General features: G+C 45.3%; 4 protein-coding genes across 8 annotated transcripts in view; 3 read left to right on the top strand and 1 right to left on the bottom strand.

Moving 5' to 3' along the window:
- Nucleotides 1–417, top strand: part of LOC123051301 (uncharacterized protein KIAA0930 homolog) — a 5,709-nt gene extending 5,292 nt beyond the window's left edge. For both annotated transcript variants that reach the window (XM_044474146.1, XM_044474148.1), the window contains exon 11: nt 28–417. In XM_044474146.1, coding sequence (XP_044330081.1) covers nt 28–51 — 24 coding nt within the window. In that variant the 3' untranslated portion in view covers nt 52–417. The remainder of the gene's footprint in view (nt 1–27) is intronic.
- Nucleotides 418–1,513: 1,096 nt separating this feature from the next.
- LOC123051303 (glycerol-3-phosphate dehydrogenase SDP6, mitochondrial) lies at nt 1,514–7,454 on the top strand. Its single transcript, XM_044474151.1, has 7 exons — nt 1,514–1,944; nt 2,648–3,121; nt 3,695–4,026; nt 4,699–4,859; nt 5,235–5,493; nt 6,770–7,067; nt 7,142–7,454. The coding sequence occupies exons 1-7, from the start codon at nt 1,578–1,580 to the stop codon at nt 7,147–7,149; spliced, it is 1,899 nt and encodes a 632-aa protein (XP_044330086.1). The 5' UTR covers nt 1,514–1,577; the 3' UTR covers nt 7,150–7,454.
- A 6,611-nt stretch (nt 7,455–14,065) lies between these two features.
- Nucleotides 14,066–21,425, top strand: LOC123051304 (disease resistance protein RGA5). 4 transcript variants are annotated; one of them, XM_044474152.1, is made up of 7 exons: nt 14,073–14,412; nt 14,547–15,408; nt 16,341–18,279; nt 18,380–18,484; nt 18,750–18,826; nt 20,537–20,755; nt 20,905–21,425. In XM_044474152.1, exons 2-7 carry the CDS (start codon nt 14,585–14,587, stop codon nt 21,110–21,112), a joined length of 3,372 nt encoding a protein of 1,123 aa, XP_044330087.1. In that variant the 5' UTR covers nt 14,073–14,412; nt 14,547–14,584; the 3' UTR covers nt 21,113–21,425. The 4 variants fall into 4 exon arrangements, with proteins under 4 accessions (XP_044330090.1, XP_044330089.1, XP_044330087.1 ...); XM_044474153.1 differs by lacking the exon at nt 18,750–18,826 and having other exon boundaries at nt 14,075–14,412; XM_044474154.1 differs by lacking the exons at nt 18,750–18,826; nt 20,537–20,755 and having other exon boundaries at nt 14,070–14,412.
- A 2,523-nt stretch (nt 21,426–23,948) lies between these two features.
- Nucleotides 23,949–25,582, bottom strand: LOC123051305 (hydroquinone glucosyltransferase-like). The gene has a single exon (XM_044474156.1). It carries the CDS (start codon nt 25,544–25,546, stop codon nt 24,029–24,031), a length of 1,518 nt encoding a protein of 505 aa, XP_044330091.1. The 5' UTR covers nt 25,547–25,582; the 3' UTR covers nt 23,949–24,028.
- Between the last annotated feature and the right edge of the window lie 45,684 nt (nt 25,583–71,266).

Raw genomic sequence — 71,266 nt, forward strand, 5'->3', positions numbered from 1 at the left:
TTGACATATATTCTGCCAATGTACCAGGAAACTCCACCACTGGACTTCTGAGGCTGCAATTCCACCGCGACGTGAAGGGTTTGTTCATGGAATTTCTACACATGTAACCAGGAAACTTCCGCACAATCTCCACCGCTGTCGAGATTGCGCAGAAGTTTGTGGTTGGATGTGTCGTAGAGTTCGGTAAATGGCGTGCGAGGAAAGATGGAGCTACGCAAGAAACTGGGATGTGACGTGCGGTGTGTGCTTTGTTAGATCAAAACTTGGTAGTGTTTGAGCGTGTCTCTCTGCTGCAGAATAGTACGTAGATGACTAGGGCATGTAAATATTCAGTGCTTCTCTTTCTGTGGGAAAATATCCAGTGTTTATTCCGTTGTTGTTTCAATTATTATGTTAGATGCGCCGTCGAGCGAGCAAGTCTGCTGCACGGTCTCTGTGGCCTGTAGGGTGGAGAAGACGTGCCCGGCATTTGCTCGGACTTGTGGTGACAGCCTGACAGGAACAGGGAAGCTGACCCTTTGCTCCTTTTTAGCTCAAACTCTTTTTATGCTGAACTTAATTTTTCAATGAAAACTGGACAAAATTGTGCTATTTTTTTTATTATGAGAGCCAATATAGTACGACAAGGTTGTACATAGAGCAGACGATGCACACTGCAATGTGTTTAATAAAATAGACCGATTTTTCTAAAATGCTTGCGTCTATGATAGTGGTGCCCCTTTTTTCCCGAAATGGCATAGTGGTGCCCTTTACGAACAAGCACGCCGATGCTTTAGCAAAATCCATCTACTCTCTCCGTTTTTCCCATTTTCATTTAGTCCGCGTATTACCTTTGATCAAAGTCATGCTTTGCAAACTTTAACAAAGTTTATAAACAAAGATATTAGCATATACAATAATAAATCAATATCATTAGATTCATGTACTTTCACATCATATACATTTGTTATGGTAAATGTCTATATTGTTTTCTATAACTTGTTCAAACTTTATGAAGTTTGACTTGAGTCAAATCTAATATGCAGAGTAAATAAAAACGGAGAGAGCATTTTCTTGATTTTCTTTGTGCAAGCCAAAATGCTTGAGCTTTTCACCTAAAAAATTGCAGGTAGCATTTGAATGTGACTATGAACATATCTATTTTTTTTTAAAAAAAAATTATTTTAAAAAGCATTTTTCGCGTGCTCCTGTGAGCCGAATTGAATTTTTGCTTTCTGTTCACTAGTATAAGATGTTCTAACTTTTTTGATTAGAATGTATATGAGCGCATTTTCCTGAATTTGTTCACACGTTTTCAGTATGTCGTAGTCTATATTAGAATATTCAAAACATATTGTATTTGTGACCGGAGGGAGTACATAGAAAAAGAAAATCGCTGAGAATCTGAATCCTCCAAAAATCGTGTAAAAATCCTTCCACCGCGCGCCCGTGCGACCCCTGAAAAGTGGGAAAGGAAACCAAAATCACGGCTCCACCGAATATACTGAGGCCACTTTCTCCCCGGCAGCCGCCCGCCCCGCGTGACGGTGCGACCCCGCGACCCCGAGCCGCGATCCCACGCGCCCGCACGCCGCACCATGGCCGCGTGGCGCCTCCGCGGCGCCGGCACGGCCCTGGCCGCCACCTCCGCGCTGGCCGCGGCCGCGGCCGCCTGGCCGTCGCCGGCATCCGCCTCGGACCCGTCCCCCGCGGCCCTCGAGTCCGCGCGGCAGCTCGTGTCGCGGGCCGGCTCGGGGGGCGGCCCGCCCCCGCGCGCCGCGCAGCAGGCGGCGCTGGCCGGGTCCACGGCCGCGGAGCCGCTCGACGTGCTGGTGGTCGGCGGCGGTGCCACCGGCTGCGGCGTCGCGCTCGACGCCGCCACCCGCGGCCTCCGCGTCGGCCTCGTCGAGCGCGAGGACTTCTCCTCCGGCACCTCCTCCCGATCCACCAAGCTCATCCACGGCGGTGCGTGCTCTCCCCCCCCCCCCCCCCCCCCCCCCCCCCCCCCCCAACCCTAGGGCCCCTCCGGAGATTCATCCCCCCTTCTGCGCGTAGATCCTCCTCGTTTGCAGTTTTGATTTAGCCCTCCTGCATTCCGTCCTCACCGAGCGTTAACGCTGAATCTTCTCGAGAAGTCCTTGGCCGACTAGATTTGGTGGTCCAGGCCAGTGGTCACTCCCATCTTATTAAGCTAGTGAGACTGATTCAATGGGAACGAGAGTGTGGGTCAGGGCTTGACGATTTTATATACTGGCAGTGACCAGTTTCTTAATTATCCCCTTCCGCCTACTGGGATAATGAAATGCTACATTTGTTGTTACTAGCACCGTAAATTTGGTGGTCACTCGTATGAAATTTCAGCTGTACCAATTCCGTGCTTTGTGCACTGTGATTGATTCTAAAGAAAGTATACTTCTTAAACCAGGCTTTTTTGAAGTACGTTTTTGTTGTTGTTTAGTACGGCGAAGTTGTCTTTCTTCTCCTTAGACATGCATTCTGTTTATGCAACATTGATAAGTATCTATTTTTAAATCTTTGAATGTGTTCATATTAAATCTGTGAACTCGAGCATAAATGGGTCCATAGGCCATAGCATGATTTAGTGATTAGTACAGGCATGCAATTTTCCATTGTTCATCATTTTTTTGCATTGAATTCATTTGTACAGGTGTGCGTTACTTGGAGAAGGCAGTGTTCAATCTTGATTATGGGCAGCTTAAACTGGTTTTTCATGCTCTTAAGGAGCGCAAGCAAGTTATTGAGAATGCTCCCCATTTATGTCATGCTTTGCCATGCATGACTCCTTGTTTTAACTGGTTTGAGGTTGTATACTACTGGTTTGGTTTGAAGTTCTATGATATTGTCGCTGGCAAAAGGCTGCTACATTTATCACGGTATTATTCTGTAGAAGAATCAGTTGCACTTTTCCCGACCCTTGCAAGGAATGATGGTGACCGTAGCCTACGAGGAACCGTGGTTTACTATGATGGTCAAATGAACGACTCTCGTTTGAATGTGGGGTTGGCATGCACATCTGCAGTTGTTGGTGCAGCTGTTCTGAATTATGCTGAAGTGGTCTCCCTCATTAAGGATGAATCAGGAGAGAGGGTCATTGGTGCACGCATCCGTGACACGCTATCAGGTAGAATAAAGTATGTCTTTTCTCTTTGCACTATATCAAGGATATAATCACTTTAAAGTATGACTCGGGTTATCTTATTTTATTGTCTGGTGCGTCTTCTCATTAAACATGGATTTACTGGTGGACTTTTTCTAGTTTCAAGTGCATCTAGATATCTTAAGCATGTAGACCATGAGAATGTGAATACATTTTAATTATCAAATGATGTACTCCCTCCATAAGGAAATATAAGAGCGTTTAGATCACTAAAGTAGCGATCTAAACGCTCTTACATTTCTTTACGGAGGGAGTAGTAGTTTCTAGTCTCAACGCTCAAATAGTGGTAGTTGCACTGATAGAACCTTCTTGTGCTCTACCGTAAAACTGTAGTTAACTTGTGGTATAGAAGTCAACAAGTAATCTGTTAAGCCTGCATAAGGGAAACAGCATACTGTGCTATTGGATTATATCTTTGTATTTTTTACTTGACAGTACTTTCTGTAATGTGGCATTATCATCTGGGATTTTTGTGCTCATCTAGATAGGTTTGCAGTCATCTTACGTAGTTACTTAACTACTGGCTTTGTTTGTCAGGCAAGGAATTCGATGCATTTGCAAAGGTGGTTGTTAATGCATCAGGAGCATTCTGTGATTCTGTAAGGAAGATGGCTAACAATGACGTAGTACCCATGATCGCTCCGAGCAGTGGGGTGCACATTGTACTTCCTGATTATTATTCACCTGAAGGGATGGGTTTAATTGTCCCCAAGACCAAAGATGGTAGAGTTGTATTCATGCTGCCATGGTTGGGAAGGACGGTTGCTGGGACAACTGATTCTAGTACAGCAATAACAATGCTTCCTGAACCACATGAAGATGAAATACAGTTCATATTGGATGCAATATGTGATTATCTTAATGTTCAGGTTCGTGTACTAGCATAGGTGTAACCTTTATTAAAAGTTGTTTTTCCATCACTCGAAGCTCCACTTTACGCCTGCTGGGTTCTATGCTTGAGTATGCGGGTGACATGCTCATGCTAGACCTTATACATGATAATCAATCTAGAGTCTGCTCCCTTTGTTAGAAACTTAGAATGCACTGGTTAACTCTGGAATGTTATATATTTCTTGAGGAAAAGTTAATTTGTCAATTCACGAGCTATGAAAAACTGCACAGGTCTAGGGTTCTGTGGCGCATTCAAAGTTCTATATCAATCTTCCAGCAATAAAACGTTTCATTTAAGCAATGCCTACCCAATTTTCAGTACTGAAATCATGCATTGCTAAACTCAATAAATTCCAAAGTGTTTGTAATTGGGTTATTTCGCTCTGCACTACTTCGATCATTGATTCATTGCTATGCATTCACGATTTTCTTTTGTATTGTAATACTCCCTCTGTATCGAAATAAGACCTTTTTTGATGCACCCTTTGTAACAAAAAGCGTCTTATATTTTGATACAGAGGGAGTACTAGCCATGTGCCTACCATTAGTCCTTTTTGTATATTTGTTTTTGTTGTATTTTCATATTTTTCATTGTGTGGAATTTCCAACCAAGTAAGAGAGAAGGGGATATAATTTCATTGTCATATTAGGTGAGGCGTTCGGATGTTCTTTCTGCATGGAGTGGTATTCGCCCATTGGCCATGGATCCATCAGCAAAGAACACGGAAAGTATTTCTAGAGATCATGTTGTATTTGAAGACTACCCAGGGCTAATAACAATCACAGGTGGAAAATGGACAACGTATAGAAGGTAAAGGATTCCACGGTAGCTAATTTTGCTCTGTGTACACATGATAAATTAAATTAAGCTGGTTTGGCTCACTCAAGTTTTTGCCTGGTTTACTATAATTCATATGTTGATAGTTGTTTATCCCGTGCAATGCATATCATGATGATGATGTATGTAGTACATTGGTTTAATCATTATTGTGAGAAATTAATTGGACCATCATTTATTGCATTAGTAGTTCATGTATTTTTAGTCGGGGCTCGGGACTTAATGCATTGGTTGTCTGCTAATACTAGGATGGGATGGTAGGCTATATGGGTGCACTAGCATGCATGTGCAGCATATGTTTTGGTTCCGCTGCTGTATTCTAAATTTCTAATGAGCTTGTTTATTCAGCATGGCTGAAGATGCTGTTAATGCAGCAATACGGTCAGGGAATTTGAAGCCAGCAAATGGCTGTGTGACTGATCATTTGCATATAGTTGGGGCATATGGATGGGATCCTGCTTCTTTTACCGTGCTTGCTCAGAATTATAAGCGAATGAAGAAGACATATGGTGGCAAAGTTATTCCAGGCGCAATGGACAGTGCTGTATCAAAACATCTGTCACATGCATATGGAACTTTGGCTGAAAGAGTGGCTGCAATTGCCCAGGTTTGTGATCCCTCGACTATAGCAACTTACATACGCAATCTATGGTTTAGCAAGAAGGAAAGTGAAGTTCGATTTTGCCTTTTCTAATTCAAGCCTCAAAGATGAGCACCTACTGGGAAGTATTTTTTTTACTTCAAATTAGAATATTCAGGAACATAAGCTAAATATAATAATGCACAATATGGCTATCTGTTTGGTTTTTTCCTATGTTGACCATTGCATCACGCAGATGCATGAGATATTTGCACACCATTACCACATTAAAATTTACAAAGTCGAATATTCATTCAAGCATAGTGAGGTCTCAGCTTATGAACTGGTTAACGTCTTGTAGTTGGCATCAATCTGGTAGGATGTCACACTGACATGAGGCCCAGTTCAGTGAGTAATGAATGTTCAAGGAAGAAGATGTGAAGGAGAAATTTCGTCTCAGTTTTTGATTTTTAATCACCAGACATTTAAAGACCCGCTCCCACAACGCCCTAGCTGACACACCATTTTATACACACACACACTTGATGCTCTCCAACTCGTTGGTTCCCTGAGCAGCCATGCAATTCTTTGCATGCAATGAATGTGCTGTATCTTCCTCTGCTTCTTCACTTTTTTCTTCCATGGACAGCAGAAGGATGACAATGAGATGTTAAAATAGTTGATTTGCTTATGTGTTCTTTGGAAAATGCACTTAGTCTTTCCCTTAAATAAATAGTGAATGCATCATAGTTGACGAGGCTTAATTTGAATGTTCAGGATTCTCTGAAATTTAATGATGGCAAATAAATTTCTGTTTTGACTCTAAATTTCTGAACTAGTTCAGTATTTCCATTGAAATTGTACTGATAACCTATAATTGTTAATGCTATTTGATTTGTTTGTATCAGTGCATCTCTTACACTTCTAAAGACACTTCCCCTTGTTTTATATGAAATTTTATTTTTTGATTTTGTACATATTACACTTGGTTCTCTTTCATATGAGCTGCCCATGTGCACATTTCTTGTGCTGATTATTGACTATCTGGGATTGCATAGCTAGCCTCAATGGATATCACCTATTCAGCATGAATGAATATATAGTTGCGGTCTTCAACTATGCAATGTAACTTTGCGGAATCAGCAATAGTGCACTCATGCTCTCATACAGCTCAATAGCCCATCATACGAATGTATACACAATTCATCATAATGCAACTGCAACCCAGGCTTGTTTTATTCTACTATAAATCTGTGGTTACCATACCAAATCCTCATTATCTGTTAATGGCTTCATTTTCTAGAATGAAGGCTTAGGAAAGCGACTTGCTCACGGATACCCATTCTTAGAAGCTGAGGTAGCATATTGTGCTCGCCACGAGTACTGCGAGTCTGCGGTTGACTTTGTTGCAAGGAGATGTCGGCTTGCCTTTCTTGACACAGATGCTGCAGGGAGGGCATTACCCCGGATCATTGAGATCTTAGCTTCGGAGCACAAGTGGGACAAGGCAAGGCGGAAACTTGAACAGCAGAAGGGTATAGAATTCTTGGAAACCTTCAAGTCATCGAAGAATGCACAGTTCAGAGATGGGAAACATAACGGTGAGTTTCTTTTTAACATGTTCCCCTTTCATACATCCGATAGAGCTTGAAATTTGATGTTTGTTTCTTTGTAGGGCAATGACTGAAAACATAACTACTGTGAATAAGCGTGGGGTTGTACAATTGCGCAAACCAGTTATGTGATTGAACTTCAAGAAAGCAGGCTCCAGTACAGAAATTATTCGATGAATGTGTTCTGGTTCGTGATTATCCTTTTGTTTTCCCTGTCTGCCCTGTGGTTACGTGCCAGATTTGTAGTGAAATAAGATCATCACCATGTCATAGTTGGATATATATGGGAAATTAGCTGGGCTAAATAAGGTGGATTGGGGTCTCTGGAAAACCGGCATGGAAACCATGTTTAATCATCTTATTTCTTTGCCTTTTCGGAACTGTTTTCATTTTAATTTTGTTAACCAGATTTTCGGCCATCTTATGCAACTTCTTTCTCTAATCAAGAAATGCCTAACCTTGAAACTCCTTATTGACCTTTGATATGCTGGCAATCTTCAAATTATTTTTATATGATTTCATTGAACAAAACATGTTAGCGGCTTGAAGTTTTTTTTTTCGTCTGAATTTGATGTGTGGATACAAGACCTGATGTTCCTCATTTCAAGATTTCTGATAATTTGAGGACTTACTGATTCTACTTTTCAGTAAAAAAAATCATATTTTATCTATTGTGCCACACAAAATAAATACTCTCTGAAAAGAGTTCCCAAGCAGGCCATAATAGAGGATTGCCCTTGGGTACGAAAAGTACCAATAAACCTATTGGGCTGCGGATTTTGGACGTTCATTTTGGTCTAGCCTAGGTATTTTTAATCGCCATTACAGTTCTTCCTAAGTGGATGGACCATATTCTTTGGCGTTCCTGGCATTTTGTTACGAGCTGGTATTGACTTTGTGATTTTGCCTGCTAATTGTTTTAGCGTCCTCTTACATTTTCTTACTTTTACAATTATAGTTACCGTGATCCAAAAGTACGCGTTCTTTGACATGAAGAACTACTCCCTCCGTCCAAGACGCTTTTTGATACTAGTGTAGTGTCAAAAAACGCCTGACATTATGGGACGGGGGGAGTACATTTTATTTCCAGAAACTCAATATATATTACTCCCTCTATTACAAATATAAGAAATATAAGACGTTTTAGGTCTCTAAAGTACTCCCTTCGTTCGAAATTATTTGCCGCAGAAAAGGATAAAAATGGATATGCAGAATTAAAATATTCGCTACATACATCCATTTATGTGATAAGTAATTCCAGACGGAGGGAATAGTAAATAACAATACCACCAGATTATCCATGCAAAATATAGTAGATGTGTACCAAACATATTTTTGCTAAAGAAACATGCACCCGGTTAGTCCCTGTTGCGAAGCCCGGCCTTCCACTTGCCGGCGACCTTCTCCAGCGCCCACCGTGACGGCCCCTCCGGTTAGTCCCTGTTGCTAAAGAAAGTTTTAAAATCTTCAGTCCTTTAGTTAACTTGGTGTTAACTGCCACAATCCCCAACAGTTAGCTTGACCAGGAAAAGAAAGAAAAAAAATAGTTTCTTCAGCCTCACATTTAGCTTGTCAACACAGACAAGTTAGCTATTCTGGTCGAGCAGTTAGTGTGTACTAGCTGTTCGGGTAAAAAAATGTTGTAAATAATGTTAATTTTTCAAAAACTGCTCTTAAAACGTTGCAAATCTGGAAAAGTGTTGTATATGAAAAGGTTTGGGCTAATCGATAGCTTCCAACCACATATCGTACGCATCATTCCGACAAATGTTTGAATTTGTGTCACAAAACACTGAAAAATCATGTGATGTATTTTCTATTTTTTGAAGTTTGTTTAAAAACCATAATGATTTTGGGAAAACGATCAACATGAAAAAGTTTCAACTATTCAATAGCTATACAACAGTATATTATTTGCATCATACCCACAAACAGTTCAAAAATGATGAGAAAAATAGTGCGAGAAAAAAGGTGCCAGAAGAAGTCTGCTCGAAAGTTAACTAGTACACCCTCCGTTAGCTTATCTGTTTTCAGGCAATTAGGAAGGGGTGCGGAATAGCTTATTCTACAATAGGTTGCAGAATAGCCAGATACCTCCCCTCCTCATCCATTTTAGGGTTAGCAAAGCATTTAGATAAGATTCAAGAGAGCTTTGCTCATGTATCCTTCTCCTTTGAATATCAAGGCCTCCTCTAGGAGAAGAACCCCTTTTAATCAAGGCCTCCATATCTTTTGGATTGGGGAAGATTATCTATCTCTCCAAGACATTCACATCTCCTAGAGATAGTGGAAGAACTACCTAGTTATTTTATACCTTTGTTGTTGCTGGATCTATGTGTATCTTGTGATTTGTCTTGTGGATGAGGAGCGTCTTGGTGCGAGTCTTATCTTGAGTGATTGCCTCTTTGTGTGCTCCCTCGTGTTCTTCGTGATTTTTCTCAAATCCACCGCCAATTATGAAGATCAGGGCACCTACACGGCTTGTGTGTATCAAGCTGTCAGAATCTGGAAACTAAGGGGTAAAAATTAAAATTAACTCATGGTTAAAAGTGAGTAGGTATCTCCAACACTACAAAAATCAGGAAATTTGCTGTCATCCTCAAATAGACAGCAAAGACTTGAAAACAGACGACAAAGACTTTGCAAATAATGGCAGCAAAGAGATAATTTACCCCTCAGCTTTTCGTCTGGGAGAAGGCAAAGTCTTTGATCATTGCTGACGGCAAAGAAAAGCAACTTCACAGAATACCATTTAATGGCAGCCCTTTGCCTACTGTTTTTTAGACTGTCGACAAAGAGGTTGGTATAATTTTTTTTTTAAAAAAACAAGCCGCTGCTCCTCTTTGGCTTGCCGCGTCGAGGTAGTTCGCCGAGGCAGCCGGAGACAAAGGAGGCCGGTCGGGGCGGCGGCGCGTTGGCATGATGCAGCCATGGTTGGGGCGGCCACGGGCTCCCGTGGCTGGAGGCGCATGCGAGCGAAACATGGGGCGTGGGAGCTCGGAGAGGAGGCCGGTGTGGCAAAGGGGTGGATCTGCTCATGCGACGCAAGGTCGCGAACGACGGGGTGCGGCGGCCCGTCACCAGCGCGGCCCGCAAGCGACAGGAAAAGTCCTTGAAGGCAGAGGCGACTGGCGGCACTCCAAGCTGACGACCGGCGGTCCCCGAAGGCAGAGGAGATGAGAGGTGGGCTGCCCATACCACATCATCGATCCGCGTGGTGGGCGGCCTGAGCCAGGCCCAGCCCTGAGCAGGAGGTGCAGCCGTACAGGGCCCCCCAAACGTTTGGGGCCCCAGCCCAGGTATGTATGTGGCATGAAGATTAGTCCATAGGGCCCACTCATAGGTAAAATCACGAAATAAATCAGCCCACAGCCACGTGTAATTAAGCAGCCAACGACTCAGCCGCCTCTGTCCAGCTGGTCTCCCTGATGGAATATCCTAACGGACGCTCGCTGCGGCAGAATGTCGAGCTAACGCACAGAGGCGAGCGACCTAGCGATCATGATGGGCCGGCCCAACTACGAGATAGTACACGCGCTACAGTATCCGGTTTTGGGTACTTTCTGGAAGGTTCCTGACCGGTTTTGGGAACCTTCCGGAAGGTTCTTGAACCGTTTTTTTTTCTATTTATTTTTTCTTTCTCTTTTTTTCTTCTTTCTTTGATTTTCTGTTTCTTTATTTCATTTTTCAATTCCTTTTCTTCTCTTTCTATTTCCTTTTTGTTCTTCAGATTTGCAAATTCCTTTCTGTTTCTTTTTTCTTTTCTTCTTTTTTCGTTTTTTTCTGTTTGTTTTCTTTCTTTGGTTTCTTATTTCATTTTCATTTTCTTTTCTCTTTTTTTAAAAATATTCAAATTTTGTTTGCCTTTCCATAAAATGTTCAATTTTTTAAAAAATGTTCTCAAAATTCAAACAAAAATCTCATTACACAAAAAATTTCAAAACTTTCGAAATTAATATAATGTACCAGACTTCAATTATTTTGTTCACGTTTTCAAAAAATGTTCGCGCTACCAAATTTGTTCGGGATTTTTCAAATTTGTTCTCCGTTTCAAAATTTGTTCTCAATATTCAAAAAATGTGTGTGCTTTAAGAAATTGTTCGCGCTTCCAAATTTGTTCTAAGTTTCAAAATTTGTTCTCAAGATTCAAAAAAAATATTCATGCTTTAAAAAAATCTGCGCTTCCAAATTTGTTCTCAAGATTAAAAAAAAATCCGTGCTTTAAAAAATGTTCATGTTCAAATTTTGTTCTTGATTTCAAAATTTTGTTCTCTAAATTCAAAAAATGTTTGGGATTTTAAAATATGTTCATTTTATCAAAACTTTGTTCAAGCTTTTTAGTTTTTCTACTAAAATTTGGAAAGTGTTCGCTTTTAAAAAAACACTTTTTCAAAATAATTTTTGCGTTAGGAATTTGAGAAAATGTTCGGATCTACATTACATTTAGCTTCGCGCGCCATGGCAAACCAAGAATGCTTGTCTATCACGTTGGCTAGGGTAGTGCATACAAAGATGGAGGTCCCTGGTTTGATCCCTCCTCGAGCCGAGTTTTATGGGGATATTTCACTGCGTTGCGCTAATGGGCCGGCCCAGCTAGAGACGCGCCTATGCGTCCGCTCGACAATTCGCCGCAACGAGCGGCGCATAGGAGCTCTCCTCTTCTCCCCGCCCGCCGACTTCTCGTTGCTCGTTTTCTTCCCCAGTCACACGATGACGGCGTTGCCGCTGCCCCGTCCCGATCCAATTTTTAGCAGTCTGGGTGGAATAAATGGAGGAGGAGATCACGATTTGTTGATTCCCAATCGATCCTTCCCCAATTTGCAACGGTTAGTAGATCCTCCTTCTATACATCCCTAGGTTTACATGTTTATCTTCATTTGGTTCGGCCCCATCTAGTCCTCCCGTCAGCCTCTATAGACCGGAGAAAGACGAGGGGATTCAGAAAGGGTGTCCAAGGGCAAGCATGCAAGAGGATCGCCGATGGATTGGATTAGTTTTCTTCTCGCGGTGACATGACAACAGGCAGCAAGCAATCAGCCCTCACTCCTTCAGGTGCTTTTGATTCAATTTCATGCCATAGTTCGTGTGTTTGTGTCCTATATATTTGTTTACGGAGAGGCCCTTTTTTTTGTCAACTTGCACCGGGGCCCCTCGTGTCAGGACCGCCCTGCTGACCAATAGGAAATTTGCATAAACTCTTTGCCGTCAGCCAAACAAAAAACAGGAAAACTCAAGTTGCACAATTGGAAGCAAGATGAACCGCAAACACTGACGGACTAGCTAAATACTGTGAAATGATGCTCGTTGTCTACGCAGTGGCGGACCTAGAGCTTGATCACGGGGGTGCCAACCTTATCGGTCACAATAGAAAAGTCTTGTATATCCATAAAAAATAGCCACTTTATCATTCTAACCCAATAATACACATAGGATTAGACTACCTACTACTCCCTCCGTTCCAGTCGCAGTCGGTCTCGTTGGTTAAATTTATGGTCAAATTTGAATCTCGGAAAACGCGGGCGCACTACATTATGGAACGAAGGGAGTACTAGATACAAAAAGTTTTGCATTTTTGGAGAGGGTGCCAGGGCATCCACGGCTGGCCAAATTTGGTGTGTTAACCCTTTCGCTAAGCCAGATCTGAACCTGGTTCAAAAAAATTCGAGATCTGACACTTTTCCTACCACTGGGGTCGATGGAGGTAGGGTATGACGGTAGGCAATTTATCCACGTCAGCGCGGTGCATCCCTACCGTCAAACAGGCCAGCGGTACTCTATGCAACCCTACCGCCGAAGTGCCTGGCAATAGGTGGGTACAAGCAGTGTATTTTTTTTTTGACGAACGCTGTCGGAGCAGCTTTTCTCTTTCAATTATAAGAGGAAAGGTGTTATAGGTATTGTGGCCGGAGGAGGCTGCTATACATCAACTATGCCAACAGCAGGCAACCTGGCAACATACATCAGCACATAATTCAGTCCGGCTCTCGAGATCTGTCCAAAAACAGCTGAATCCTATGACGCCTAGCCTGGTTCCATATCATAAATTCATCAACCATCGAGTTGAAGACCCCGCTGACGGTGGACGCCTTGCTTTGGAAAATCCGGGCGTTCCTCTCGCACCACGTGAACCACTAGATTGCCACTGCCAGACCGCCCCAGCCCATATTTAGAAATTTTTTATGGTAGGGCGTGCGACCCTACCGCCAAAGGCCTCGGTGGTAGGCAGTTATACACTACGATCATCGCCTCCGGTGGTAGGAAAGGGGACAGATCTCGAAACAAAATTCAAAGCAGGGTCAGATTTGGCTCAACTTTTGCAAAAAGGTCAAAACACCAAATTTGTCCCCCACGGTACCCCTATTGGATCCGCCACTGTGTGTACGTAGTAGCACGAATTCCAGAGTCCATTCTGTCCAGAGCAAGCCAATATCCCATTGCTGGGCTATAGGTTATAACTAGCGTTCCCACTCATTCCCCATGGCATAATGCGTTGAGATCAAAGTCTCATGGAGCTCTGCTAAACTTTCAAAAGTTTGGTTCTAGAATTTGGAAGTTTACTTCTAAATTTTACCAGTGGGAGTTGGACATAGTTTCACACGAAACCGACGGGGGAAATGCATTCAGTACGCCCACCAACCTCATCCTCACGGGGTGCACTTGAGCGACAACTCCAGAAGCTGGGTCCGTGCTCGCTGCCGCTTCTGGCGTGCTTGCTGAGATAAAGGCGAGCAATAATGTATGAGAGATTGAGAAATAGTATGCGCGTATGCAGTGTGCATGGAAGTGAAAGAGCAAGTGGATGGGAAAAATATCAAGGTAAAAAGATGTGGCTGAGAAGACGGAGCACCTCCCGCCCCGTCTACAGCGTGGTTCAGAAAAAACACAGGGTTTTTGCCTGTGGGAGCGGGACCAAGCTGGCAGCCTCCTCCGACGTTCTCTCCGGGGAGCTTCAGACCAATAATGCATGCATGCACAGTCTCAGGAGTCAGGAGTGACCCGTCCCACAGTCACAGTGCAACCTCATCATTAATTCAACAAAGCGGCCGGATCTCAAGAACGAGTTAAGGGCATCTCCATCTCGTTCTCACCAGTCACCACCATTGCTCTTGCTCCACCAAAAGCCACCAACCATGGCGCTTGTGTAGCCGTCCCACGCTTGCTCGTCTGGTCCCGCTCCCAGCAAGCACGCCCGCAGACCTAACATTTGGAGGCGGTCGCTGCCGGAAGTGAAGAGCCTGCCGGTGCTGCTTGGGGATCTTTTCCGAGAGCTCCTTGGTGTTGGATCTGCTAGTTGCTTGCCTTCCTCGGCTATGCTCTGCTCGGTTGTATACAGGTAATTAAGCAGCCACTGATTGATTTGCTTTCATTGACGCAAAAGGTGGTGGCCGGTGCAGAGAACAGTTTTTTTTTTTTTTGGTTTTCTACAACGGATTCCTGTCTTGTACTAACTTCCAATGGATGTTATAGGTTTTCTTCCTAAAGGATCCGACCCAAGTCACCCAACCATGTTGTTGGTGACCGGTGTCATGGGAAGACTACTCCTTAAGCTGGGCGACCTGCTCGCCGGTGAGTACAAGCTACAGAAGGGCGTCAAGGAAGACATTGAGTCCCTCAAGAAAGAGATGGGGAGCATTCACATTGCCCTTAAAGAGGTGGCCGAGGTACCACGAGACCGGCTTAATGCGCAGTTCAAGAAATGGGCAGATGAACTGAGGGAGCTGTCGTACGACATGGAGGACGTCGTTGACAACTTCCTGGTGTGCGTTGAGGGATCTGATCCAGCACCCAACTCCAACAAGCTCAAATGGCTAATGGAGAAGATGACCGGCTATTTCACCAAAGCCAACGGTCGCCATCAGATCGCCAATGACATTAAGGCTCTCAAGAAACTTGCCCAAGAGGTGGCTGCCCGGCGTGCCAGATGCCAAGTCAGCGGTGCTGTTGTCAATCCACCTAGCAGATGCAAGGTTGACCCTCGTATGCTGGCTTTGTACAAGGATCAGCAAGAGCTCGTTGGCATTGAAGCCGGACGGGTCGAGCTAACCAAGAGGCTGGTACTTGGTGGTGAGGATGTGTCAAATCAACAACTCAAGATAGTCTCTATTGTCGGACCTGGAGGACTTGGCAAGACAACTCTTGCCAAGGCAGTGTACGATAGTCTTCAAGCGCAATATGTTCACAAAGCTTTTGTTCCGGTGGGTCAAAAACCTGAAGTGAACAAAGTTCTCAAGGACATCCTCTTGGAACTGCGCGTGCGTGCGAGCGATGTAGCCACATTGGATGAAAGACAACTTGTCGAAAAAGTCCGAGAACAACTTCAGAATGTCAGGTTCGAAAGCGTGTCCACCTCAATCATGTTTATATAGTTGGAATAATTAATGACACATTTATCTCAATTTACATATATACTCCCACTGTTCCTAAATATAAGTCTTTTTAGAGATTCCACTATGAACTACATACAGAGCAAAATAAATTCTTTTTTTTTCATATACTGTATTTAGGAACAGAGGGAGTATAAGATTTATTTTAGAGTATAGATTCACTCATTTTGCTCTGTATGTAGTCCATAGTGGAATCTCTAAAAAGACTTATATTTAGGAATGGAGGGAGTATAATCTTGTGAATAGAGGATATGTTGGACTTAAGGCGCTAGATGTATTGACACAATGTGGGTCTACATGTTATGATGGATGCCATCTGCATGGAACTGGTGACAAATACATATCTAATACCAATAATTTGTAGTCTACTAATATAGACTTTGAGTTTTATTAGCTAGGTGGTGCACAACGTCATAATTAGATTGAATTTGATGAAGCAAGATATTAGAAAGCTGCGGTTAATTTCAATTGAGATGTTTTGAATTTTAATTTGGACAGCCTATTCAATCATGATGTATTTTTTTAAAAAGAAAGCATTTTTTCTTGTTTTCCTGCATTTTTTCTATCATTAGGTTGTGAACAACCACCAACTATTCTCAACGGAATTTAGAAATAAATCTAATATAACAGCTTCCAATGCAAAACTATATTTAGTTTGAAAATGGGATTAATGAGAACCATTGTTGATATAAATGAAACCAGTCAAGTTCATGCATTCATTCCTTGTTTATCATTGCACCTTTTTTGTAGACTGAATGATCACATATACATGTATATTCATTATCCAAGTGGCTGGCATGCATCTTGTTCTTCTAATTGACACTCTAGATAGTTCTGAACTAACTAACACATGGCTCTTGCTCTGTCATGTGGATAGGTACTTCATCGTTATCGATGACATATGGGATTTGGAATCATGGGGAACAATCAAATGTGCTTTGTTGGACAACAATCGTGGAAGTCGAGTAATCACAACAACTCGCATTCACGAAGTCGCAGCAAACACGGGTGATGTCTACAAGCTAGAACCACTTTCTCATGATTTGTCTAAAGCACTATTCTATAAAAGATTATTTGGTGGTGAAGAGAACTGCCCTGATGATCTACCTTCTGAGGTAACTAAAAAATTTATACAGAAATGTGGTGGCGTGCCGCTCGCTATCATTGCAATAGCTAGTTTGTTGGTTGGTAAAAGAGTGGAGGATTGGTCTATGGTATACACCTCTATTGGTTTTGGATATGGAGATACTAGAGATATTGATGACATGAGAAGGATACTACTATTTAGCTATGATGATCTACCTTGTTATCTAAGGCCTTGTCTATTGCATCTGAGCATATTCCCAGAGGACGCTTTGATCATGAAAGAGACATTGATATGGATGTGGGTGGCCGAAGGCTTTGTCAGTGAAGAGCGAGGGAGAGGGTTATTTGAGATTGGAGATGGATACTTTAGTGCTCTCGTAAACCGAAGCCTGATCTTGCCTGTGGAGAAGAAAGGAAAGAATGTCATATATGCTTGCCGTGTTCATGATATGGTACTTGATACAATTTGTTGGTTAGCGAAGGAAGAAAAATTTGTTACCATAGTGGATGGTAATGAGAAATACTCATCTTCAGAAAGCAGTGTTCGTAGGTTAGCTATCCAAACAAGAGATGATGAGCAGCAAAACCATTTGGCCAACACAAGCATGCCAAAACTGAGGTCATGTTATGCCAGCAGCTGTCATAAAAGTATGATGCCACCACTTTCAAGCTTTCAAGTGTTACGTGTTCTAGACATGAAAAACTGCATATTTCTGGAAAACTGTCATCTTAAGCATCTTGGAAGGTTACATCAGTTGAGATACTTGAGTCTGGAGCACACAGATATTAGTGAGCTCCCAAAAGATATAGGAGATCTAAAGTTTCTGCAGACACTAGACTTGAGTTACTGCAAGATAAAAGGATTGCCGCAGAGTACTAGTTCGCTAAGGAAACTTAAGCGCTTGCGCATGGTCGGGGAGCCCCTGCGAAATGTTGGTATAGCAGTGCCGAATTGGATAGGGAACCTGACATCCCTGGAGGAGTTATCTTTGAAAATGAGTGGTGAATTCTCTACCTTCGTTGAAGAACTTGGTAAGCTGACAGAGCTGAGGGTGCTGGACTGTCATTTAAGGGGAAGTCTGGATGATCGTTCTAAGAAAACTTTTGTGGGTTCTGTATGCAAACTTAAGAAAATCCAAATCCTACATCTTGAGGGCCTCTATGGGTGGTCGGAATTGGAGGCAGATACCTACTGGGCAGGCTACAGGCCCCCTCGGGAACTCCGTGATCTGTCAATATCGACCAAGTTCAGTAGGCTCCCGGCGTGGATTAATTCCTCGCTGCTTCCGAACCTCTCCAAACTAAAAATGCAGGCTTATCCTATGGAGGAGCGGGATGTGGTCAACCTGTGGGGCTTGCCAGAGCTTCGTAGTTTGAAAGAATTGTGGATACGACCAGGGGGCATGGAGTTCCCTGATGGTGCGTTCCCCAAGTTGAGGAGCTGTGGGATAGATGCACCTTTCTGGTTTCAGCCCGGAAGCATGCGGAGCCTTGAATGCATTACGTTCGGCACCGGGAGGTACTTGAACAAGAAGGATGCCGTCATTGATGTTGACTTTATTGGTACCCTGGGGAACCTCCCTTCTCTCCGGTGCGTCTTCGCTGATATGGACTGCTGGGGTGGTGCCCGTGCTTCTGATGTGGAGAAGATGGAGGCAGCGGTGAGGCAAGCAATAGACAATCATCCCAACCGTCCCACCCTTCGACTCAGCAGGCGTGGTGGAGATCCGGTATTACCACAGGCTTTTGTTAATTGTACTTAGTGAGTTTTTTTTTCCAAATTCACTGACAGGGTACCAGTTTTGGCTTTTTATATTTTTGTATATATAGATAAAAGAACCAGCCTCCCCTCTTCTGGATCATAATACCGGTGTTGGTACGTCTGCTCAGCAGGAGGACAACGAAGAATCCAGCTCCCAACTGACAGAACAAGAGGTACGTAACTTGGTGCTCTCGGGTTCCCGTGCATCCTATATATGCACAACGAAGAAACAAGTTTCTGAATTTTCCTCACTCTTCCTGCTTCCATTTACCTTATCAATCTCTTGTACTCCCTCCGTTCCTAAATATTTGTCTTTCTAGATATTTTAAATAGACTATCACATACGGATATATATATATACATATTTTAGAGTGTAGATTCACTTATTTTACTCTGTATGTAGTTACTTGTTTAAATATCTAGAAAATAAATATTTAGGAACGGAGGAAGTATGTACGTAGTCCCATGAAGTTCACGCCCACGCGTCGGATTCCTCCAAGGCCGCAGACCAAAAGGTAGCTACGTACTATATACTTCTACCCGTACGTGGATAATGCACTATTAGTCTATTACACTTTTGATTTTGATTGATGCTCCCTAAAATATGAGTTCCTTGAAAGCAATAGTTTTTTGATCCCCTCCCGCGACCCTATCCCCTCCCGCGCGCCACCCGCGAGGCGGCCGGGAGGGCATCTCAACCTCCGCCGCCAGCCAACCTCCTCCTCCCACGCCGCCGCCAGGGGCTCGCCCGGGCAAAGCCCGACCGGAGCCGGCGGCGGTGGGGCTTCTCGTTACTCCGCAGGCAAGGGAGCGGCGCGGGCGCCAGGCGCCACGGCGCGGCGACGGGCTGGCGTGGTGGCTGCGCTTCGGGCGATGCGGTTGGTGGTGGCTCGTGCAGGGCGGGATGCGGCGGCGGTGGATCTGGGCTGGGAGCAGCGCGGCCGGACGGCTATGGGTCATCGGGCGTGGCTGGGCCAGGCGGATCGGGCGGTGGTGGATCCCCCCCCCCCCCGACGTCTCTGGCACCTCTTCCCTCTGCGTCTGCGTCGATCCAGCGGGTGGGGCACCAGATCCGGCCTCCCCGGTGGCTGCCGGTGCCACTCGGCCTGCTGTGGTGATGCTCGGGGGTTGGTGCTGGGGGCGGCGGGATGCACGGGTGCGTGCCTGGCGGCTCCGACGCCGGGAGCTCGCTAGGCGGCGCGGGTTGGGCAGTGTGGTCGGGGTGGCCGCTGCTCCGGCCGTGGATGGCTCCACGGTGGCTTGGCAAGTCGGCTTCGGCGACGGCTGGCACGGCCTGGCGTCGATTCGTCCGTAGGCGGCTTGTATCGGCCTTTGGCCCCCCTCCTCGTTGTCGGGTCGCTACGTTCGACGAAGGGCTGGCCTTCTCCCAGCTGCGGTCCATCGCTCGTCTCGCGCCCGGTGCGCAGGTCCGAGCTCGTCTCGCGCACGGTGCCGCAGGACTAAGCTCGTCTCGCGCACGGTGCAGCAGGACTGACCTCGTCTCGTGCATGGTGTTGCAGGACCGAGCTCACCTCCCGCCCGATGCTGCAGGACGGGTCGATGGAGGCCAGGTAGCCGGCCTATTGGGTCTCGGCGCTGGGGGTCACCCAGGGGTGCGAAAGGTGGGACCTTTCTGCTCGTCTCTTTGGTTGGGCTAGCGGCAGGTCTCGGGTGAGGTGGTGTCAAGGTCTTGGATGCCGGGGCGGCGGCCCTGGTGGTGTTTGCGCGGTTCTCTCGGGTGGAGGCTGTTGCTTGGTGCTGCCCGGTAGCCATGGCCGTGTGGGCGGCATGGTTGTCGAGGTGTGACGTTCGGTGGCGGTGAGTTTAGCCGGGGTGAAAACCTGTTCTATCTTCGGACGGACCGGCGGCGGCAACTCGTTCCCTTCTTGAAGGCGTCGTCGCGGCTCTCATTGCCCGTCGTGCGGCTTCGAGGGAAACTCTAATCCTTGGATTGGGCGGTGGCGGCGCTCCGGTGTTGTATCCTTCCTGAAGTCGCCGCCTTGGAGCCCACAGTTCGTCATATGCGGCTTCATCTCTTCGCGGTGGTAGTGCTAGGGGTGGTGTTGCTGCGCTCAGCGCCTACGTATCATGCCTTGGATGTGCCTTGGATGTGTGTGTTATGGTGGCGTGCGTCTGTACCGGGTTGTTGAGATCGTGCTTTATATATAAAGCGGGGCGAAAGCCTTTTTCGGTAATACGAGTTCCTCGTGCGTTTTCTTTTTCAGCCCGACGACGAACGCGAAGCCAACGACGTCGTTGACGTTGATGCAGCGGAGAAGTGCTCAGTCCTCGACGTCCACCCCGGCGGTCCTGTCCCTCGCCTCAGTTTTGGCATGTCTGCCCCATCACCAGCGCGCACAACAACCGCCGGTGTCAGTTCCTCTGCTCAGGCGATCAACGAGAAAGAGGAGGAGGAAGAATCGCAGGCAGACCGACAGGAGCAGGTCTGGTGCAATACTAATATTTAGAGAACCATAGAAGCACTTCGCTTCCACGAATCGAATGGTTATTAGTACGAGGGAGATTATTGATTTTTTTCTGGGAAAATTAGTAGTCACACTAATAACACACTAGTTGCCTCGTTTATTTTCAGCCGGCCGAGGAACACGAAGAAGCCGAGGACGGGTCAGCAGAGACCCTGCACACAGTCGTCGCCACTAGTCTTGCAGAAAGCAGTGAGGCCGCCGCCGCTACGCCTGCTCCTCCTGTGCCCGCTCGACCGAGGTGGAGGCGTTGGGCGTGCTTTAGTTGCCTCAAGTCCGGCAGCAGTTCTTCTCACTAGTGTGGTGCCGTGCTTCTGAAGATGGCTCAGGACTTCTGAATAATTGCGTTGCCGTGGTTAGTGGTCGGTTGAACTGCACTACTTTTGTTGGAACTTCTTAAACTGTTTGTTGCTATTGTTTGGCTTGTAATAGGATATTGTGATGCGCCAGGTCTTTTGCCCCGTAGTCTATGTTTGACCTAGATCAATCAGGCATAGACAGTGGGTTTGAATTATCCTTTCCATTTACACATGTTAATTAGGACCTGCTTATTTCTTTGTTTGAGGAACGGACTTGGTTGTTTCTGCTATGCTTATGCCAAGTATTGCTATGCCCATTTGAGAAAAGAAAATTGGCGTTCATCTGTCTGCTGAATTCATACTTTCCTTCTAGTACAGGACTTCATTTGGAAGATGACTTTGTTTAATCGGAAGACATACAAGTTGCAAGTTCTTTGCAAAATGAAAGTATCAGGAGAAAAAATGCTACTGCGAACAATATATAGAGTTAAATGCAGTGGTTGTGACGGTTTTCGCCTAGTTCTCCACAACCAACTCGGCAATCTAGTTTTCGCCCGGTTTTCCCTAATTAACTAAGCAACTCTTTTCTTTTTAAAGAATGCAGGAAGCAGGATAACATTTCGAAAGAAAAAAGAACATCTGAAACTAGGAGCGTCAACTGAATCAACTCTTTTTTGGGAGCAATGGAAGAAAGTCCTACATATCAGCATGACTGCCTCAACACGATTACCCGTGGGAGGAGTTCGACAGCGACATCAGCCACTGGTTCTTCCCAGGTGGTGATGGTCACGGAGCTTCTGGCATCTCGAGAGTTTCACAATGCTTGGCCAAGACCCCTAGTCGGGAAGCAAGGTTCTCCACCCCCAGATCCAGATGCCAAAATTAATATCTTCATCCGCTATGATGTCGGCGGTGTAGAGCAAGTGAGCAACATTCATCATAGTCCGCGTCAAATGAAGTCGCAAGCTACTTCCATGTAGCTTTCGCATGTACCTGGACATCAAGCGAAAATACACCTTGGAACATGGATGCACATATACCTGAATTCCAAAAAAAGAGTGAAACTTTCTTGAAACAAACACTGCAGTCTAGTCGTCTACTCCCTCCATCCGCGAATAAGTGTACATCTAGCTTTTGTCTTAAGTCAAAGTTTTAAAATTTTGACCAACTTTCTAGGAAAAAGTAGCAACATTTATGGCACTAAATAAGTATCACTAGATCTGTTTTGAAATGTACTTTCATAATATATTAATTTAATGTCATATATGTTACTACCATCTTCTATAAAGTTGGTCAAAATTTTAAAATTTTGACTTAGAACAAAAACTAGATGTAAACTTATTCACGGGCGGACGGAGGGAGTAGTGTATTACTTATGTGTAAAGTTTCGCAATAAAATGTCTTTTGTGGTATTGCAATAAACAAATAAAAACAAAAGAGATACTATTTTTTTTCATGAAAAACTTCCAATCTATTCATCTTCAATCATGGTAGTACAATGAACACTAGAAATAATAAAAATTACATCCAGATTCGTAGACCACCTAATGACGACTACAAGCACCAAAGGAAAAGAGGTACTACTATATTAAGTTTGTACATGTATTTTTTTTCAACAAACCACATAAGTCATTTTGTGCCGACACTTTACACGTGAGTATAGTCTTTTTCCTTCCCGCTGGGCAGTACCAAGGAAAGGAGTAAGCAAAAGCAGCTGCAACCTGTTTGGATTTTTTTTAGCCTATCTCAAGGTCCTAAATATAGAAAAAAATTGAGGTTTTTCCAAAAAAAAGTGTGTAGATTTAAATGGAATCTATAGGTCGCCGGAAGGGAAGATTGATTTTTTTTACACTAGGTTTAAATATAGATTGATGAGGCATTATTTTGTGGATAATCCCGTGTACCCGAGTCGTACTTCCTGCGCCGGTTTAGGATGAGCACCGAGTTGTTCAGGCGCATTGCAGAGAAACTAGCGAGCCATGATCAGTTTTTTCAGCAAAGGAGGAATGCCGCCGGAGAGCTCGGGCATAGCACCTTTCAGAAGGTGACAACCGATTTGCGTATGCTGGCATACGGTATTCTGGCTGATCTAGTTGATGACCACTTGTGAGAGTACCGGCTAGATTTTGGGATCAAAAGATGCTTTGATACATCATGCACGCTTGTGTGATCATGCACAACATGATCATCGAGAATGAGCGTGGCCAAGATTTAGACTACTCTCGGTATGAGCTCTTGGGACATCCTGTTCGAGTGCGGCGGAGGGCCTCGAGGGTGGCCCGTTTTGTTGCCTCCTATCATGCCATTGGACGTGCCGAAACCATGATGATCTTCAGAAGGATCTCATCAAGGAGTAGTGGGCATGGAATGGCCGACAAAGAGCATCATGATTTGTATGTTTGATGTTGTATGTTTGATATTCTATTGTTGAACTATTTATTCTATTGCAAGATAAACTATTTGTTTGAGTTGTAATAAAATTGAACTATTTATTGTTGATTTATTTTGTTTGTGTTTGATCTTCTTGGTTATGTTTGGAGTGCATATGTTGTTTCTGCGAGAATGCGCGCGCAATTTTTCTGCAGCGGCTGCTGGAGCGGTTCGCATGCGCTAAACGTTGCAGCAGCCGCTGGAGCAAGCGTTTCTCGCCGCGCAAAACTTGCGATTAGCGCGCTGCAACGCTTTTTTAGAGCGCGGCTGTTGGAGATGCTCTTAGAACTCAAAACAATGTGCTTGCATGGGTTGACGATTGAGGGTGCCATCACGCACGCTTGCGGACCGTGTGTAATGTTGATCTAAACAGCATGTTTACCTAGGACTAAAATCAGAACAACTCTTCAAACAATTACCGTGCATGTTCATTCCACAAAACAGAGTATGGAGGGAGGAAACAGAGTATCATGGATTGTCCCATGTGTACAAATCATGCACCAAGTCAATCCCCGTTGCGAAGCCCGGCCTTCCACTTGCCGGCGACCTTCGCCAGCGCCCGCCACGACGGCCCCTCCGGCGAACGCGCCCGTGCCGCTACCTCCTGAAGCCGCCTGGCTTGCTGGCGCACCGCCCTTCCCTTCTCCCCTTCCATGAGCTCCCTGACGGCCGCCGCGACCTCATCGTTCGCCACGAAGCCGTCCTCTCGGCTCACCGCAGGCCGCAGCGCCACCCCTGTCAGCTCCGTCAGGATGGCCGCGTTCATCTTCTGCTCGGCGTACAGCGGCCAGGTGATCATCGGCACGTCGGAGGCCAGGCTCTCCAGCGTGGAGTTCCACCCACAGTGCGACATGAACCCCGCCGTCGCCGGGTGCGCCAGCACGCGCACCTGCGGCGCCCACCCGGCCACGGCGAGGCCCCTGCTCTTCGTCCTCTCCAGGAAGCCCTCCGGAAGCCATGCCAGCGGGTCGTCCTGGCTCCGGTCGTCGCTACCATCGGCCCCCAAGGCGTTGTTGTTTCCGTCATGGCTTGGCATGCGCACCACCCAGAGGAACCGGTGGCCGCTCGTCTCCAGGCCAGTGGCGAGCTCGGCCGTCTGCCCGACCGACAGCGCGCCGCCGCTGCCGAAGGAGACGTACACCACCGACCCCGCCGGCTGCCGGTCGAGCCACCCCAGGCAGTCCAGCTCGTCGGCTTCTTTGTTGGAGCTGCTTGACCGGACGAACGGCCCCACGGGGTACACCGGCGGGAACGCGCCGTCCGCGGCGTCCCGATCGAACGCCTCCGCGACGGCGGGCTCCAGCTCCTCGAAGCTGTTGACCAGGAAGCCGTCGGCGCGGGCGTACCGCCGCGCCTCCTCGACGAGGTAGGCGTAGACAGGGTCGGTCCGGTCGCGGAACCCGTCGGGCAGCTCGGCGTGGCGCAGCGGCACGCAGCCCGGGAGCCGGAGCGTGTCCGGGAGGTCGCGGTACTCGCCGGGGGCGGCGCCGTCGTGGAGCTCCGCGAGGCGCCGCATGACGGAGACCAAGGTGAAGCTGTTGGGGAAGAAGACGTACCCCGGGACGCCGAGGTCCGCGGCGAGAGGGAGCGCGGCGGTGCCGAAGAAATCGCACACGAGCGCGGCGGCGGGGCCGGGGCCGGCCACCGAGCCCATGAGCTCGTGGAGGTGCGGGAGCGAGCGGCGGAGGAGCTCGAACATGAGGGTGCCGAAGCCGACGCCCGGCGGGAGGTCGTCCAGCGCGACGGCGGGGAGCACGGCGGTCGAGACCGACGCCGGCATGGAGGAGAGCACGGCGGCGTCGGCGGCCGCGTCGGAGAGGTTGGTGAGCGTGACGATCGTGGCGGCGAAGCCGTGGTCAACCGCGAGCCGCCGCGCGAGCTCGGCCAGGGGGATGAGGTGGCCCATCCCGGGGCTGGCTAGCAGGACGACGCACGGCAGGGGCCGTGGCTCATCCGCCGTGCTCGCTGGCCTTGTCTGCACGATCGGTGACGGATCAGTTGCACCGGTGGTCGCCGCCGCCATGATAGTCACTAGCGTACTACGCCGCCTGCACAGCTAATTTTGGTGGCTCGGAGGAAAAGGGAGGAACAACGGAGACTTTTTGCAGTTGGGTGTGTGAAAGTTGTTGATGCGAATAAAGTTTCAAAATATTTAAAGTTCAAGTGGAATTAGTCAAATTGAAGAAATTGATCTGTGGAGCTGGAGGGAATACTTACCATGCTCGATCGAATAATTCGATGGCAGACGAATAAGAATGAAAGCATTAACTACAGAGTAGTTTATCCACTCAACTCATAGCTGGGGTCTGCAAACTATCTTATTTTCTTCGCACTCCTGCTTTGCTTGGGCACACCAGCTAGACACATCAACGAAGGAGATATCTCTACATCCCTAGTAATAAAGAGTATGATGCGAACTAAATCTACGGAGATATCTCTGTTTGGTTTTTGTTTGTCCGCTTTTTTCTCTTTTTTCCATTTTCTTTTATTTTTTAAATCATGAATATTTTCTTAAACCTGTGTATTTTCACATTCGTGAACTTTTTTTTTTCAAATCCGTGATTTTTGTTTTCAAATCCATGAACTTTTTTCAATTTTTACACTTTTTTAAACACATGATTTTTTTTTCAAATTTGTGAACATTTTCTTTATCAAAATTGATGAACTTTCTTTTAAATCCTTGAACGGTTGGGCCGGCCCAACAGGCGCCCGACAGGAGCGATACGGTCCCCTTGTTGGGCCAAGGCCTAAAGGAATTTTTTTGCTTTGCTAATTTTTGTTATTCTTTTCTTTTTTGTTAATTCATTTTTCTCATTTATGAAATTTATTATTATTTTTGAAACCTGTTCTGAAATTTTAAATATTGTTTGGAATACCGAAAATTATTCTTGTTTCCAAATATTGTTTACAATTTAAAAAATCTTTTGGAATTTCAAAAAATGTGCCCATTTTTATATTTTTTCACAAATTTATGATATGTTTGTGTTTCAAAAAAGTTGATAATTTTTTTTAAAAGTACATGGTTTGTAATTTGCGTTCAGCATCTTTTGTTGGGAATTTATTAGTCGCTGGATGATGTGAAATTAGAGCGTTATTAGGCCCATCCGACTAAATCTTCATCTCATGGGATTTTGCCATGTTGTCTTTTAAACGAAGTGCTGGACTATCCATAGTGTCCCCATGCCTAGAGCTATCTATGTTTTATATGAATAGAGAATACATAGGGAACAATCTGAATCCTGGAGGGATGACAACCAAGGTGGAATAGAGGTCGGTCCGATGCGATATCATTTGCAAGAAGGAAATATATGCACTATGATTTAAAAAGGAAAAAACAGAATTGTGAACTTTCCATAATCCCCTACTAATATATAGGCTGATGGTGTATATGTTTCTGTTTCGTCACTGAGTAATATAAAATGTAAGCAATGGTTAATAGGATCATGGAGCAGTGGCTTTATGTCTTCTTGGCGCTGGGGGAGACGATCTTATTCCCGTCATGGGCCACGATGAGGGCAACATTGTTCATAGGCTCCAGTTCCACATGTGTCTCTACCTCTAACAATGCGATGACTTTGGACTAGTCAATCTCCAACTAATGGGGATCCAAGATGATCCAGAAGATATGCTCCACGAGAGTAGGCATAACAGCTTCCTTTGCATGCTGCAATGAACTAGTGTCGGCGGCCATGTCTGCTAATTCAACGAGGTCAGTACTAGCAAGACTGGTGGTGTGGTGTGGGTTATCTTCTCAGCTAGATAAAGCCCGGTTGTGTACCTGTTTTGGTTCCCTCGTCCAACGATGTAAAAGCGTATGCGTGCTAGCTTGCCTGGTGGTGTGGTGTGGATTTGCTTTAAAGTGTAATAGATTGGAGTTTAGGAGGTATATATGGAGGTTGCAGCTGAAAGAGGGCACCATGACGAAGGTTGGGGCGACATCGGGTGGAGGAGCGAGGTGCTCGATTTCCTCAAATGCTCATTTGTCCTCTCGCAATTGAGGATCGTCAAGAAGGTGCTCGATTTCTATTAGGAGGAGTTTGGTCAATCCGAAGGTAAATTTGAATCCCAACTTCATCTCTATCTAGTCTATTTTTTGTGCACCTTAATAGTGTGACGTCCATATGACTAAATACATGGCGAAAATAACAACTTAAAATCAAAATCAACCTTTTTTTACCCTTTTTGCTTAGGGGTCCTCCGACCAGCTTTCTTTCCATTTCCTTGGGGCTGTTATATTCATACAACTCATGCACAACATTATTATCCTAATTACGTTCTATTAACGGAAAAAACCTACTCTGCGAAAATATACCCATGAATTTTTGTTTGACCCCTTTGGCAATAAATGACATGCCATGGTTGTTCAGTAAAATAGAAAGATGTCGAGCGTCAGCTGAACCAAACGTCAAGTTCTTCCGTAATCTTTTGCATGAGGATGGAAGACAGATCACTTAGGTTATTGAAAAGGTACCCCATATTAATTATGTCCCTTCCAAATCTTGCACGAGATAAGAATAATCATGGAAACTCTAGCTTTTCTAGGTTGCATTATATGCAATGTGCACACACTTGACGAGCATCATTATTTCTGAAACAGATGCAAGCACCAACTAATGATGTTTGCACACATGTGCATCGACACATGCTCACGTTGAAGGTAGGCTTACCACGCCAAGTCACGTGTGGACAAAACCATTTTAGTAAAATGGCAAATCCATTAATTGAAGCTGCGTAACTATGTGGTGCTCTCGTTTGCATGAAATGTAAACCATGCTTGCAGTAGGTCCAACCACTTATTTGAAGATTGCCCTTTGTCCACACGTGATTCAAGACCTCTGACCATCCAACCATTCAAGAACTTCACAATTTTTAAGAATGATGTGCTTTTTTTACATGTCCCACATAAAGAGTATTTGCGTAACACGCCGAATAACTATTTCATGTATCTTTAACCGCACAAAATCCCCTCAATATGGCCCTAAAGTGTTTTGCTTTTGTGAGCGAAAGCGTCCCGCTAAGCCCCATCATCGGTGAAAAGGTCAACAAACTATTGCTTTGGTACAACCCCTTAGAAGTTTACACGAATATTAAAGTTGCTTAAAAAGAGTTTTCTCATACATTCACGATCAACTAATTCAAATCCCTATATTACCCTAATGGATAAAACAAGAGAATAGAACAATCTTATCTTTTTGATTCAAGGGGTAATTTCTAACCTCCACCTTCAATCTGCGTCGAAATTAAAATTTCCTGGGGGGGGGGGGGGGGGGGGGGGACACTGAAGCAAAACTCACTAACTAATGGTGGCTAATCTGAGGTAGTCAAGCCAAGAACAATTATTTCTTCCATGGCGACTCAAAAGCTATGTTTGGCATCTCGGTGGCTTTTTGTTTTTATTTGTAGATATAATAATTGGTCCTGCAATCTTTTTTTAAGAGTGGTGGTTTTCTTTTCCTTACTAGAACTGCAAGATTTTCCAATCTAACTAGATTGTGTAATTGAGTACAGTAGCATATAACAACTGCAAACTGAACCAAAACTCTTGGATTCGTTGCAAGTGGGCTCCTGTTTTCCGTTTTGTAAGCTCAAGTGAGTTCCTGTGTTGGCGCATGAAGAGCTTGTCAAAACCAACAACAACAACAACAAAACGTTAGTATGTTGTAATTGGAACATACGCTAGTAGAAAAAGGCCCATTTGTCCCGGTTCCAGAGGCCCATTTGTCCCGGTTCTGGAACCGGGACTAAAGGGTCGGGACTAAAGCCCATGACCTTTAGTCCCGGTTCGCTTAAGAATCGGGACAGGTTGGGCTCCACGTGGCCGCTGCGGCGAGCCCAACCAGGAGGGCCTTTGGTCCCGGTTGGTAACACAACCGGGACCAAAAAGCATCCACGCGTCAGCAGCTCAGGAGCTGGGGTTTTTGTTTTTTTAAGGGGGGGGGGGGGGTTGGGGTTTTGGAGGGTTAATTTAGGGGTTTCATATATTGTGTTAGCTAGCTAATAGAGAGAAGTGACCTCTCTTATCTCCGTGCTTGGTCGACGCTACGTACTATATGTATAGAGAGGACTCGACACGATAGCTAGTAAGCAAATGAAGGAAACCATTAAGTACACAAGATCGTCATGAACATATACAGAGAGAAGTGATCAACCTCCTCCTTCTCCGAGAGATTGTTCGAACAACAAGTTTTCGTATATCTATCCGGTGCTACTAGCTACATATATACAATATAAGATCTCTTACAATCCCTAACATCTGAAGTCAAGTGCCTCATGGTATTCTCCGGCTTTATTGATGGCGTGGTCAAGAAAGAATCCCGCCAATTCCTCTTGAATTGCTTTTATGCGATCATGTGGTAGGAGTTCATCCCGCATCTGCCAGATCTAAATTGAAGAAGAGGGTCAATACATGTGTATGAATGAAACTCAACACAAATGATGGTAATAAAATAAAATTGTGAATATTTTTGCTTACGCACTTCATATTGTTTTTCAGAGTAGCCCCGCTTATTAGAGGCCGTCGCGTTGTAGATGAACTCGCAAACGTAGTATCCACATAAATCATTCCCGGCTTCCTGCCACAAGCACTTTACGAGAAATAGAGGTCAATCAAACTGATAAGCTCTAAATGGTATTGATGAAACTAGGTAGAATCAATGGGAGATGCGCGGAACTACGTAGTAATACTTACTTTCGGGTGTTTAAATCGCAGCTCGGTCGGCAGTCCCGGATAAATTGTGGTGAACTCTTTCCAAACCGTGCCAGACAAAGAAAATAATTACTTGATATCAGGAAATGAACAAAGTTGCCGATATGGTGCGATAATGATCGATTGAACTTACTTCTCGAGCATTCGAGTCATGTCCGCATACTCCTCGGGATCTTTTCGTCTGGAGTCTAAGACGGTTACTTCTCCCCGCTCAAGCTTAATCTCTAGGAGAATAAAGTGGTACCTGCGCACGCATGCATAACTCATCAGTTACATTACTATAACCTCGAGTAATAAGGGAAACCGAATGTGCACAAGACAGTAACACTCACTTGAAGTTGTAAGGAAAGTGTATTTTATCTTTGCTTTGATTTTTGAGCAACAATTGTAGCAAGTTGTCCTCGGTTTCTGAGACATTGTGTTTAACCGTCCATTCATGTATGACATTTGGGTTAATGAACCCAATGTCATAGATTTGTGCTTTTCTCCATTCGACGATCTTCAATCTGCATAACGTAGTGAGGATAATTATATATACATGCAATGAAAGAGCTGAGCTATATATAGAGACTTAATTACAGAAAGTAGTACTTACAGATAGTAGCAAGCCACGAGTGATTTGTCGAGGGACTTTATATTGTAGAACTGGGAAAACTCGTCAAAATCAACAGTTAACAGTTCTTGTCCAATGAAGTCGTGGTCAACTTTAATTCTCATCGTCAAAGCATCCTTCCCAGACTCGCTGGAGGTTTTCATGTACCATTGATGGAATCTTTGCAGCATCGTTGTGAGGAGGACTTCCATCTTTGACGAGAGGCTTCCCGTACTGGTATCTGAATTCGACCGCCTCCATTGTATCAAAATGTGCATCATCGGGCAGGTAATCACCAGGATTGGTACCGGGCAGCATCCCCGGCAGATTAGCGACTATATCGCTAGACACCTTGAGCGGGGGGCACGATTGGTTCGCCTGTTCACCGAGCTGGGGATTTTTTTCCCACTTCTTCGTTCTTCTAACCTTTTGTCAGCTGAAGTAGTTCCCGACCGGCGCGCATCTTGCAATGTCTTTTTAAGACAGCGAACATGGTTGTCATCCGGTGGAGGCGGTGGTGGTCGCTTCAGGGCATCGATAGTGCGCTTCAATTTCACCAGATCTATCTTCTCCTTCGGAGGTGGATGTTTCATAGCTCTTCGCGTTTCAAAGAAGTCCTTCACTTGGGCTTCACAGATCTTCGCGTTTTCCTCCACGCTCATCTCGTATGGTAACTTCTCTAGAGGCTTGAGAGATGGACCGAATCTGTATTGCCTCCCGCCTTTGGCTGTATAGCTAGACGTCAGAGCAGTGGCGTCTCTCTTCCGTTGCTGCTAACGAGTAGTAGAAGGAGGTGGAGTGCTCCGACGCGTCGGAGCAGCCGGAGCGGCAGCTTCTGTCTTCCACCATTGCTGACGAGGCAGAGGAGGAGGCGGGCTGCTCGGACGCGCCGGAGCAGGCGGAGAAGGAGGCGGAGTGACGCCCTCACGCGCCGGAGCTGCTAGAGAAGGAGGCAGAGTGCCCTGATCACTCACCGGAGGAGGAGGAGGAGGCGGAGTGCCCTGACTTGCCGGAGGAGGAGGAGGAGGAGGCAGAGGCATCCCGTTCGGAAGCTTGATGTGCTCCTTCCGCCATAGACGTGGAGTCTTCAGAGCAACACCCAGCTGAGTATCCCCTTCACCGGTAGGGTGGTCAAGCTCGAGCTCCTCAAATCCCTCCGTTACTTCATCCACCATCACAACAACATAGCCTTGTGGAATTGGATGGCAGTGAAAAGTTGCGTTGGGTTGAGGAGGTGCAACAGAGCCAACAACCGCCTTGACTTTGAGGTTCTGCCATTGCGTCATAAGCTGGCAATGTTGAGCTTTCGTGATAGCATCCACGGGGTAGCTAGGATCCGTGAAGTCAGGCTGCTGAATGAGCTCGTGGAAGTCACGCTGCTTCTCCGCTGAGATGGCGGTGTAGATTTTGGGGTAGCTCTGGCACCTAGCCGGCTCTCAACTTGTTCCTCTAGCTTTCGTACCCTTGCATTCAGCTTCTGCAGTTCACTCTGCTCCAGTTTCCTCTTCCTCTCCCAGGTTTTGTAACCGCCTGCGCCGGGAAACCCAACCTTCTACGCAATGGAGCCTGCCGTGCCTCGTGTTCGTCCAGGGTGCTCAGGATTCCCGAGGGCCTCGGTGAGCTCGTCATTCTCTTTGTCGGGAACGAACGTCCCTTGCTGTGCTGCGACGATACACTTCTGAAGCTTCTTGACGGGTATTTCAAGTTGCTCCTCCGTCCAAATGCACTTCCCTGTTTCAGGGTCCAAGGTTCCCCCAACCCCGAAGAACCAAGTCCTTGAACGGTCTGGCCAGTTCAATGTCTCTTGTTCGACCCCTTTAGCAACCAGGTCATTCTCAGCCTTGTCCCACAACGGCGGGCTTTGAGGTAGCCACTTGACCTCGTGCGATGGTGAAACTTCTTCTTTGCAGCATTGTTCTTGTTTGTCTCTGACATCTTCTTACTCCTGTCCGATGTCTTGTAGGCCACAAATGCGGGCCAGTGATCTCTTATCTTCTCAAATCGGCCGGTGAATTGTGGAGTCTTCCCTTTGTCGACATACGTTGATTTCAACTCATTCTTCCACCTCCTGAATAGACATGCCATCTTCTTAAGAGCATGAGCCTTGACCGATGGCTCTATAACTGGCTTATTCGGATCCTCCTCTGGTGGAAGGGTGAAATTTGCCTTCAGCGCTGTCCAAAGATCATCTTTCTGTCTATCGTTGACATAAGGAACTTGAGGGTCTACGTTCTTAGGCTGATTCCATAGCTGGATGCTGATTGGGATCATGTCCCTAACAATAGCCCCGCACTGAGCAGAAAATGCTTCCTTGGTCTGCCTGGGTTCAATCGGTTGGCCATCGTTCGCGATTGCTGTGATCGTGAAGCTTTCATCCTGGCGCAACCTTTTCTTCGGGCCTCGTCTCTTTACCGAAGTTTGGCTCGATCCGGAGGGCTATAAAAGAAGAAATAAGAGTTAATATATGCATCAATTAGCTAGTCAGCACAGGCTTAATTAATATATATACCTCGCCGGACTTTGCAACACCTCCCTGCTCCGTTCGATCACCGGAGCCATCATCACGAACATCATGATCATGTCCTTCATCCTCCATTGTTTGATCACCGGAGCCTTCACCCTCTCCTTCCAGACCATCGATGTCGTTGAGATACGACATGACATCACCTCCGCCGAGGATTATGTCCCCAACAACTGTTTTGTTTCCAAGCCTCGGTGCTCCATAGTTTCTGCAAATATTACAAGATGGCAATTAATATACAAACATGACAGATGGATATATTAATGGAAAACATAGACCTAGCTAGCTCGATGCTTCTACGGTTTGGGGTGGCCTCGACAACGCTTCTAGGGTTTGGGGTGGCCTCGACGACAACGCTCTTTTAATTTGGTAAATTTGGGTGGCCTCGGCGCTTCTAGGGTTTGGGGTGGCCTCGGCAACGCTTCTAGGGTTTGGGGTGGCCTCGACGCTTCTAGGGTTTGGTCGGGCGAGAGGGGGTTGATCAACCTCCCCCTCATGTTGAAGAGTTACCTGAGTTCTCTCATGAATGTCCGACGTCCGGACCGCCTCTCTCATGAATGTCAAACAAGGGATTTAACAAAATGGCGCCATTCTGGATGTGCAGAAAATGGTCCCTATTTTTCCTGATCTCATCTACCCTTCTATATGTCACGTTGTCTAGTGTCAAAGGATTCAAGAAAACCATGGCTTCATCATTAGCCGAAAGTAACTTGCGCATGATGGTATGAAGCTCTCCAAAATTATTTTTGAACGGAATCCTGATAGGATAATTTTCTTTTTGGTACAAAGTTCAGCAAGAGCCTTTCGAATATCGCTATTTGGAAGGCCTTTGCTGAACTTCGTACCAAAAAGCGAATTATCCTATCAGGACTCCGTTCCAAAATAATTTTGGAGAGCTTCATACCATCATGCGCCTGTTACTTCCGGCTAATTATGAAACCATGGATTTCTTCAATACTTTGACACAAGAGAACGTGCACATATAGAATGGTAGATGAGATGCACATCCATAATGGGGGCATTCTTGATAAATCTCTTATATATCTCGAGAGAGTTTGTCGGGTAGGGGCTGGAGGGGGTAGGAGACCGACAATGTTTTTTTCTAGGGTTTGGGTGTCCTCGAGAGCTGGTCGAGCGAGAGGGGGTTGATCGACGTCCCCCTCTCGACCCCTCGGCGATTGATATGTCTCCAACGTATCTATAATTTATGAAGTATTCATGCTGTTATTTTATCATTCTTGGGTGTTTTACAATCATTTTATGGCAACTTTATATCATTTTTAGGACTAACCTATTGACCCAGTGCCTAGTGCCAGTTGCTGTTTTTTTGCTTGTTTTTTATATTGCAAGAAATCAATATCAAACGGAGTCCAAACGCAACGAAACTTTACGGAGATTTTTTCTGGACCAGAAGGAACCCAATGGGCCTGAGCTGCACCTGGGTGGTGCCCCGAGGGGGCACAACCCACCAGGGCGTGCCAGGGCCCCCTGGCGCGCCCAGGTGGGTTGTGCCCACCTCAGTGGCCTCCCGCACCCCCTCTTTGCACTATAAATTCCTAAATATTCCGAAACCCTTTGGGGTAGCCCTAGACGAGAAGTTCCGCCACCGCAAGGTTCTGTAGCCACCGAGATCCAATCTAGACCCCGTTCTGGCACCCTGCCGGAGGGGGAAAGCATCTCCGGTGGCCATCTTCATCATCCCGGCGGCCACCATGATGAGAGGGAGTAGTTCTCCCTCGGGGCTGAGGGTTTGTACCAGTAGCTATGTGTTTGATCTCTCTCTCTCTCATGATCTGTATCATGGGCTTTGTTAATATAGTCGGATCATATGATGTTTCTCCCCTCTATACTCTTATTATGATGAATTGAATCTTTACCCTTCAAAGTTTGTCTTGTCGGATTGAATATTCATAGATGAGAACACATGATATATGTCTTGCAATATGAATACTTGAGGTGACAATGAGGTATCCTATTGATTCACTTGATATGTGTTATGGCATTCAACTCGCGGATTCCCGCGGTGATATTGGGGTAATCTATGCATAGGGGTTGATGCACGTTTTTCTCCGACAGAAACTTTGGGGTCTCTTTATAATTCTTTGTGTGGATTGAGTATTATGAATATGAATTTGCTTTGATGTTATTCTAGTACGTACTCTAGGATAGATCGAATGGAAAAAATAGCTTTGTGTTATTTTAGTACGAACTCTTGAATAGATCGAACGAAAGGAATAGCTTTGAGGTGGTTTCGCGCCCTACAAACAATTCCTATCTTTTGTCCTCCGCTAATAGGAACTCGGGAGTGATTCTTTACTGCACTTTGAGGAATAATCATATGATCCAACTATGTTAGCATCGTTGAGAGGTTGCACTAGTTAAAGTACGGACCCTAGGCCTCATTTTTAAGCATTGCAAAACTGTTTTTGTGCCCGTTTACTATTTGCTACCTTGCTGTTTTTATTTATTCAGATTATAAAAATATATTTCTACCATCCATATTACATTTTATCACCATCTCTTCGCCGAACTAGTGCACCTATACAATTTGCCATTGTATTGGGTGTGTTGGGGACACAAGAGATTTCTTGTATTTGGTTGCAGGGTTGTTCGAGAGAGACCATCTTCATCCTACACGTCCCACGGATTGAAAAACCTTAGGTCATCCACTTGAGGAAAATTGCTACTGTCCTACAAAACTCTGTGCTTGGAGGCCCAACACGAGTCTACAAGAATAAAGTTGCGTAGTAGACATCAGCGATCCTCGACCCTCGACCCCTCGACGACCCTCGACCCTCGACCCCTCGGCGACCATCGACCCTCTACCCTAGTTCCCGACCCTCGACCGCTCGGCGATCCTCGACACCCTCATTCCTGATAAAAAATAAGAAGAGGAAGAAGAAGAAAAAAAAATGAGGAGAAGAAGAAAAAATAGAACATTCTATTTTTTTTTCTCCTCTATTCCTTCTTCCTCTCCTCTTTTTTCTTCTTCTTTTTCCTCTTCTTATTTTTTTCTCCTCTTCTTCCTCTCCTCTCCTTATCCTTCTTCTTCTCCTTCTTCCTCTTCTTATTTCCCTTTTTCCTGTCCTTCTTTTTCTTCTTCTTCCTTCTTCCTTCTTTCTCGATAAAACTTTTCTAAAAACGTAACTTTTGCATATATAAAAGTTTTTCTTCTTCTTCTTCTTCCTTCTTCATTCTTCATAGCTAGATATATAAAACTTTTCTAACAATGTAACTTTTGCATATATACAACTTTTTCTTCTTCTTCCTTCTTCCTTCTTCTTACTAGATATATAAAACTTTTCTAAAAATGAAACTAACCTAAAATGCACTAAATCAGAGAACATACATAGATACAATTTTTCAAAAAAGTAACTTTTGCATATATGAACATATATACACAAATAATATACATACATATATACATTTTTCTAAAAATGCAAAAAACAAATCATCATATATATGAACAAAAAATCTGGAAAAAAAACAGGACATATAATCATATATACACACATACATATAATCACACATATACATATAGTCTGAAAAAAATCATCATATATATATATATATATATATATATATATATATATATATATATATATATATATATATATATATATATATATAAACAAAGAGGAGAAGGCCGGCCGGACCGAACGTGGCGGCGGCGTGGTCGGGGCAGGCCGGCGGCGCGGGGCGGCGTCGGGGCAGGGCCACGGGGCGGCCGACGTCGAGGCAGGGGGCACGGGGCGACGACGACGAGGCAGGGGACACAGTCCGGCGCGTCGGGGCAGGGCAGGGGTGCGGGGCGACGGTGACCAGGAGAGGGCGGCGACGGCGAGCACGGGCAGCCTGGCGGCGTCGAGATGAGCTCGACGTCGTCGGGAGGCAAATGGTCGATGACAACTGAAAAATTTACAAGTGTTGTTTATATACCCAGAGCATTGGTCCCGGTTCGTGGCACAAACCGGGACGAATGCCCCCCTTTGGTCCCGGTTTGTGGCACCAAACGGGACCAAAGGTCTCTTTTCACCAGCCCAAAGGGCGGGAAGCAGAGGCCTTTGGTCCTGGTTGGTGGCACCAACCGGGACTAAAGGAGGCATTGGTCTCGGTTGGTGCCACGGTACCAATGCCCCCCTTTAGCCCCGGTTGGTGCTACCAACCGGGATCAAAGGCCTTGTGCTGACCGCGGCCAAAAGTTTAGTCCCACCTCGCTAGTTGAGAGGGGCTCAGAGTGGTTTATAAGCCCCACTACAGCTGCCCTCTCGAGCTCCTCTCAAATGCAGGCTTACGGGCCTAATCTCACACTATGCTGCCTGTGGGCCTACTGGGCCTTCTGCGGGCCTAAATCCTGGCCCATGGTTGGGTTTCTAGTCATATTCTGGCCGTGGTGGCCCAGTAGGTGGCATTTTTTTCCAGTTTTTTTGTTTTATTTTTTGCTTTATTTATTTTATTTTGTTTCTACTTACAGCAAAATACTTACTTTTTTCAGTGATTCTTTTTGCTTTTATGTAATAAAAATTATAAACTTTCTGTTAGTGCCATTAGTTTTCCAATTTGAATAGTTTAAATTTGATTTTTTTGCAATTTGTGTGAATCACTATTTTGTGAATAACTTTACTAAGAAAATAGATTTTTGAGTGATTCTTTTTCCATCTATTTAATATTATTGTGTTTTATCATTATATTTAATTTGGTAATTTTTAGGTTATTTGAAATATCTGTTTTAATCAAAAATAGATTTTGTTATTTTAGTTTGCTATTAAAGTTTCAAACAAAAAATTTCTTTATGAAAATTCTTTTTGCTATTAATGTTTTGAACAAAAAATACTTTGATAATTTTAGTTGCATAAATTTTATACAATTTTAGTTTCAAAAATACTAGAGGTTTATAAAAGCTTTTTTGTTGATTCCTTTTGCTATTAGAGTTTCATTAAAGTTTTCTAGTTCATACTTTTTACTATTAGAGGGTTACGGCAAAAACTGGATGCACTTCGTGTACAAAACGGACAATCTCTTTCGAAGTATCAGGGTTTCGGACGGAAACTCATCTGTTACAAAAGGCATTTCATTTTTTTGAACTTATTTGAACTCCAGACTTTTTGTGTGTTCAAAATGAACCATTCAAAGCCACATCATCAATTTTCAACCCTTTCTGACTTCATCTGGTATTTTTCATGCATTTACTGGTTTTTTGAGCTAAATGACCCTGAGATTGAAAAGCACTACAAATGAACCCTGAAAATGTTGAAAGTTGGCATGGTATCATCATTTCACCCACATAGCATGTGCTAAAAAGTTGAGAGGGTTACGAAAAAAAACTGGATGCACTTCGTGTACAAAATGGACAATCTCTTTCGAAGTATGAGGGTTTCGGACGGAAACTCATATGTTACAAAAGGCATTACATTTTTTCGAACTTATTTGAACTCCAAACTTTTTGTGTGTTCAAAATGAACCATTCAAAGCCACATCATCAATTTTCAACCCTTTCTGACCTCATCTGGTATTTTTCATGCATTTACTGATTTTTTTAGATAAATGACACTGAAATTGAAAAGCACTACAAATGAACTCTAAAAAGGTTGAAAGTTGGCATGGTATCATCATTTCACCCACATAGCATGTGCTAAAAAGTTGAGAGGGTTATGACAAAAACTGGATGCACTTCCTGGATAAAATGGACAATCTCTTTCGAAGTATCAGGGTTTCGGACAAAAACTCGTTTGTTACAAAGGGATTTCATTTTTTTTGAACTTATTTGAACTCCAGACTTTTTGTGTGGTTAGAATGAACCATTCAAAGCCACATCATCAATTTTCAACCCTTTCTGACTTTATTTGTTATTTTTCATGCATTTACTGATTTTTGTAAGCTAAATGACACTGAAATTGAAAAGCATTACAAATAAACTCTAAAGAGGTTGAAAATTGGCAGGGTATCATCATTTCACCCACATAGCGTGTGCTAAAAAGTTGAGAGGGTTATGACAAAAACTGGATGCACTTCGTGTACAAAACGGACAATCTCTTTCGAAGTATCAGGGTTTCGGACGAAAACTCGTCTGTTACAAAAGGCATTTCATTTCTTCACATGTAACTGGAGTGATATTCTAGATCAAAGAAATCATCATAATAGTTGTGGAGAGAAAGTCTTCACTTTTTCTTCGCTTTTGTCCTTTGCTTATTCCGCCATAACCATGGATATTCTTCATCGTTTAACAGGGTGCTTGGGTCAGCCTTGACTTTGAAGGGAGGAATTTCATGAAACTTTTCATAATCTTCAGACATGTCTGTCTTGCCCTCCAATCCCACGATGTCTCTTTTTCCTGAAAGAACTATGTGGCGCTTTGGCTCATTGTATGATGTATTCGCTTCCTTATCTTTTCTTTTTCTTGGCTTGGTAGACATGTCCTTCACATAGAAAACCCGCGCCACATCATTGGCCAGGACGAATGGTTCGTCTGTATACCCAAGATTGTTCAGATCCACCGTTGTCATTCTGTACTATGGGTCTACCTGTACCCCGCCTCCTGACAGATTGACCCATTTGCACTGAAACAAAGGGACCTTAAAATCATGTCCGCAGTCAAGTTCCCATATGTCCACTATGTAACCATAATATGTGTCCTTTCCCCTCTTGGTTGCTGCATCAAAGCGGACACCGTTGTTGTGCTCTTTTGATCTTGGGCGATCGTGTAAAATGTATTCCCATTTATCTCGTACCCTTTGTAAGTCAATACAGTCGAAGATGGTCCCCCGGCCAATGAGTACAACTCATCAGAAACAGTGTTGTCACCCCTGAGACGTGTTTGCAACCAACTACCGAAATTCCTGATGTGTTCACATGTAATCCAGTCGTCACACTGCTCCGGGTGTTTGGAGCGCAGAATGTTCTTGTGTTCATCGACATACGAGGTCGCCAAGGTAGAGTTCTGTAGAACTGTGTAGTGTGGTTGAGACCAAGAATGCCCGTCCCTACATATTATTGAGTCCCCTCCTAGCGTGCCTTTTCCAGTCAGTCTCCCCTCATACCGCGATTGAGGAAGACCAATCTTCTTAAGGTCAGGACTGAAGTAAACACAAAACTCAATGACATCCTCTGTTTGATGGCCCATGGAGATGCTTCCTTCTGGCCTAGCGCGGTTACTGATAAATTTCTTTAGGAGCCCATGAACCTCTCAAAGGGGAACATATCGTGTAGAAATACAGGGCCCGGAACGACAATCTTGTCGACTAGATGAACTAGGACGTGCGTCATGATATTGAAGAAGGATGGTGGGAACACCAGCTCAAAACTGACAAGACATTGCGCCACATCACTCCTTAACCTTGGTAGGATTTCTAGATCGATCACCTTCTAAGAGATTGCATTGAGGAATGAACAATCTTCATCATTTAACTGGATGCTTGGGTCAATATTCACTATGAAGGGAGCAATTTAATCAAACTTTTCATAATCTTTTGACATGTCTGTCTTGTCATCCACTCCCACGATGTTTCTTTTCCCTGAAAGAACTATGCGGCGCTTTGGCTCATCGTATGATGTATTCGCTTCCTTATCTTTTCTTTTTCTCGGCTTGGTAGACATGTCCTTCACATAGAAAACCTGCGCCATATCATTGGCTAGGATGAATGGTCCGTCTGCATACGCAAGATTGTTGAGATCCACTGTTGTCATTCTGTACTGCGGGCCCGCCTCGTGTCATATTGACCCATTTGCACCGAAACAAAGGGACTTCCAAACCATGTCCATAGTCAAGTTCCCATATTTCCTCTATGTAACCATAATATGTGTCCTTTCCCGTCTTGGTTGCTGCATCAAAGCGGACACCACTGTTTTGGTTGGTGCTCTTCTTATCTTGGGCGATCGTGTAAAATGTATTCCCATTTATATCATACCCTTTGAAAGTCATTATATTCGAAGATGGTAACTAGGACAACAAGTACAGGTCATCTTCAATAGGGACGTCATGCATGGCACATGTCTGCAACCAACCGGCAAAAGTCCCCGTTTGTTCACGTGTAATCCAATGGTCAGACTGCTCCGTGTGTTTGGAGCATAGAAAATTCTTGTGTTCCGCCATATACGAAGCCACCAAGGCGGAATTCTGTAGAACTGTGTAGTGTGCTTGAGTGGGAGAATGCCCGTCCATACATATTATTTGATCCGCTCCTAGCGTGCCTTTTCCATCTAGTCTGCCCCTATGCCGCGATTCAGGAACACCAATCGGCTTAAGGTCAGGAATAAACTCAATGACCTCCTCATTTTCATGGCCCTTGAAGATGCTTCCTTCTGGCTTAGCACGGTTATGAACATATTTCTTTAAGACTCCCATGAACCTCTCAATGGGGAACATATTGTGTAGAAATACAGGACCCAAACGTTAATCTCTTCGCATAGGTGAACTAGGACGTGCGTCATGATGTTGAAGAAGGATGGTGGGAACACCAACTCGAAACTGACAAGACATTGCACCAAATCATTCTCTAACCTTGGTATGATTTCTGGATCGAATACCTTCTGAGAGATTGCATTGAGGAATGCACATAGCTTCACAATGGCTAATCAAACGTTTTCCGGTAGAAGCCCGCTCAATGCAACCGGAAGCAGTTGCATCATAATCATGTGGCAGTCATGAGACTTTAGGTTCTAGAACTTTTTCTCTGGCATATTTATTATTCCCTTTATATTCGACGAGAAGCCAGACGAGACCTTCATACTGAGCATGCATTCAAACAAGTTTTCCTTCTCTTCTTTGGTAAGAGCGTAGCTGACAGGACCTTCATACTACTTTGGAGGCATGTCGTCTTTTTTATGCACACGTTGCTGGTCCTCCCGTGCCTCCGATGTATCTTTTGTCTTCCCATACACGCCCAAGAAGCCTAGTAGGTTCACAAAAAGGTTCTTCGTCACGTGCATCACGTCGATTGAAGAGCGGACCTCTAGATCTTTCCAGTAGGGTAGGTCCCAAAATATAGATTTCTTCTTCCACATGGTTGCGCGTCCCTCAGCGTCATTCGGAACAGATAGTCCGCCGGGACCCTTTCCAAAGATTACCTGTAAATCATTGACCATAGCAAGTATGTGATCACCGGTACGCATGGCGGGCTTCTTCCAGTGATCTGCCTCGCCTTTGAAATGCTTTCCTTTCTTTCGACATTGATGGTTGGTCGGAAGAAATCGACGATGCCCCAGGTACACATTCTTCCTGCATTTGTCCAGGTATATACTTTCGGTGTCATCTAAACAGTGTGTGCATGCGTGTTATCCCTTGTTTGTCTGTCCTGAAAGGTTATTGAGAGCAGGCCAATCATTGATGGTTACAAACAACAACGCATGCAGGTCAAATTCCTCCTGTTTGTGCTCATCCCACACACATACACCGTTTCCATTCCACAGCTGTAAAAGTTCTTCAACTAATGGCGTTAGCTATACATCAATGTCGTTGCCGGGTTGCTTAGGGCCTTGGATGAGAACTGGCATCATAATGAACTTCCGCTTCATGCACATCCAAGGAGTAAGGTTATAGATACATAGAGTCACGGGCCAGGTGTTGTGATTGCTGCTCTGCTCCCCAAAAGGATTAATGCCATCCGCGCTTAAACCAAACCATACGTTCCTTCCGTCACCTGCAAACTCCTTCCAGTACTTTCTCTCGATTTCTATCCACTGCGACCCGTCAGCGGGTGCTCTCAACTTCCCGTCTTTCTTACGGTCCTCTCTGTGCCATCGCATCAACTTGGCATGCTCTTTATTTTTGAACAGACGTTTCAACTGTGGTATTATAGGAGCATACCACATCACTTTGGCAGGAACCCTCTTCCTGGGGCGCTCGCCATCAACATCACCAGGGTCATCTCGTCTGATCTTATACCGCAATGCACCGCATATCGGGCATGCGTTCAAATCCTTGTACGCACCGCGGTAGAGGATGCAGTCATTAGGGCATGCATGTATCTTCTGCACCTCCAGTCCTAGAGGGGATACAACCTTCTTTGATGTGTACGTACTTTCGGGCAATTCGTTATCCTTTGGAGCCTTCTTCTTCAATATTTTTAGTAGCTACTCAAATCCTTTGTCAGACACACCATTCTCTGCCTTCCACTTCAGCAATTCCAGTATGGTACAGAGCTTTGTGTTGCCATCTTCGCAATTGGGGTACAACCCTTTTTTGTGATCCTCTAACGTGCGATCGAACTTCAGCTTCTCCTTTTGACTTTCGCACTGTCTCTTTGCATCAACAATGACCCGGCGAAGATCATCATCGGGCACATCGTCTGGTTCCTCTTGATCTTCAGCCTCCCCCGTTGCGCATCACCGTATTCAGGGGGCACATAGTTGTCATCATCCTCTTCTTCTTCGCTGTCTTCCATCATAACCCCTCTTTCTCCGTGCTTGGTCCAAACATTATAGTGTGGCATGAAACCCTTATAAAGCAGGTGGCTGACGGGGGCGGACACCAAAACCATCGCACTATATAATAACAAACAATAATAAAAGTAAGAAAATTATACAAGTATCTATCTAAATCATACAAGTAAGAAATTTTTTCTTTTAGAAAGAAGAGAAGAACAAGAGACTCACCACGGTGGTGCCGGTGACGAGATCGGCGCGGGCGATCACTACTAGGAAAAGGCTAATTAGTGGCGCACCTGTTTTGGCCATTAATGGCGCACTATAGGTGCGCCACTATCATCACGCCACTAGTAACAAGTACTAATGGCGCACCCCTGGTGCGCCATTAGTATACCAGATATAGTGGCGCACCTGGTAGTGCGCCATTAGTATGTCCAACAGTGCGCCATTACTAGAGGACATACATGTATCTTCTGCACCTCCAATCCTAGAGGGCATACAACCTTCTTTGATGCGTACGTACTGTCGGGCAATTCGTTATCCTTTGGAATCTTCTTCTTCAATATTTTAGTAGCTTCTCAAATCCTTTGTCAGACACACCATTCTCTGCCTTCCACTTCAGCAATTCCAGTACGGTACCGAGCTTTGTGTTGCCATCTTCGCAATTGGGGTACAACCCTTTTTTGTGATCCTCTAACATGCGATCGAACTTCAGCTTCTCCTTTTGACTTTCGCACTGTCTCTTTGCATCAACAATGACCTGGCGAAGATCATCATCGGGCACATCGTCTGGTTCCTCTTGATCTTCAGCTTCCCCCGTTGCAGCATCACCGTATCCTCTTCTTCTTCGCTGTCTTCCATCATAACCCCTCTTTCTCCGTGCTTGGTCCAAACATTATAGTGTGGCATGAAACCCTTATAAAGCAGGTGGCCGACGGGGGCGGACACCAAAACCATCGCACTATATAATAACAAACAATAATAAAAGTAAGAAAATTAAACAAGTATATATCTAAATCATACAAGTAAGGATTTTTTTCTTTTAGAAAGAAGAGAAGAACAAGAGACTCACCACGGTGGTGCCGGTGACGAGATCGGCGTGGGCGATCACTACTAGGAAAAGGCTAATTAGTGGCGCACCTGTTTTGGCCATTAATGGCACACTATAGGTGCGCCACTATCATCACGCCACTAGTAACAAGTACTAATGGCGCATCCCTGGTGCGCCATTAGTATACTAGATAATAGTGGCGCACCCGGTAGTGCGCCATTAGTATGTCCAACAGTGCGCCATTACTGACTTAGAATTTTTTTTGTTTTTTTTTCTTAATCTCGGGTCAAATCGCACTCCGTGATCAAACATTCTGGAAGGTCACCCATCCTCACACTACTCCAGCCCGAGCACGCTTAACTTCGCAGTTCTAGCCAACCCCAGCACCACCTCACTTAACAGGCACTTGTTGATATATCTATCATATCAATCCTATTAAACCTTGTTGATGTCTATGACTTTGTTCATGTTTATGAATGTGATGAAATTTTGAAAAAATATTTCAAACTTCCAGGTCATATTACGTATCATATTTTGAACATTTTTTCCAAAAAAAAAAATCCGAAACCAATTTTTTTCTGCTACTAGTGGCGCACCTAGCAAATGGTGCACCACTAGCAAGTTTGAAATTTTTCCCCTTTTTTCCCTCTAGATCTTAAAAGCCTCGTGTTCGTTCTGTTAGGTTTTTGGGGATTCTGAAAATGTTTAACGGGGTTCCCCGGTTGAATTTGGATGTAACTTTTCGAGTAGATGATTTTTCATATAAAAAACTTTTTCATCCGAGTTCGTATGCAAAAGTTATGCCCATTTTACTAAATTCCAGAGATATTTTGCAAATAAAGTCGAAATTCATATTTGTATATTTTCCCAACAACTAGACCACATATCACGTGGGAAACTTATTTTCTTTTATTTTTTTGACATTTCCATCATTTTCTTTTATTTTTCTTTAAAACTGAAAAGGCGGTCCAAGGGGGGGGGTTGCATTTGGTCACAGCTACCAATGGTGCACCACCTACCAATGCGCCATTAGTAACCCTGGTTACTAATGGCGCACCTGTTACGTGGTGCGCCATTACTAGTTTTGCATAAAAAAATAAAATAAAAATTGTTAGTAGTGACGCACCGTGGTTGTGGTGCGCCATTACTAAACTAGTAATGGCGCACTATACCCTGGTGCGCCATTACTAGTTTTGAAAAAAAAAGTAAAAAAAATTTGTTAGTAGTGGCGCACAAAGTGTGTGGTGCGCCATTACTAGTTAAAACTAGTAATAGCGCACTATGCCTTGGTGCGCCCTTACTAGTTTTGAAAAAAAAGAATTTGTTGGTAGTGGCGCACCGTGTGTGTGGTGCGCCATTAGTAATGAAGACACTAATGGCGCACCTGTATCTGGTGCGCCATTAATGTTCATATTAGCTATAGCCATTTTCCTAGTAGTGGATCGACGGCGATGAAGACGGGAACGGGACGTGACGGACCGCTAAACCTAGACAAATCTTGAGAAAAATGGAGCTTGGAGGTCGAGCTTGGAGAGGAGAAAGCTTAAGTAGTGTGGCTCGGGCATTTCATCGAACACTTCATGTGCATAGGAGGTGAGCTAGAGCACCACAAAGCTCTCCCCTCGCCGGCCAGAAAAAACAGAGAAATGAAGTGCTCTGCTCGCGGGCGAGGGGTGTATATAGGCACCTCATCGGTCCCAGTTCGTAGCTGGAACCGGAACTAAAAGCCCTCCTTTGGTCCCGGTTCCAGCCATGAACCGGGACCAAATGGTTGTGGGCCAAGAGCGAGGCCCATTGGTCCCGGTTCGTGTCTGGAACTGCCACGAAAGGGGACATATGAACCGGGACCAATGCCCCACGAGCCCCGGCCGGCCCCCTAGGCTCACCAACCGGGATCTATGGCCCCATGGGTCCCGGTTCGTGACTGAACCGGGACTAATGGGCTGGCCAGGCCTGGACCAATTCCCTGTTTTCTACTAGTGATAGTCGGGCCTGTAGATGGATCTGTACTGTTAATGAATCAACAAACTAAAACTCGGTAAGAAATTTCTAGTAAGTCGGCTTGATTGCTCCAGTCAAACTGCATTGCCACCATGGTTTTCACTTTCAATGACATTTTGATGAAATTCACCGAATTTCAGTACACACTGAAATAATTACGTTTTGGCCAAAATATTTCAGCAATTTCAGTAGTGCATAGGAATTCAAATATTTCTTTTAAAAAATCGAAATTATCATTGAATACAAGTGAATATTTCTGTGGTTTGGCCGAAATAACTGAAATTCACTGAATTTCAGTGAATTTCAGTGATTTTAGTTGGGGCTTAAATTTTCTAAACTCAAATTGAAAACCATGATTACTGCAAGTAAGAAATCGTATGAATGGTACCAGTACACCTTACTAGGAGGTCCAAATTAAGCTCTGACTGAAAGAACTATATGTCGATATTACTAAAATTTAATTATACACACACACCAATATTAAGGGGACGCATATACTGAATTCTCAATTAAAACTAGCCAGACATTATAGTCTTACTGACAACAGAATGTTTTAGAAGCATTTTACATGCAGCTATCTAGTACTCCCTCCTCTCAAAATAAGTGTGGTTGATTTAGTACAAAGTTATACTAAATCAACGACACTTATTTTGAGACGGAGGGTGCATATGATAACAAACCTACCAAAATGACACTGTCAACCGATACACACTACTACCTAGCTAAGATCAAGCAAATGATGCTCGCTATGCAGTAGCACGTGTGAAAATAACCCTTTTAGTAAAACGGCAAATCTATTAATTGAAGGTGGGTAACTATGTGGCGCCACTGTTTGCATGAAATGTAACCATGCATGCAGTAGGGCCAACCACAAATTTGAAGGTTGTCTTTCGGCCGCAGGCTCCTCAAGACCTGTAACCATCCAACCATTCAAGAACTTCACAATTTGTAAGAATGATGTGCTTTTTTAATGTCCCACATAAAGAGTATCTTCTTAACACGTCAAATGAACTACTTCATGTATCTCTAACCACACAAAATCTCCTCAAATGCCCCTAAAGTGTTGTGCTTTTGTAGGCGGAAGCAGCCTGCTAAGCCCCGACAGTGGTGAAAAGGTCAACAAACTATTAATTCGGTACAACACCCTTCAAAGTTTACACAAATCTTAAAATTACTTAAAAAGAGTTTTCTCGTACATTCACGATCAACTATTTCGAATCCCTATATTCTCCCGATGGATAAAACAAGAGAACAGATCAATCTAATTAATCGAAGGCGTAATTTCTAATCTCCAACTTTAATCTTTATTGAAACCTATAAACTTTTCTAGCAGGGGCGCGCGGGGGGGGGGGGGGGGGGGGGGCTACGCCGCTTGTCATTTCGGTGTTTTTTTTATTTGTTGATATAAAAATTGCTTCTGCAACCTATTTTTAAGAGTTATGGTTTTCTTTTCCTTACTAGAACTACAAGATTTTCCAATCTAACTAGATTGTGTAGTTGAGTACAGTAGCATATAACAACTGCAAACTGAACCAAAACCCTTGGATTTGCTGCAAGTGAGCTCCTGTTTTTCTTTTTGTGAGCTGAAGTGAGTTCCTGTGTTGGTGAATGAAGAGCTTTCCAAACCAACACCAGCAAACATAAGTACTTCTTTACAGAGGGAGTATGTTGTAGTTGGAACATACTCGGGCCTGTTAATGAATCTGTACTGCTAATGAATTAACAAACTAAAACTCGATAAGAAATTTCTAGTAAGTCAGCTTGATTGCTCCAGTCAACCTGCATTACCGCCATGGTTTTTACTTTCAATGATATTTCGATGAAATTCACCGAATTTCAATAGACACTAAAATAATTACGTTTCGGCCAAAATATTTCTGCAATTTCAGTAGTGCATAGGAATTCAATTATTTTCAAAAATTCGGATATTTAATTGAATTCAAGTGAATATTTCGGTCATTTGGCCGAAATGCAAACCGAAATCAAGGAAATTTTGGTTGGGGCTGAAATTTTTCTGAAACTCAAACTGAAAACCATGATTACTGCAGGTAATAAATCGTATGAACGGTAACAATACACCTTACTAGGAGCTACAAGTTAAGCTCTGACTGAAAGAACCATATGTCGATATTACTAAAATTTAATTACCCACACCCCAATATTAAGAGGACGCTGTCGGTGTCTAACCCGGCGGATCTCAGGTAGGGGGTCCCGAACTGTGCGTCTAAGGTCGATGGTTGCAGGAGATGGGGGACACGATGTTTACCCAGGTTCGGGCCCTCTCTACGGAGGTAATACCCTACTTCCCGCTTGATTGATCTTGATGAATATGAGTGTTACAAGAGTTGATCTACCACGAGATCGTAATGGCTAAACCCTAGAAGTCTAGCCTGTATGACTATGGTAATGAGTCTCCGCTTTCCGGACTACGCCCTCCGGTTTATATAGACACCGAAGGGATCTAGGGTTACATAGAGTCGGTTACATAAGAAGGAATCTTCATAGTTGATCGTCAAGCTTGCCTTCCACGCCAAGGAGAGTCCAATCCGGACACGGGTACAGTCTTCGGCCTTCATGTCTTCACAGCCCATCAGTCCGGCCCATGGATAACAGGCCGGACGCCCGAGGACCCCTTAGTCCAGGACTCCCTCAGTAGCCCTGAACCTGGCTTCACTGACGAGGAGTCCGGCGCGCAGATTGTCTTCGGCATTACAAGGCGGGTTCCCTTTTCCTGAACTCCAAGATAGCCTTCGGATGTAATAATTGTATCCGAACCTGTATACACAACTGCAGAGGATATATAATACTTCACGAGTCCAATCCGTTGACAACTTTTTGGTAACATGACATCACGCCTGCTCGGCCATTATTTTCGAACCGTTAGCTAGCCCGCCGTCCCACGTCCCGAGACGTGGTTTTATTGGTATGTCTTATCCCAGCGGATATCGTGTCTCTCCCTTTTTTAAGGGATTCTTATCAACCCAGACGTGGGTAACCCAACCGTCACTTGGGTACAACTCCTAGGGAATAGGCAAGTTTTGAGGCCTAGGAGGAGACGTTCGATATTCGCGGCCTTTATATAGGGGTACAAACCCGTCTTTTTCTTTCACGTTTGCTTTTTCCTCAACCCCTGCTACCCCGAGTTCCAACACCCGGGTTCCAATCGCCACAAGCCCCAATCATGTCCAGATCCAGCCGTCAAGGCCGGTGGGTGGCTTCTTCTGTCATGGAGGGAGATATTGCAAAGCTTCGGGCGGCGAGGTATCTGACCGCGGAAATCCTTCATCGGCTTCCTGCCGAGGGGCAGGTTATTCCCACCCCCAGATCCGGCGAGAGGGTCGTGTTCATGTCCCACTTCCTCCGCGGGTTAGGGTTTGCGCTTAACCCCTTCGTCCGAGGGCTCATGTTCTATTATGGGCTAGACTTTCACGATCTGGCCCCGGACTCTATTCTTCTTATCTCGGCGTTTATCGTCACGTGCGAAGCCTTCCTCCGAACTCCTCCGCACTTCGGCTTATGGATCCAGACCTTCAATGTGAAGCCGCAAGTGATAGAGGGGAAGCAGGCAGAGTGCGGTGGTGCCATAGTGAGCGAGCTTGCTAGTGCTGTTTGGTTGAAAGGATCTTTTGCCAAATCTTCCGACTTATGGCAGCAGGGGCGGTTCTATATCACCGAGCCCCGTGGCTCCAAGTGGGCAGCAGCGCCCGAATTTCGATCCAGCCTCCCAATTCAGCTGGCATCGTGGATTAATAAGGGGTTGGACTGGGGATCAACAGACGAGGTGCGGACTTTGCAAAGTCGCATCCGAACCCTTATTGAGAGGGACATCAATGTTGTCAATGTTGTTCAAGTAATGCTGGTCCGCCAGACCCTGCCGTGCCAATGACGGCATCTCCGCATGTGGGAGTTCAATCCAGAAGGGCCGCGGACTCTTCAGCACTTCTTCGGCACTATGCACGAAGGAATGCAGAAATTATTTTTTGGGAAGCGAAAGCAATGGCCGGACATCACGGAAGATATCAGCCTCGACTGCAATCATCCGGACACCCTGGTAAGTACCCGTTCGTCGAATACCTTATATTCGGATACACAGTGGCAAGACACTAACCGAATCATCCTTTTTCAGGGCTGGATAAAGAAAGTGGAACGGATTAGGTGTCCGGCTCCCCTTCCCGAAGACTCGGCCAGTCCTATGTTAACAAGGATGCTGGCCTCAGCACCATACCAGGCGCCGGCAAGGGAGAGTAAAGAGGAGAGTGAGAAGACCCAAGATGACCTTGGTTCCGGAGGTAAGTCGGACACTGAGTCCGGAGAAATCGATCTTTCCTCGCCTGAAGACAGAGGCGGGAGAGGACCCAGTATCCCTTCCCCGAGCAGGGGGAAAAGGACCGCCTCCGAAGGTTGGGAGGGGCGGTCTCCCAAGAGGGGCAAGATGCCACCGTCGAGCGGCTTGGGTTTGGAAAGAGACGCCGTTGAACAACTCCAGCAAGGGGACAAGCCCTCGGCCAAACCGTAAGTGAATCCGGAGTATTTTGATAGCACCTCGCTCCGTTGCTATTGCCGAAGATATACATAACGTGTTCGTGCACCTTTACAGGTTGGCACAGAGTTTTTCTGGGCAATCCTCTTCTTCGGGAAGTCTCCTCCCAGAGATGATGGAAAGCGAGACGCCTCCCCCGACCTCATCTCCCAATAAGGCGGACGACTCCGAAGTGTCATCGCGGAGGGTTTTTCTTGCTAAACAAGCTATGCAAGGGATGAAAGAGGCAGTACCCGAAGGTGGATCTCCGACCGTCCGGGATTCTGGGGCCAATAATAAAGACCCCAGACTGTCTGGCTTGCAGCCGACGATGATTCCGGAGACGGGTGAGCAAATTCCTTCAAAGGATGACTGTGCTCCTAGAGCGGCTTCCGGAGACCCAACGGCTTCAGACATATTACGGGACATGTTGCGAAATGCATCTGTCTCTGGGGAACAGCGTACCTTGATGGATACAGTGGTTGAGAAAATTTTGTTCGCGAAGAGCGGATTAAATGAAGCCTTCATGAGCCTGCTGAAGGGCTTCGAGGTTTGTGATATAATATTTTCATCTATGTTTTATTTGCAAAGATGCGCCTGTGTATAGGTAGTAGCCCCCGAGACTCGGTTTGGCTTCCACTGGGAAGCAAACGGAGGATCGAAAAGGATCATTTTGAGGACTAACCTGATGAATTTGAACACAGGCTGGTCCTCCCTTGGCCATGTCCCCGACTATGGAAATTGCCGAGCTGCAACAGAAGCTTGATGTGGCAGGGGATGATCTTGCATTAATCAATATGCGTCTTGACGAGTCGCAAGATATGTATTCAGGGCAATCCCCATACATTTTTGTGGTATAAGCATGACGCTGAAATTTAGATGCTGGAATGTGCATGGCTGCAGATGGTGCTGCCGCCATTGAAGTTCTTCGAGCGGAGCTGGCCGGGGCCAAGGAGCAGGCCCGGTGTGGCAATGCTGCTGCCGAAAAGGCATCGGCTGAGCTAAAAGCCGAACAAGCTGCACGGCGCCGAGACGAGGAGAAGATATCCACGATGGCGCTCGAACTGGAAAATGCCACTGGCCGCTGTGAATTTTTGGAGAAGGAGAATAAATCCTTAACGGCTGAACTGGACAAGGCCTTAAAAGAGGCGAGAGAAGCGCAGTCGGAATCCAGAGCAGCCCGTGAGGAGGTTCGGCAGGCTAGGGAGATTGCGGCTGGAAAGCCCTTTCTGCTGCAAACTAAGTTCGGTGACCCGAACTATGCGCAGCTTAACCAAGTGTGGAGTTCTCCGGATGAGTTTTTGGACTTGCCGAAGAGTTCTTCCGATGCGGCGCAGTATTAACAAGCACGAGATGGGTATGCAACAGAGAAGATTTTTTGGTCGCAGTTTGGCGCATCAAAACGCCCTCTGTTGCTCAATGAACAGATGTCCCAATGGGCCGAACTTCATAGGATATCCGGCGCTGCCATGAAGGATGTCATAATCCGGTTGTGGCAACTGAGCCTATTCCAGATAGCTACTTCAGTTTCGTACAAAGACTTGTTGAAGCGGTGCCGCGAATCGATGCTGTGAAGCGGCCAGCGTGCATTGAAGGTGCACAGATGGCCTTTGCCCGAGTCAAGACATTCTGGAGAAAGATGAAGGCCATCGATGTCGCGGCTAAGAGTCCACCCAAGGGCAAGGACCGTCCTGAACCGGAGCGTTATTTTGAAGACGTCCTAGAGGCTGCCCGCTTAATAGAGGGTCAATGCTCAAAAGACATAATGTTCGAATAAGGTGTTTGAGAATTGTAAAAGACAATTTTATAGTTAATCTATTTTTTTTCTTGCTTGAAAGCTTGAATTCCTCATGTGCGGCCGTTTTAATGCAATCTGAAAGTTTTCCAGTCGTCGGCTTCAGCCCCCTCGTAGGAAGTACGGGGGTGTTCGGAAAAGCATTTAATCACTCTTTATCCAACGTCTTGGTTCATAAAGGAGGTGATAATACGGCGAACCGGCAATCAGACTATAGAGCGTTAACACTTTCACTTAGCCATAGGAGTTTTATGGTGGGACTATGACATAGCCCCTGGTATGTATGCGGCGTATGGTGCCTTACATATTTGATCTGAAAAGATCCTTCGTGTGACACGGAGAATCGCTAAAGATTCCAATAAGTCGTCAAGTGGTGACCAGCTCTCGCCGCATCATGACAGTCAGTTTTCGGCTTTCTCTACTGAGGTACTTAACCAGATGAACCGGAAGCACAATCGCAGTAGTTCTCCCTTTACTACCCTAGCCGATTGAGCGGAATGTAGGGTAGCAAGCACAGGAGCCGGGCAACCCAACTATTGACCCAAGACAATGATTCGGAGCTGATGCATATAAGGCCAAACTTGCGACGCCGAAGTACGCTATAGAGCTGTTCGGACTTTTGCTGGCAACTCATTTGTTCCCATACCGAGCCCCTGGCGGGTTATGCCAGGGTATGCCTGTAAAACAGCCATAGGAGCCATAGTCATTGGCGAAACAACATTGATGACTAGTTCGGATACTGTTTACTAGGACCTGAGCAATATGCCAATGATTTATATATATATATATATATATATATATATATATATATATATATATATATAAAAGCCATCCTCCCGGCTATTACAGGGGTCGGAGGCGGAGGAACAGGCATAGTACAGGCTCAAAAAATAGAGAGAGAGCGGTCTACAAAAAGTTATTTTGGACCTCCTGTCGCACGTCTGTGCCGCCAATCCTCGGCGGGGGGAATCCTTGATGGAGATAGCCCCTTAGGTGAGTGTATGGATCCGAACTCCGATAGAGCCAGTTTCAGATGTTTGTCCTGTTCGTCACTTGTTTTTAAGGGATAGTGAAGGAAGAAATAAAAAGAAAGTGGATAAAAATGTTACGGGGATGCTTGCAGGCTTGTCCGTAGTGTGCCTCCGCCAATGCCCATGGTATCTTGAGTGCGTAGTGATGTATGCGCGGCACAAATTTTGCGGGTGTACGAGGTGGGCGGCGGAAGCCGGACTGCTATTTTCGCTCCGGGAGTAGTTGATCCTCGGGTGGAAATTGCTTCGGCCCCCCGGTATTTCGTTGGTGAACCTTTCCGTCGTCCCTGTCGCCTGGAGGCCTCTTCCCCTTGTGTTCGGCGTTGAGCTTGCCGGCCTATTTAAGGACCCAACAGTTTCTGTTAGTATGATTAGCTGATTTGTCGGGGTGGCCGTGAATCTGGCAGGTCGGTCCAATATCCTGTCTACGTTGGATGGTTCGTCTCGTTTGGCCTTGAATGGCTTCCTCCGTTGACCGGGCTTAGGATTGCTGAATCCGGCATTGACCGCTGTGTCGCGTGATCTTTCATTATCATTGTGACTGTTGTATTTGCTTCTTCGTGGCTTGCCGTTGCCATCTCGGATTTCGGAAGTGCCCGGGTCGCTGGCTCTATTGCTTCTACGAGCAAGCCAGCTGTCTTCTCCCGCGCAAAAGCGGGTCATCAGAGCAGTGAGGGCTGTCATGGATTTAGGTCCTTCTTGACTGAGGTGGTGTGCCAGCCATTCGTCCCGGACACTGTGTCTGAAAGCCGCAAGTGCTTCCGCGTCCGGACAGTCGACGATTTGGTTCTTTTTGACTAAGAACCGACTCCAGAGCTTCCCGGCTGACTCTCCGGGCTGCTGGACAATGTGACTTAGGTCGTCGGCATCCGGTGGCTGGACATATGTTCTTCGGAAGTTGTCGAGGAAGGCCTCCTCCAAGTCCTCCCAACTACCTATGGAATTTTCAGGCAGGTCGTTTAACCAGTGCCGAGCTGGCCCTTTTAGCTTTTGTGGGAGGTATTTAATTGCATGGAGGTCGTCCCCACGGGCCATATGGATGTGGAGGATAAAATCTTCTATCCATACCGCAGGATCGGTTGTTCCGTCGTATGATTCAATATTGACGGGTTTGAATCCTTCGTGGAATTCATGATCCATTACTTCATCGGTGAAGCAAAGCGGGTGTGCGGCGCCTCTGTGTTGGGTCACACTACGACGTAACTCCAAAGGAGTCCATTTGCGGTTTTCGGCTCGGGCGTGCTAGGTTTGTCACGTCCGAATAGGTAGCTGTCATCGCGTGTCGAGGTATGCTTTCGCGATCCGTAGATCGGTCTTGCGTGTCCTGCCCTACTATCCATGTCCCACTGCAGGTTGTCTGGACAACCGTGAGCTGCGTTATTCTTGCCTTTACGGCGTGGTGGGGCGGTCTGGTGTTCGGCTTGAGTTGCCTCTTTATCCGGACGGAATTGTCGGCGACCTGCCGCATTGTGTGATGACGGTATGGGCTCCAACGCCTCGTCATCGAACTGATGTAACAATCTATGCTTCGGGTAGCATTTGGCCAGGCCACTAAGGTCGTATTCTTCGGCGACCAGGACTTGGGTCCAACTATCATTGAGTAGGTCTTGGTCAGCTTGAAGCTGCTGCTGCTTCTTTTTCAGGCTCCTTGCCGTAGCTATGAGCCTGCGCTTGAAGCGCTCCTGCTTGAGGGGCTCTTCGGGTATGATGAAGTCTTCGTTGCCGAGGCTTACCTCATCTTCGGAGAGCGGAAGGTAATTGTTGTCCTCCAATTGTCGCTAGGCAGGGCCTGTTCATCAGGGCTGGCTTGCCCGTTTTCCCGTTCCTCCTGTTCGGATCTTGCTCCAACAGGGTCTTCATTGTTTTCGGCGTCGTCCGGAGTACTATTTTCTCCGGTGCCATCGTTGCGCGCTTTTTTAAGTGTGTCGACTATGTACACGTCGTACGAAGTGGTGGCCGTCCCACGTCCGGTGACTGGCGGGCTTTGGCCTTGCTCCTGGTCGGCATCATCGTCGATACCGTCAATGTCTTCGGAGCCATAATCGGGTATGTCGGTTAAGTCCTCGACAATGGCTATGAAGTGGGTGGCGGGTGGGAAACAAAGTTCCCCATTATCTGCCTCTAGCTCGAACCGGACATAGTTCGGCTGTGAATCCTTCTCCAAGGACAAATTCTTTAAAGAATTTAGCACATCACCCAAAGGTGAGTGCTGGAAGAGGTCTGCGGCGCTGAATTCGAAAATCGATAACCGATCCAGTTCGGTGTCCGTAGGCGTACATGGTCCGGAACTTATAGCCGGAGACGAGTCCGGAGTTCCGTTGACGCAAATATTGTAGGGTGTCGAGTCTGTGTGCGGCTCTAACGCCGCGGACTCTGTGGCCTCGGATGGCACGATCTGCTTCGACTCTAAGGCCGTTGCAGCAACAGGAGCCATCTCCTGGATGTGACCGATGACAGATTTAAGTCATGTTCATCGGAGCGAGGGGGAGCGATCGTCGCGGTCTCGAATCCGTCCAAGATCAAGTGTCCGCGGACGTCCACGACGTAGTTCAAGCTTCCGAATATGACCCGATGGCCAGGGGCGTAACTATCGATCTGCTCCAGATGGCCAAGCGAGTTGGCCCGCAATACGAAGCTGCCGAACACGAAGATCTATCCGGGGAGGAAGGTTTCTCCCTGGACAGCGTCACTATGGACGATCGACGGGGCCATCGAACCCTTTCGCCGACGGCACAATGGAACTCTCAATGAAAGCACCAATGTCGGTGTCAAAACCGGCCGATCTCGGGTAGAGGGTCCCGAACTGTGCGTCTAAGGTCGATGGTTGCAGGAGACGGGGGACACGATGTTTACCCAGGTTCGGGCCCTCTCTACGGAGGTAATACCCTACTTCCTGTTTGATTGATCTTGATGAATATGAGTGTTACAAGAGTTGATCTACCACGAGATCGTAATGGCTAAACCCTAGAAGTCTAGCCTGTATGACTATGGTAATGAGTCTCCGCTTTCCGGACTACGCCCTCCGGTTTATATAGACACCGGAGGGATCTAGGGTTACATAAAGTCGGTTACATAAGAAGGAATCTTCATAGTTGATCATCAAGCTTGCCTTCCACGCCAAGGAGAGTCCAATCCGGACACGGGTACAGTCATTGGCCTTCATGTCTTCACAGCACATAAGTCCGGCCCATGAATAACAGGCCGGACGCCCGAGGACCCCTTAATCCAGGACTCCCTCAGACGCATATCCCAAATTATCAATTAAGAAGACATTACGGTCTTGCTAACAAGTGACAATAGAATGTTTGAAAAGCATTTTACATGCAGCTATCTAGGAGTAAATGATAACAAACCATACTAAAATGACACTGTCAACCAATACACACTACTACCTAGCTAGTGTCAAGCAAGTGATGCTCGCTGTGTAGTAGCACGGACTCCAGCCCCAAGCAGACCAAATATATATTCCATGGCTGGCAAGGGTATAGCGCTAGCTCTCCGATTCATTCCCAGGGGATCTCGACGTTGTAGTTGGAACATAGTCTGGCCTGTAAATGGATCTGTACTGCTAATGTATCAACAAACTAAAACTCGATAAAAAATTCTAGTAAGTCAGCTTGATTGCTCCTGTCAACCTGCTTTACCGTCATGGTTTTCACTTTCAATGAGATTTCGATGAAATTCACTGAATTTCAGTAGACACCAAAATAATTACGTTCTGGCCAACATGTTTCAGGAATTCAGTAGTGCACAACAATTCAAGTATAATTTTTCAAAAATTCAATTTTTTAATTGAAGTCGACTGAATAGTTCGGCCATCGGGCCGAAATGCAATTTTTTTTTTCTGATTTCGGTTTTCAAAAAAATTCATGAATTTCAGTTATTTCGGTCTGGGCTGAATTTTTTCTGAAACTCAAATTAAAAACCATGATTACCACTTCAAGTCGTATGAACTATAACAGTACACTGTGCTTGGAGCGAGAAATTGAATTACGCACACACCAATTTTAAGGGGTGCATATCCCAAATTCTCGATTAAAACTGGCCAGACATTACAGCCTTTGCTGACAACAAAATGTTTCAGAAACATTTTATATGCAGCTATCTAAAGTACTACCTCCATCCCAAAATATAACACGTTTTGGTAGGCTCATTTAGTCTAACAGAACGTTATATATTTTAGAACGGAGGAAATATATGATAACAAAACATACTAAAATGACACTCAACCGATATACACCACTACCTAGCTAGGATCAAGCAAATGATGCTCGCTGTGTAGTAGCACGGACTCCAGACTCCAGAGCTGCAGACCAATATATATTCATTGGCTGACAGGGTATAGCGCTAGCTCTCCGATTCATTCCCAGGGGATCTCGACGTTGAGATCGAAGTCCCTGGGAACACCATTTGGGTTTGGGGCCGCCGGCAGCACCATCGCGGCTGCCGCCGGAGGCGCCAGGGCTATGTTGAGATCAATCGCGGCTGCGGCCAGAGGCGCCGGGGCTATGGTGAGATCAACCGCGGCTGTGGCCAGAGGCGCCGGGGCTATGTTGAGATCAACCGCGGCTGCGGCCAGAGGCGCCGGGGCTATGGTCGGCGCCATGATGTTGTCAACGGGCGGGGCGACGGCGAGCCCGTCCACGCGCTGCTGCGCTTCGGCGACCCTGTTGGCCTTGCCGTGGGACGACATGTGGCCGCCAAGGGATTGTGGGGTGGGGAACTTCCTGGGGCACTTGGTGCACTGGTACTTTCCCTCCGAGTCCGACGACGGCGGCGGTACGCCCCTCACCGGCGGCTGCGAGGAACCTCCCTCCTGGTTAACCGGACCATGGAGCCGCCAGTTCTTTGGATCCATGGCGCCGGCACCCGTGATCACCGGCTGCTCGGGTACCGGTTTCGGCACGACGGCGCTGTGTGGTGTGTGGATGCTGGGCAAGGTCCTCACCGTCAAGCCGTATGTATAGTGCATCGGGGCTTTGGGAGCCGTTTCAAGGAGCGAATTAAAGCTCCATATATCTCTTCCTGGTTTACAGGTTTCTTCTGCTGCTATATGTGGGATACTATAATTGGAGATATAAATGACCGACTCCATGTTAGACCTAAGCTACGCATGTGTGTGCGCGTCGAGCAAGGCCCCGGTGCATGGCTGCGTTGATCGCCGTGACGAGCGAGTCGGCCAAGTTAGCTAGCTGCATGTCTAGTGAGTCGGTTGGATCCTGGAGTGGGTCTAGGAGAAGATCAAGTCAAGAGTTTGTTAGCTTGGCCTACCCGTACGTGCATGTAGGAGAGCCAGTGCATGAGTGCGTGGGTTAGTTGAGTTAGTGGCCGGTGGTGGCCGGGTCATGCGTGCGTGCGTGGTGACCTTAGACGTGGTAGCTAGCTAGGTGTGTGTGCGTCCGGGTATAAAAAGCCCTTCCATGTACTGATCAAGATGCGCCGGTATGAGCCGAGCCTAGGAGCCAGAGATGAGGTAGTCTCCGCCGGGACCGTGGTATGCGCCCGGTCGGCTGTGAGAGAGCTCCTCTGGTTAGGCTGCGGTGTGTTGCCGCGCCCGGGTATGTGCCTAGTAAAGTGAAGCCGTTCGTGCGGCGGAGGCGTTTGTGTGCCGGAAAAATTGTGTGCTCCATCTTCCACCTTCGTTTGTGCGAGTGAGAGAAAGAGAGCAGTTCCAACATTTGGTATCATGAGCTTGGTTGTCTTGGGCGGAGTTCGCCGTGCCGGAGGCGTGCCGGTGGTGACGACGCTCGCCGGCGGCTGCACGATGGAGCTCCGGGCCGTGTGTCGGCCTATGAAGGTGGGCGGCGCTGCGGCTGTCATGGCGCGTGGCGGAGGCGGCGAGCGGTGACGCCATACGTGCGGCGAGCACGGAGGCCGCGGAGGCGGCGGCGCGTCATGGTGCTGCGGCGTGGAGGCGCTGCACGGCGGCATGGAGGCCGCGGCGGCCGTGGCGCAGCGGCCGGGAACGTCGACCACGAGGGACGTGGCACGGTGAGCCACGACGGCGCGGCGAGGAGGCCGTGGACGTGCAGCAGGCACGGTGGTGACCGGGGCCAGTGTGCAAGGTCGAGTCCGCGGGCGTGACGACGATGACGACAGGCGACACACCACAGCGACGAGCGGACGCGTTCAAGACGTTGACAACGAGTCGGGGCTCCTGCTCGCAGGCCACGCGGTGAGGTCGTGGCTTAGGGGGAGAATGTTAGACCTAAGCCACGCATGTGTGTGCGCGTCGAGCAAGGCCCCGGTGCATGGCTGCGTCGATCGCCGTGACGAGCGAGTCTGCCAAGTTAGCTAGCTGCATGTCTGGTGAGTCGGTTGGATCCTGGAGTGGGTCTAGGAGAAGATCAAGTCAAGAGTTTGTTAGCTTGGCCTACCCGTACGTGCATGTCGGAGAGCCAGTGCATGCGTGCGTGGGTTAGTTGAGTTAGTGGCCGATGGTGGCCGGGTCATGCGTGCGTGGGTGGTGACCTTAGACGTGGTAGCTAGCTAGGTGTGTGTGCGTCTGGGTATAAAAAGCCCTTCAATGTACTGATCAAGATGCGCCGGTATGAGCCGAGCCTAGGAGCTAGAGATGAGGTAGTCTCCGCCGGGACCATGGTATGCGCTCGGTCGGCTGTGAGAGAGCTCCTTTGGTTAGGCTGCGGTGTGTTGCCGCGCCCGGGTATGTACCTAGTAAAGTGAAGTCGTTCGTGCGGCCGAGGCGCCGTTCGTGCGGCGGAGGCGTTTGTAAGCCGGAAAAATTATGTGCTCCATCTTTCATCTTCGTTTGTGCGAGTGAGAGAAAGAGAGCGGTTCCAACACTCCATGGGAAGCAGATTCTTAATTCTTTCCTGGACGGACCACAACCACGACGATGCCACGGCGCTACATCATCCATATCCAGGTGACGTCAGCAACTCCATCGACACAACTCGTTCGCGCCATAAGCCTAGTGTCCGCATGTTTGCGCTTTAAGTTTTCTATTTTTTTTCTTTTAAATTTGCAGGGCTGCTAAACATAAATGAGTATATGTCTGGAAACACCACTTCTCGTTTGACTTGCAGACCTGATGTTATTCACTACAATCCGATTTGCACGGAAACCTAATAGAAATACTAACTAATTAATATTCTAGTCGACAGCGGCGAAGCTACGTGCACTGCTGCAGGTGCCGTGCCCCCCCCCCCCCCCCCCCCCAGCCTTGGCAAAAAGTAGGAAGAATTCCAAACATCCATGTTTTATGCTTGCCCCCCCTCCCCCTAGTATCTTGTCTAGCTCCGCGAGTGCTAGTCGGTTCGGTATATGTAGCCGAACAAGGCTACTAACTTTTGCAGTCGGTTACTTATGTAGAATCGACGGAGATTGTATGTTATTAATTCAAGCACAATCAAGAACCCAAACGGTTCCTCGTGCACCTTGAATAATATGAGTATTCTCTTTGGTTGGCTAGAGATGGTAGATAAACCTGCCTCCAGGACCGTTTTGTACTAGTGAGTAAACATGCATTAGTTAGCATTTCGCAAAAAAACTACGTCAGTCCAAGTGTTATGTGCTAAAAATACGACATAACCTTCTAGAGTACGCATGTTGCGAGAAAAGCTTTCCTATGTTGCATGTTATATAGTGTGCATAGATCCACTGTTCAACTTTGAAATGAAACATGACAATACTCAATAAAATTATGGTTATACACCTTTTTATTAAAAAAAATTAAACTTTGGAAAATTTGTGTCCAAGCCCGTTCTAAGATGCTCCTGTTAATCTGATTTGCCCAATCTCTTCGGGATTTGTGTCTGCTCATGCATATCTTTCAATGTTTCCTTCATATCCTCTTTCAACGTGTGCTCATGCTATGGCCTCACCGTTGTCAACTCATTTAATGAGTGTCCGCTCATGTATATCTTTTAATATTTCCTTCGTATCTTCTTTCAACGCGTGCTCATGCTATGTTCCACTATTGTCAACTCATTTAACGAGCGTCCGCTCATGTATATCTTTCAAAATTTCCGTGGTATCCTCTTTCAATTTGTGCTCATGCTATGGCCCACCGTTGTCAACTCATTTAATGAGCGTTGGTTCGTCGTGTCCCTCCCGGTCCAGGTCGGCAGATCCCATTGGACGGTAATAGCATCAAATTGTCCACCAATCCCACAGTGGTAATGCACTAAGCGACATATCAGCTGGTCTGATTAGCCAATGGCTATCCCTATTTTGGGAAGCTTCTTCTGTCTGGTTTTTATTGGTTTTGGGAATCTTCTTAAAGGTTTCGGTCTGGTTTTTTTGTTTTCCTTTACAATTTTGCCTGGGTTTCTTCAAATATGTTCAATTATTTTAAATACTATTCAGTTTTTTTTCAAATACTTACAATTCCAAAATGTGTAGCATTTAGAAAATATTCACAATTTCGAAAACAAATCATGTTTTCTTTAAAAATGTTCACCATTTAAAATAATGCATTTAGAAATTATTCAAAATCCAAAAATTGATACTAGTTTTTAAATATATTCTCTTAAATATGTTCACAAACAAGTAAAAATTTCACATTTTTACAAAAAATGATCTCAAATTTTAAGAAAAAAAATTATGTGTAAAAATATATTGTTTTCCGTAAAACAAATTATAAACCAAGGTAAAATAAAAAAGAAAACGAGCGAGCGCTTGCTATAGCGCATTAACAACTGTTGTTTTGTCAATACTACTCCCTCCGTAAAGAAATATAAGAGTGTTTAGATTATTAGAGAGGGAGTACTAAACCAATGAATAACAATGTGGTGCCAGTTGACAACTCAAGATAATATTTTGAAGATGCATTTTCTCCCGTGTACACAATCTAATCAACGACGCGCTGGCACGGCTCGCGCGCAACAACGTGCGCTACCACTTCCTCAGTGATATTGGAGGCGAAACTGCTCCATGCACGATACAAGTGCACGATTTATGGACGACGCAACAATCCAGCGGCCGACGACTTACTCAATCACACATATGTCCGGCCAGATTTAACCATCGTGCGTGCATCGTCCGTAGTCTTTCATGTGTATAGCACTTCTCTATTGGAGGGAATTGATGCAGCATGGTGTAGGTGGGACATCCAACTGCGGCAGCCGCCAAGCATCTAAACTTTGCAAGGTGCCGCCAGTTGTTTGTACTCCTCTATAAAATAATATAAAAACGTTTAGATCACTAAAATAGTAACATGGTAAAGAATCGATCAACAATTGAATTCTCGAGCCTCAGTCTAGCTAGCTGCCACTCTGTCTACCCCATATGTCTACCCCATATGACGTGAAAAAACGATGACTTGAGCATCCTCCTGTATATAGGGAGGCTGCAGCTGAAAGAGGGCACCAGGGCGAAGGTTGGGGCGACATCTGGTGGAGGAGATGCTCGATTTCTTCATATGCTCATTTGGCCTCTCGCAATTGAGGATCTTCAAGGTGCTCAATTTCTATTAGGAGGAGATGGTCAATTTGAATCCCAACTTCATCTCTCTACCCAGTCTATTTTTTGCGCACCTTAATAGCGTGACGTCCCTATGAATAAACACATGGCGTAAATAACAATTCAAAATCGAAAACATCCTAGTTTTTGCCCTTTTTGCATAGGGGTCCTCCGACCACCTTTCTTTCCATTTCCTTGGACTGCACAACATTATTATCCTAATTACGTGCTATTAATACAAAAAACCAACTCTGGAAAAATATGCCCATGAATTTTCATTTGACGCCTTTGGCAATAAATGACATGCTATGCTTGTTCCGTAAAATACAAAAATGTCGAGTATCAGCCGAACCAAACGTCAAGTTCTTCTGTAATCTTTTGCAGGAGGATGGAAGACATATCACTTTGGTTATTGGAAACCCCATATTATGTCCCTTCCAAATCTTGCATGAGATGAGAGTAATCATGGAAACCCTAGCTTTTCTAGGTTGCATTATATGCAATGTGCACACACTCGACGATCATCATTATGTTTGTAACGGATGCAAGCACCAATTAATGATGTTTGCACACATGTGCATCGACACATGCTCACGTTGAAGGTACGCTTACCGCACCAAGACGACATCACGTGTGGACAAAACCCTTTTAGCAAAATGTAAAATCTATTAATTGAAGGGAGGTAACTATGTGGCGCTCCCGTTTGCATGAAATGTAAACCATGTATGTTGTAGGGCCAACCACAAATTTGAAGGTTGTCCTTCATCCAAAGGCGATTCAAGACCTCCAACCATCCAACCATTTAAGAACTTCACAATTTGTAAGAATGATGTGCGTATCTGCGTAGCACGTCAAATGAACTATTTCATGTAGCTCTAACCACACAAAATCTCCTCAATGTGGACCTAAAGAGTTGTGCTTTTGTAGGCGAAAGCGGCCCGCCAAGCCCGACAGTGATGAAAAGATCAACAAACTATAGCTTGGGTACAACCCCTTAAAAGTTTACATGAATCTTAAAGTTGAAAAAAAATTCTCGTACATTCACGATCAACCAATTATAATCACTATATTCTCCAATGGATAAAACAAGAGATCAGAACAATCTAATCTTTTGGATTGAAGGGGTAACTTCTAATCTCCATCTTTAATCTGCATCAAATCTGTAAACTTTTCTAGGGGATGTACCGAAGCAAAACTCAGAAGCTAATGGTGGCTGATCTGAGGTAGTGAAGCCAAGAACACTTATTTTTTCCATGGTAACTCAAAAGCTATGGTTGGCATTTTGGTGGCCTTTTGTTTTTATTTGTAGATATAATAATTGGTTCTGCAAGCTTTTTTTAGGAGTGGTGGTTTTTTCCCTTTACTGGAACTAGAAGATTTTCCAATCTAACTAGATTGTGTAGTTGAGTACAGTGGCATAACAACTGCAAACTGAACCAAATCTCTTGGATTTGCTGCAAGTGAGTTCCTGTTTTTCTTTTTGTGAGGTCAAGTGAGTTCCTGTGTTGCCGCAAGAAGAGCTTGCCAAACCAAGAACAGAAAACATAAGTATGTCTTGGAATATATATAGTCCGGCCTGTAGATGGATCTGTAGAGCTAATGAATTAACAAACTGCAACTCGATAAGAAATTTCTAGTAAGTCAGCTTGATTGCTCCAGTCAGCTTGATTGCTCCAGTCAACCTGCATTACCGCCATGGTTTTCACTTTCAACGAGATTTCGATGAAATTCACCGAATTTCAGTAGACACTAAAATAATTACGTTTCGGCCAAAATAATTCTGCAATTTCAGTAGTGCACATGAATTCAAATATTTTTCAGAAATTCAAATATTTAATTGAATTCAAGTGAATATTTTGGTCATCTGGCTGATATGCAAACCGAAATCATGGAAATTCAGTAAATTTCGGTTGGGGCTGATATTTTTCTGAAACTCAAATTGAAAACCATGATTACCGCAAGTAAGAAATCATATGAATGGTAACAGTACACCTTACTAGGAGGCTAGGAGCTACTCCCTCCGTTCCAAAATAGATGACTCAACTTTGCACTAGTTTTAGTACAAAGTTAGTATAAAGTTGATTCATCTATTTTGGAATGGAGGGAGTACAAATTAAGCTCTGACTGAAAGAACTATATGTTGATATTACTAAAATTTAATTACCCACACCAATATTAAGGGGACGCATGTCCCAAATTATCAATTAAAAAGACATTACAGTCTTGCTAAAAAGTGACAATAGAATGTTTCAAAAACATTTTACACGCAACTATCTAGCAGTAAATGATAACAAACCGTACTAAAATGACACTGCCAACAAATGATGCTGGCTGTGTAGTTACATGGACTCCAGAGTCCAGAGCAGACTCCAGATCCCCCGGCCAACATCCAGACAAAGCGGATAAAACAAGAGATTAGAAAAATCTAATCTTTTTGATTGAAGAAGTAACTTCTAATCTCCACCTTAATCTGCATCGAAATCTGTATACTTTTCTAGAGGGTGTACCGAAGTAAAACTCACAAACTAATGGTGGCAGCTGATCTGAGGTGGTCAAGCCAACAACACTTATTTCTTCCATAGCGAGTCAAAAGCTATGCTTGGCATTTCGGTGCCTTTTTGTTTTTATTTGTAGATATAATAGTTGGTTCTGCAAGCCTTTTTTAAGGGTGGTGGTTTTCTTTTCCGTACAAGAACTACAAGATTCGCTGCAAACTGCAAACTCAACCAAAACTCTTGGATTCGCTGCAAGTGAGCTCCTGTTTTTCTTTTTGTGAGCTCAAGTGGAGTTCTCTTGTTGGTGCATGAAGAACTTGCCAAACCAACAACAGCAAACATAAGTACGTTGTAGCTGGAATGTACTTGGGCCTGTTAATGAATCTGTACTGCTAATGAATCAACAAACTAAAACTCGATAAGAAATTTCCAGTAAGTCAGCTTGATTGCTCCAGTCAACCTGCATTACCACGAGTAAGAAATCGTATGAACGTTAACAGTACACCTTACTAGGAGCAACAAATTAAACTTTGTCTGAAAGAATTATATGTCGATATTACATAGGTACACACACATACTAATATTAAGGGGACGCATGTCGCAAATTCTCAATTAAAACTAGCCAGACATTACAGTCTTGCTGACAATAAAATGTTTCAGAAGGGCCAACCACAAATTTGAAGGTTGTCCTTCGCCCATGAGCGATTCAAGACCTCTAACCATCCAACCATTCAAAAACTTCACAATCTGTAAGAATGATATGTTGTTTTACATGTCCCACATAAAGAGTATCTGTGTAACACGTCAAATGAACTATTTCTTGTATCTTGAACCATATAAAATCTCCTAAATATGTCCCTAAAGTGTTGTGCTTTTGTAGGTGGAAGTGGCCTGCTAAGCCCTGACAGTATTTAAAAGGTCAACAAACTATTACTTCGGTACACCCCCTTAAAGTTTACACGAATCTTAAAGTTACTTAAAAAGAGTTTTCTCATACATTCACGATCAACTAATTCTAAACTTACATTCTCCCAATGGATAAAACAAGAGAGCAACCTAATCTTTTTGATTGAAGGTTCTAATCTCGACCTTTAATCTGCATCGAAATTAAACTTTTCTGGGGGCGGGGGGTACTGAAGCAAAACTCACTAACTAATGGTGGCTGATCTGAGGTGGTAAGCCAAGAACAATTATTTCTTCCATGGTGACTCAAAACCTATGGTAAGCATTTTGGTGGCTTTTTTTTTGTCATAATTGGTTCTGTAAGCTTTTTTAAGAGTGGTGGTTTTTTTCCCGTACTAGAACTGCAAGATTTTCCAATCTAACTAGAATGTGTAGTTCAGTACAGTAGCATATAACAACTGCAAACCGAACCAAAACTCTTGGATTCGCTGCAAGTGAGCTCCTATTTTTCTTTTTGTGAGCTCAAGTGACTTCCTGTGTTGGTGCATGAAGTGCTTGCCAAACGAACAACAGCAAACATATATATAAGTCCGTTGTAGTTGGAACATACTCGGGCCTGTTAATGAATCTGTACTGCTAATGAATCAACAAACTAAAACTCGATAAGAAATTTCTAGTAAATCAGCTTGATTGCTCCAGTCAACCGGCATCACAGCGAGTAAGAAATCGTATGAACGTTAACAGTACACCTTATTAGGGGCGACAAATTAAGATTTGGCTGAAAGAATTATATGTTGATATTACATAGATAAACACACTGAGACACACCAATATTAAGGGGACGCATATCCAAAATTCTCAATTAAAACTAGCCAGACATTATAGTCTTGCTGACAATAGAATGTTTCAGAAGCATTTTACATGCAGCTATCTGGTATTTCCTCCGTCCCGAAATAAATGTCTTTGATATAGTAGAACTTTCCTCCGTCCTAAAATAAATGTCTTTGATTTAGTTCAACTTACAAAGTTACAACTTACAAAGTTGTACTAAATCAAAGACACTAATTTTGTGACGGAGGAAATATATGATACAAAAAAAACTAAAATGACACTCAACCGATACACAGCACTACCTAGCTAGGATCAAGCAAATGATGCTCGCTGTGTAGTAGCACGGACTCCAGACTCGAGAGCAGACCAATATATATTCCATGGCCGGCAAGGGTATAGCGCTAGCTCTCCGATTCATTCCCAGGGGATCTCGACGTTGAGATCGAAGTCCCTGGGAACACCATTTGGGTTTGGGGCCGCCCGCACCACCACCGCGGCTGCCGCCGGAGGCGCCAGTGTTATGTTGAGATCAATCGCGGCTGCGGCCTGAGGCGCCGGGGCTATGGTGAGATCAACCGCGGCTGCGGCCAGAGGCGCCGGGGCTACGGTCAGCGCCATGATGTTGTCAACGGCCGGGGCGACGTCGATGCGCTGCTGCGCTTCGGCGACCCTGTTGGCCTTGCCGTGGGACGACATGTGGCCGCCAAGGGATTGTGGGGTGGGGAACTTCCTGGGGCACTTGGTGCACTGGTACTTCCCCTCCGAGTCCGACGCCGCCGCCGGCGGCGGCGGTACGCGCCTCACCGGCGGCTGCGAGGAACCTCCCTCCTGGTTAACCGGACCATGGGGCCGCCAGTTCTTTGGATCCATGGCGCCGGGGGAGATGATGTTGTCCTCGCCACGGACCACGCGGGCATCAGCTTCCTGCACGTGATCCATGGCGCCGGGGCGGCCCGCGGCACGGTCGTGGTGTGGTGGAACTGGATGCTGGGCAAGGTCCTCACCGTCAAGCCGTATGTATAGTGCAGCGGGAGGGAGGGAGCTGTTTCCGTTTGAAGGAGCGAATTAAAGCTCCATATATCTCTTCCTGGTTTACAGGTTTCTTCTGCTGCTATATCTGGGATACTATAATTGGAGAGATATAAATGACCGACTCCATGGGAAGCAGGTTCTTAATTCTTTCCTCGACTGGCCACAACCACGACGATGCTACGGCTAGGGGCGGAAAGTGGCAGCGGATAATCCCAAATAGCCGATATTTGTATCCGTGAAAATGTCTATTCGTATCTGAAACATCCGCTTCCGAACTAAAATGAAAATGGAAGATATCCGAGTTTATTTTACAAATACAAATACAAATATGGTATCGGATTTTGACACAAATATGGATATGCAAGTGGATATATCCGTATCCAAATAAAATTCTTTTAGCTGATTTGTGCAATTCTAGCCCCAATATACCAATTATCGAACATACAAGCCTTATATGTTGTCAAATTTTAGTTTTTGTATAATTAAACTTAGGAATTGGTATGCATTGTTGTAGTATTTATTCATAAACTTGTCTATCATTGCCTTATTATATGTTGCATGTTGATCAATTTGTGTAAGTAGCTATTGACTTACTTTCTTTAACTGATATGTTGATATTATTAGTATCCGCTCCGAATCAAGTAAACATCCGATAAATATCCGTATCCTATACGAATCCGAGTAACATTCGATCCGCATTCGTACCCGATAACATCCGTATTCGCATTCGCATTCGTTTTGAAAATATAAAAATGGAAGTGGTAAGAGCACTATCCTATCCGCATCCGATCCGTTTCCATCCTTAGCTACGGCGCTACACCATCCATATCCAGGTGACGTCAGCAACTCCATGAACACAACTCGTTCGCGCCATAAGCCTAGTGTCTGCGTGTTTGTGCTTTCAATTTTCTATTTTTTATAATAAATTTGCAGGGCTGGATGCAAAACATAAATAAGTATATGTCTCGAAACACCACTTCTCATTTGACTTGCAGCCCTGATGTTATTCACTACAATCCGATTTGCACGGGAACCTAACAAAAATACTAACTAATTAATATTCTAGTCGGTTCGGTATACGTAGCCGAATGCGGCTTTTAACTTTTCCGGTCAGTTATTTATGTAGAATCGACGGAGATTGTAAGTTATTAATTCAAGCACAATCAAAAACCCAAACTGTTCCTCGTGCACCTCAAATAATATGAGTATTCTCTTTGGTTGGCTAGAGACGGTAGATAAAACCGCCCTAAAACCACCTCCGGGCCCGTTTTGTACTAGTGAGTAAACATGCACTAGTTAGCATTTCGCAAAAAAACTACGTCTGTCCAAGTGTTATGTGCTAAAAATACGACATAACCTTGTAGAGTACGCATGTCGCGTGAAAAGCTTTCTTGCGGTGCATGTTATATGGTGTGATGGATCCACTGTTCGTGTCGGACATTCACCATACACTTTGAAAAAAGATGAAACATGATAATACTCGATAAAAATATGGTTATACGCCTTCTATTAAAAAATTAAACTTTGGAAAATTTGTGTCCAAGCCCGTTCGATGCTCCTGTTAATCTGATTTTCCCAATCTCTTCGAGATTTGTGTCCGCTCATGTATATCTTTCAATATTTCCTTTGTATCGTCTTTCAAAGTGTGCTCGTGCTATGGTCCACCGTTGTCAACTCATTTAATAAGCGCCCGCTCATGTATATCTTTCAATATTTCCTTCGTATCCTCTTTCAACGTGTGCTCTCTATGGCCCACTATTGTCAACTCATTTAATAAGTGTCTGCTCATGTATATCTTTCAATATTTCCTTCGTATCCTCTTTCAACGCGAGCTCATGCTATGGCCCACAGTTGTCTAACTCATTTAATGAGCATTGGTTCGTCATGTCCTTCCCAGTTCAGGTAAGCAAATCCCATTGGACGTTCATAGCATCCAATTGTCCATCAATCGCAAAGTGGTAATGCACTAAACGACATATCGGCCGGTCCGTTAGCCAATGGCTATCCCTATTTTGGGAAGCTTCTTCTTGTATGGTTTTTATTGGTTCCGGGAATCTTCTCGAAGGTTTCGCTATGGTTTTTTTTGTTTTCCTTTACAATTGTTCCTGGGTTTCTTCAAATATGTTCAATTTTTTTAAAAGAAACTATTCAAAATGTTTTTCAAATATTTACAATTCCAAAATGTGTTTCATTTAGAAAATATTCACAATTACAAAAAAAATCATGTTTTCTTTTAAAAAATTAACAATTTTCAAAAAATACATTTAGAAAATATTAAAAATAAAAAAATTATTTTCTAAATACCTCTTTAAAACAATATGTTCACAAACGACTAAAATGTTTCATACTTTTACAAAAAATGAAGTCGATTTTTAAGAAAAAAATATGTGTAAAACTATATTGTTTTCCGTAAACCAAAATAAAAACCAAGGGACAAAAACGAGCGAGCGCTTGCTACAGCGCATTGCTACATGGGCCAAC

The sequence above is a fragment of the Triticum aestivum genome, chromosome 2D (genome assembly GCF_018294505.1).
Source record: "Triticum aestivum cultivar Chinese Spring chromosome 2D, IWGSC CS RefSeq v2.1, whole genome shotgun sequence".
Taxonomy (NCBI): domain Eukaryota; kingdom Viridiplantae; phylum Streptophyta; class Magnoliopsida; order Poales; family Poaceae; genus Triticum; species Triticum aestivum.

Bases quoted from the DNA above. Each gene is read 5' to 3' on its own strand.
- LOC123051303 (XM_044474151.1), top strand. From the start codon at position 1,578: ATGGCCGCGTGGCGCCTCCGCGGCGCCGGCACGGCCCTGGCCGCCACC. The intron at 1,945-2,647 runs GTGCGTGCTCTC...TCATTTGTACAG, and splicing joins CACCAAGCTCATCCACGGCG to GTGTGCGTTACTTGGAGAAG. The intron at 4,860-5,234 runs GTAAAGGATTCC...TTGTTTATTCAG, and splicing joins AAATGGACAACGTATAGAAG to CATGGCTGAAGATGCTGTTA.
- LOC123051305 (XM_044474156.1), bottom strand. From the start codon at position 25,546: ATGGCGGCGGCGACCACCGGTGCAACTGATCCGTCACCGATCGTGCAG.
- LOC123051304 (XM_044474152.1), top strand. From the start codon at position 14,585: ATGTTGTTGGTGACCGGTGTCATGGGAAGACTACTCCTTAAGCTGGGC. The intron at 18,280-18,379 runs GTATTACCACAG...TTGTATATATAG, and splicing joins GCAGGCGTGGTGGAGATCCG to ATAAAAGAACCAGCCTCCCC. The intron at 20,756-20,904 runs GTCTGGTGCAAT...GTTTATTTTCAG, and splicing joins AGGCAGACCGACAGGAGCAG to CCGGCCGAGGAACACGAAGA.